The sequence below is a fragment of the Diabrotica virgifera genome, chromosome 4 (genome assembly GCF_917563875.1).
Source record: "Diabrotica virgifera virgifera chromosome 4, PGI_DIABVI_V3a".
NCBI lineage: Eukaryota > Metazoa > Arthropoda > Insecta > Coleoptera > Chrysomelidae > Diabrotica > Diabrotica virgifera.
In genome coordinates, this window is record NC_065446.1 from 31,982,016 (window position 1) to 32,041,178 (window position 59,163).

General features: G+C 33.0%; 2 protein-coding genes across 4 annotated transcripts; both read left to right on the forward strand.

The window, feature by feature from the left end:
* The first annotated feature begins 365 nt into the window (after positions 1-365).
* LOC114327879 (inhibitor of growth protein 5) lies at positions 366-26,016 on the forward strand. 2 transcript variants are annotated; one of them, XM_028276594.2, is made up of 6 exons: positions 366-570; positions 625-815; positions 6,176-6,332; positions 6,386-6,565; positions 11,300-11,451; positions 18,796-26,016. In XM_028276594.2, the coding sequence occupies exons 1-6, from the start codon at positions 534-536 to the stop codon at positions 18,895-18,897; spliced, it is 819 nt and encodes a 272-aa protein (XP_028132395.1). In that variant the 5' UTR covers positions 366-533; the 3' UTR covers positions 18,898-26,016. The 2 variants fall into 2 exon arrangements, with proteins under 2 accessions (XP_028132395.1, XP_028132396.1); XM_028276595.2 differs by having other exon boundaries at positions 6,386-6,559.
* Positions 26,017-32,593: 6,577 nt separating this feature from the next.
* Positions 32,594-54,249, forward strand: LOC114327880 (45 kDa calcium-binding protein). Of its 2 annotated transcripts, none has more exons than XM_028276596.2 (4): positions 32,594-33,071; positions 40,141-40,412; positions 46,460-46,666; positions 53,869-54,249. In XM_028276596.2, the coding sequence occupies exons 1-4, from the start codon at positions 32,776-32,778 to the stop codon at positions 54,156-54,158; spliced, it is 1,065 nt and encodes a 354-aa protein (XP_028132397.1). In that variant the 5' UTR covers positions 32,594-32,775; the 3' UTR covers positions 54,159-54,249. The 2 variants fall into 2 exon arrangements, with proteins under 2 accessions (XP_028132397.1, XP_028132398.1); XM_028276597.2 differs by having other exon boundaries at positions 32,595-33,071; positions 40,141-40,397.
* The last annotated feature ends 4,914 nt before the right edge of the window (positions 54,250-59,163 follow it).

Consider the following 59,163-nt stretch of genomic DNA (forward strand, 5'->3'; position numbering starts at 1 on the left):
ACTCAATTAGCAGAATTACTAAACGTATTAACGCGTTAATTTATTTTTAATATGGACAAAATTTATAAAATCTAATTAGTATTGTATTAAATTAAAACATTTTTAAATGCATTTACCGTCCGCCTAAATGTATGCAACCAAGAAAACGTTTGGACTTTTATTATTATTAAAGATTTTAAAATGTTTATATTAATAAGAGGATAAATTATTTAAAATTTTTCTGTTATTATGAATAATTACTATATATTACTATTTTCAAAATCCATTGTCGTATTCATAACATGTTGACGTTCAAAACAGAAGTGTAAAAATCATGTAAAATAGACCATTTTAAAAATAGTTCAAATGTTTTAAAAGAGGGAGCCACCACAGACACAGATACAGGACAGGTAACTTTTATGGAGGGAGCTGAAATATCTGTGTTTTGGTGTTTATTAGTTTGTGTTTTATTAAAAATTATTTATTGTTAAGTAATAAATAAGAATTAATGATTTTATGGTTTTAAAGTTCTTATTATATCATATTGAGTTAAAATGACGTCGGCAGTTTATTTAGAACACTATTTAGACAGTAAGTAATAAGTACTTACCTACTTAAGAAAATACTTTATCAAACCAATTTTAGGTCTCGAACATTTACCCACGGAATTACAACGCAATTTTACTTTGATGAGAGACTTAGACACTAGAGCCCAAGGTTTAATGAAAAACATTGACTCTATTGCTGATAACTTCCTTAGAAACAAAAAGACACTGACTCCAGAGCAAAGAAAAGAGAAATTAGATAAGATACAAGCACTATTCAATAAAGCTAAGGTAAGGAGAAGATAAGGATTATTCTTCCATAAATGTTTAGTTTAGTTTATTAGGCCACAATTCTCCTTAAGGTTCCATCTTCTATTGAAGGTTGGATATCAACATGGCGATTCTTATTTTACTTACAGCAGCTCTAAATAGTTGGTTAGAGCTCAGACTAAACCATTCCCTTAGATTTCGTAACCAGAAGGTTCGTCTTCATCCTAATCTCTTTTACCTGTTACCTTTTATTTTGCTCTCTATAATCATACCTTGTAGACTATAACGAGAACTTCTTACTATATGATGGAAATATTCAAGGTTCCGCCTCTTAATTGTCCGTATAATTTGTTCTTGTTTATCCCTATCAATGATTTCAATATTGCTAATTTTGTCTACCCAAAAGCTTCCAATTTCTTAATCTCTAATTGCTTTAATGTCCAGGCCTCAGATCTGTAGAGCAAAGTTGCAGCACAACAACCTTATCCTAAAGGTGGCGCCAGATATGCGGTATTTGGCAATTACTGAACAAGTGCTTGCTAAATATCAAATTTTTTTTTTTTTATTTATTTACGGGTTTCCCCAATTTCGTAAAAAATATATATATAGAAAAAATAAGTAGAAGTAAAAGTAGTAGTAGTAAAGTCCAGTAAAACTGTAAAAAGAAAACAAAAAAATAAAATTAAATGAAAGTGTGACAGCATAAAACTGTAGTAAGTACATTACAATAAAACTAAATTTAACATACACACAATCCACGTTATGCAGTGACAATACATAATAATATAATATAAACCAACATTAATCAACTAACTACAGACAATAAAAAGTCAATAAATTACATAATACAAAAGCATTGTCCATGGCAAAAATTAACAAATCTACTGAAAATATAATATGAAACATTAAACATAAGTGCTGACCGGAAAAATTGATTTTAGTCGGTTTTTAAATACTCTACTGCAGCGTTTCCCAAATGGTGGGTCGCGACTTGGTACCGGTCCACGAAAGAAAAATGCCGGTTCGCGTCGTCTCGCCGTCTCACATCTTGCATTTTAAGACAGCGCTCTGACTGACGCCACCGCTATCTTTGTGATATTTTTGACTTCTTGAACAATGTAAATAGGTATGACATTATAAAGTAGCAATGTAAATGTATTTAGAGTACAAGAGAAGGTGGAAGCTGCAACAACAAAGCTTAATTTGAGGACACGTCACGCGCAAGCAGGAAATTACAAAACTTTTAAAAAGCTAACAGAACTACAAAAAGAGTGAATTCATTGTAGGATGAGATTTCAGTAGCTTTCAAGGAACACCTGTTCTGGAGGCAAATCTGAAGGAATATTCCCCCATCCACAGCAACAAAGTATGGATAAGGAATCCATTTACAATGGACAGAGAATCCGAGACAATCCTTCCTGATTTATATGATTACCACTGATTGATTATTGACTGCCTTACCGCCAGGAGTACCCAGTTTTAGCAGGAAAAGCGGTAAAATTTCTAATTTCTTTTGTTACGACCTATAGGTGATATAGGAAAAATTCGATTTTTTTCTTCGTTTTTTGATTATAACTTTAAAAGTATTCATTTCCGAGAAAAGTTGTACTAACATAAAAGTTGCGTAATTAAATTTCCTACAATACAGAATTGGTTGCAAATTTAAAAAATAGTCACCCTTATTGCAAAATAGCAATAATTGCTAAAAAACCATACAAAAACAAGTACATATTCGCATTTTACGTTTTTCAACCATTTATGCTACACTCAGGACCTTCATATTTCACCCAGAAAAACTTTGATACAGTAAAACAATACTGTAAATTTAATTAAGCTCGGTTCAATAGATTTTGCAAAATAAATTTTGCAATCCAGCTTTCGCAAAAAAAATTCATTTTTTCAAAATGTTACAGGACTAAAAATAAAGCAGATAGCAAGTTAATAATTTTTTTGCGTATAGAAGTGTACTGTACCTTTCATTTTCAATTTGTAAAATTAAAATCGATGAACTACCACGGCGTCAGGATTTTTTTTTAAATAAACATTAATTATTGGTGCTACGCGCAGGACAGCGGATAGTTTGCTCTGATTGGGCATTCCAATGACCTTTGATAATGATTGATACATTTTAATTTTTATTACATTTCGATATAAATAAATAGATTTGTTTATTGCAAAATAAAAACACATACTCTATCCTTTGAAATAACACTTTTATTAGCAAAAACTTTCTTTGTTAATATATTTTAACTTAAATAATAAAAGTTTATTATTTTTAAACATATGCAATTGTTTAAACAATATTTCACAAACAATAATAAAATTAGTTTGATTTTTGTGGAATTAAAATATTAAAATACAACAAAGTATAGAGTAAGAAAATAATATATTAGATAAAGATTGGAAAAAATTTTGGTGGAAATCAACTTGTGTGAATCGAACACTGCTGTCCTGCGCGTAGCACCAAAAATTAATGTTTATTTAAAAAATTTTCTGACGCCGTGGTAATTAATCGATTTTAATTTTGCAAATTGCAAATGAAAGGTACAGTACACTTCTATAAGCAAAAAAAAAATCAACTTGCTATCTGCTTTATTTTCAGTCCTGCAACATTTTTAAAAAATGAATTTTTTTTGCGAAAGCTGGATTGCAAAATTTATTTTGCAAAATCTATTAAACCGATCTTAATGAAATTTACAGTGTTGTTTTACTGTATCATAAAGTTTTTCTGGGTAAAATATGAAGGACCTAAGTATGGCATAAAGTGTTGATAAACGTAAAATGCGAATACTTGTTTTTGTATGGGTTTTTTCGCAATTATTGCTATTTTGTAACAAGGGTGAGTATTTTTTAAATTTTTAACCAATTCTATATTGTAGAAAATTTAATTGCGCAACTTTTATGTCAGTACAACTTTTCTCAGAAATGAATAGTTTTAAAGTTATAATCAAAAAACCAATAAAAAAAATCGAATTTTTCCTTCATATTTTGACATTGTGATTATTTAAACAATGTTCCGGGCCATTTTGGTGGGAGGATAACTCAAATATTATTTTCTGAGTTATTTTCAAGCAATTTCTGCAAAAAAATTTGAGTCACTTCTCAACGTCCATCTCAAAACAGATGCGCCCTGGACTATATATACAATATATTTAATTATTATTATCTACATATATAAATTTCATTGGGGAGCATTAAAAAAATCTGTAATTCTTTTCTGGAGGCCAGTCTCGACGTGCCTGATCAAACGCTCTGTCTCTTATAGAAGGGACATGGGAGAGGCCGGGGAAGGAGTTGCGCAAGCCCGTTCGGACTACCTTGGGTTCAGATTAACGTGACTGTACTGTATTGCACTGTCTGTATGGTGAGATTTCTGTGTTTCCACCGCAAATTACACAGTGCTTACTTTACTATCTACTTTGTCTATATATTTAATATAATGAAAGTGGACAACATAATTGTACACATAATTAAAGACATCTGTGTGATGTAGAAATCTTTTAACCCTCTCCTGACGGTACCTATTTTCCCTTAAAGTGCCACACAGACTGTAATTTTTAGCCTACCTTGTCGACAGATAGAAGATATTTCAGTCGGAATAAAAAAAATTAGGACCTGTTTAGGTCTATGAAGTGTATAGCAAATTAGCAAGTCGCAATATATCTGCCAGTTGTCTACCTGCCAGTTTCATTTTAAAACTTTTGCTGATTAATCATACACTGGTCTGTAGAGACTGGTGAGCCTGGTGGTAGATATAGTGGTCTGTGGTCCCTGTGGCAATTTTTCTTCTGTCAGATATATTATTCAGCCATCCTAAAAAGGTCAAATCTATAAGTCTAATTATATAGCAATGTGTGTTCAGATCTTTTTTGAATGTTTTTGCCTTTTTTGTGTAGTTTTCTATTCCTTTCTCTTCTGGATTTTTAGTATAATAACATAGAAAACATAGAACGGTACAGAACAATTTATGAGGGTCGACTCAGTAATTCGTTGGGGTTGAAATATTATTTAAAAAAACCCTGGGAAGAAAAGAAAAATATTTCTGTATATTCTTTTTCTCATGATCATCTTTCAGTGCGTCACAGTTTTTCGATTTCTCTCTAACGCATTAAATTGTATGTGACAGAAAAAAAGGCACGTCTGTGAATACTTTGGTAATTATTCTAGTTTGGTGATTATTCTAGTTGTCGATAGATGGCGCCATAATCAAAAAAAAATTATTTATTAAATAAAATAATACTATTATCAATATAATCTGTACAATTTATAAGACTATACAAATGAAAGAAAATACCATTTTATAAATGCAATAGACACAATTGATTTGGTTTTATTCCAAATTGAAAATAAAATTTGACAACTGTCAGATTTAACTAAAATGTCACGTTAGAATAAATGTCATAAATGTGTATTATCACGGACTTACCTTTTTTTCTATAATTTGTGACGCACTGAAAAATGTTCATGAAAAGGAGAATATCACATCTTTTTGTATTAACTCAAAAAATTAAATTTTTATGTTTATGTCACCAACAATTATGCATGAAATGATATGTCACAATTAAAATCAAAGCTTTACATTAGTAAAAACAATATCATTCAAACTTGTGACAAAAAGGTATGCCAGTTTCCGGTAAAAAATTTATTAACACCTTGGCTGCATTATGGGACAAATAGAGCTCATACTACATAAAGGGTTGGCTGTATCGACTGTGTAGTAAGGCATGGTGACAAATGGGGTGTATACAGGACGTACACTGCGTGTCAGAGAAAACGAGCGGCTAACAAAATTGGTCATTTTTGATGACTCGAATTTCCTAAACCTGTTGTCTGATTTAAGTGATTTTTTTAATATGTTATAGCCTTATTCTTTAATATAGCTGTAATAATATTGTTGCTAAACAGGTAAATTTTCATTATATCCCGGATGTACCAATCAAACTGTGTTTTTTTTTCAAAGTTCGCAACACCCTGTGGAATATTCTAGCATTTATAAAATAATGAAATTAAAACCCAACTATAGCCTCAGGTTTTCTTAACATTCTGTTTTTTTATTCATTCACTTGTGTTGGATAATAAAAACGATTAGTTACTTTAATAACTAGCCATTTTCTTCATCAGTACAGGGTGTTTCTAAATAACTGCGACATTAAGGGATAATTCTGCATGAAAAAATAATGACTTTGCTTTAAAAACATATATCCGCACATTCTTTTGAGATAGGTACATGATTTTGAATTTTTCCTTACAAACTGACGATTTATTTGTTGCTCTAACACCGGTTGAGATACGCAAATGAAATTTGGTAGGTTTGAGAGGTAGTTATTGCGCATTTTTTGTACAATATTTACAAAATTGTTGAGGTTATCGTAAATTTTTAGGAATATGGTGACGACAAGGTGCAACTAGCAATTCAAACTTACGAACTAGTTGATAAACACATTCGTAGATTAGACAATGACCTAGCAAGATTTGAATCTGAAATTCAAGATAAGGCTCTTAATGCAAGAAACCAGGAGGAACCTGCTGTTGGCAAAAGTATGTATATTTATATTAACTAATTGCATATAGTTATTGTATTTGTTTTTAAGGGGGTAGAAAGAAATTTAAAGATGGTAAAGTGGAGAAGAAAAAACGACCTGGCAATTCTAGCGAGGAAGATTCTACTGGTACAGTGAAGGGAAGTAAAAAGAAAAAGCAAAAAGGTGCTGGAGCAGCTGGTGCGTCTGGAGCTAAGACAGTCAGTGGTGCCAAAGCTGCTGCAGGTGAGGGTTCGTATCATTCATCTGCTTTTCATCTTATACCATTTTGTTTTATAATAAAATTTTCCCTAAAAAATTCTCTAAGAGAGATTGAAATAGTGTTGAAAATATGTATGAATAAAAATTTTATTATGTGCAATCAATACAATTTTCACAATGTTGGATAACATCATCCAACATTTTGTTTTCCTGGTGTATTTGTAATGGCTGTATGACACTATGCATTTTCTTGTATCATTTCTAATATCGTTTCTGATATCGTTTCTTGTATACATTTTCTTGTATCATTTCTTGTACGTACATTTGTGCCCTGTATGACACTATGCAAGTTCTTGTATCGAAAACCGTATGAAATTCGGCACGTGATTGGTCGAAATTTTGTTTGTCACCCTGTCACGTTACATTGGTATGGTAGTACTGCGTCTACAGCTGATTTTAAGGATTTTATAAAATTTATAAACTTTTAAAAACAAATATTTGAATGTTATAATAACTAGAATTTTTACGTTGACTGTTGATTATTTGTGTTTTTTATTTTGTTTTGATATTTGTGCTAAAATATTTGCATTATAATTATCTTCAGTTTGATCCAAATTGGAACTATTGTATTTTCCTCTATTAAAAAATTATGCAATATGAAACCCAAAGTTATTCTAAATAAATGGTTATTAGTAGAACAGTAGTCCATACCAAACGGTATATTAAGTATCAATAAAATATTTATAAATAATACCTACAAAACACAAATAAATTCATCAAGACATAAATCATATGATCTCATTTTCAGCCGCCATTATGACATTTAGAAGTTTTACCAGCAGGTTTTACGTTTTTGCTCTCTGCGCAGAAATTGGCGCAGTTATTGTACAAGAATCTGTGCCTGACACAAATTCTTGTATCGTTTCTGATATCGTTTCTTGTATCTGTGTATGACACTATACATTTTTTTGATATATCAGAAACGATATTAGAAATGATACAAGAAAATGCATAGTGTCATACAGCCTTAAAGCTTATAAAAGCGAAATATTGTATAGTTCTTCCATTGTATCTTTGCACATGCATGCAATTATTTTTTACTCACAGAAACCAGTAATGCAAAATTAAGCCGCTTGTCCATAGAAATCACAATAAGTTTAACAAGATAAACGATACGGCATGCATGCATGTCTTTGATACCTTGTTTACTATACATTTTGACGTTTATCATTTTCAGTGACAGTGACATTAGCGCGTTTGTTGTATTTATTGGTTTATTTGCATTGTATTTTCTAACCTACAAATTGTCATTATATTGACAGTACATATCAATGAAATTACATATCGACATATGTTTTACTTAATGTTTTGATTCAACTTGTTTGCAAATGAATCAGGACATTTGTGCAAAGATATAATGGAATAACTGTATACAAGGTGATTCAGTGAAACGGTACGATTTGACAACGCTGCTGACGATAAAATAGAGGAGCCGCGGGCTGCCGACGTAAACGTTGTGAATCTAGAGAGTGGGAAGTTTAGTTATCATGGAGGCGTGTGTTAAAAAATTAAGTTAGATCTAACTAAATGACCAACAATAATTTATAACTCACTCAATTACAGGACAATAGAAAACATTTTACTTTAACATAACTGACATTGTATTTTCTTGACATTACATTTTTTAAACTGTCTGTACTGTCAAATACATAAATTTACAACCATAGAGCAATATCCACTTTTAATGTTGTATATTCTAACACTCTCCCTCAACATGAAAAGTAGATAAGCTAAACAATTTTGGTTTCTTTCTAACACTGGTAACGCTAAGATTCTTGTTAACGTGAACATAACATTCAGTGCCAAATATTCTTAAATGTTTCAAACTTCCAACTGGCTTTCCATACCACAGTTCATAGGGACTTTTATTCTCAATTGATGCCTTTCCTTGCGATTCAGAAAATACTGCATTGTATCTTCTAAATCGCACAGGAAAGACATCAATTGAGAATAAAAGTCCCTATGAACTGTGGTATGGAAAGCCAGTTGGAAGTTTGAAACATTTAAGAATATTTGGCACTGAATGTTATGTTCACGTTAACAAAAATCGCGCACGTAATTTGTCCCATATTTCACTAGCGTGAGTACATGTCAACACGAACTCGGCAACAATTTTTCCTAGCGTACCTGCTAACAAACTTGCCGCTTTTGCATCGTCTTTTAACCATTGTTGATGCTTCTCTACTTCCAATGAAGTTGAATTTTCAATAACCTCGGGACACTTACGCATACCGTTCACAATGTCTTCAAGTGCATACGCTAGTAATAACATCGAAACGTGCCATTTCCATTTTGCCCAGTCTTCAGGAATCTCAAGTTTGTCGACTTGAATTTTATAATCGTTATTGCTGGTCGTCATATTTATTCACCTGTTCACAGTTCACACGTGAGTTGGGCTCGTAACCTGTTAAAAAATTAAGTTAGATGAACTAACTAAATGACCAACAACAATTTATAATTCACTCAATTACTGGACAATAGAATACATTTTACTTGAACATAACTGACCTATTTTCTTGATATTACATTTTTTAAAACTGTCTGTACTGTCAAATACATAATTTCACAACCATAGAGTAATATCCACTTTTTCATGTTGTATATTCTAACAGCGTGGTCTTGTGAACAACGCGCATTTGCTGTGAAAGCTTATTATAAAAATGGTGAAAGTTTTGTGCGTGTGCAACAAGCATTTCGTTTACACTACCATTTGCCGCCCCGCGCTGCAGTTCCGTCTAATATGGCTATTAAGACTTGGGTTAGGAATTTTGAAAGTGGTTCAATATCACAGAAAAGAGGTGGCAATGTCAGAACTGCTCGCATACCACAGAATATTGAAGCGGTGCCAAATTCTTTACATGCGAGTCGCCGCAGGGTAATGAATTTGGCACCGCTTCAATATTCTGCGGTGTGCGAGCAGTTCTGACACTGCCACCTGTTTTTTGTGATGTTGAACCACTACTTTCAAAGTTCCTAACCCAAGTCTTGTAACTTGATCTTGTGAACGGGACGGCAAATGGTAGTGTAAACGAAATGATCGTTGTACACGCACAAAACTTTCACCATTTTTGTAATAAGCTTTCACAGCAAATGCGCGTTGTTCACAAAACAACGCCTCCATGATAACTAAACTTCCCACTCTCTAGATTCATAACGTTTACGTCGCAAGCCCGCGGCTCCTCTATTTTATCGTCAGCAGCGTTGTCAAATCGTACCGTTTCACTGAATCACCCTTTATTATTTTTTACACCACTCTTACATGTTTCAATCGGAATCACTTATCATATTCTTGCATCATGTGTTTTACACCACTTATGGATTTTATATTATTCAAAGTTATGGGTTGCTTTTTTCGTTCATTTTACAAATACTATGAATTCTATCAGAAAATGGAAAACCAGAAAAATGAATAGATATTGAAAGATTGTCCTAAAGGGCTCAATAATATCAAATTATTAGGGTTTTTTGGAAACCCTCTGTTATAAATCAGTCATACTGTGGCAACTTGGCTGATACTACATCTTCTATTCCATCATGATACCCATTCCACGATTCTGAAACCATGTATCAGCTTCCCTCTTTTGAACAATAGGTAGTTACTAAGTTTAAGGCTCTTTGCATGAGGTCAACAATAATACTGCCATGTTTACAGCTAACCACTACAACTAGATCTATGCATAGTCTTCTAAACCTAAAGCATGAAATCTGTCTCTTTTGCTACTTTTTAAAAGATTATCAACCACTATTGTCTACAGTAGAGTTGATAATACTCCTTCAGGTTAACCTTTTACTGCTATAATAATCATGGACTGATCTCCCATGTAGATAATTATATTCCCAGTACATATTAAGTATAGATTTAATCCATTTGATGATGAAGGTGGTGTAACTCTTCTCTGTTATGGCAGCGTTAATAGAATCCATAGTATTTTGTAAGTGTCCACCTATTGCACTGTCAAAAGTTCAAAAGTTAATATTTAAGTGATAAAATTAACATATTTGTAATTTTTTTTTGTTACACATTATCATTCGCTCATTTCATCGCTCACCATTATTTCATTACACAAATATTATTTAGTATATACAACCGCTACACAATATGTAATTTCCACCTACCTCTACCGAAAGTATACTTTTCCGGACCTGATTTTAGGGAGCAAAGTTGTACTTTTCCTCCATAGGGAGGAAAATATTTTTCCTCCCTAGGGAGGAAAAGTAAAAGTGACGTCATGGTATTTCATTCATGAAATATAACTTATTGACGCCCTGTACAATATCTATTTTCTATTACGCAAGTATCTATACATTTTAACGTTTATTTAAAAATACTCTGTATTCTGCAGAATGGTAAAAAACAGTAAATTGTTATTCTGATTTAACAATGTTTACATTAATAATTTGACTTATATTTGACAGTTGACAGTTGATATTGTACCTACTTGTTAGTTTTAGTTCTAATAAATTTTGTTCGTTAGTTACATAAATAAATTAAGTAAAAATGAAAAATGACTTGTTATTAATTTGAGGAAGGTGGAAAAACCATATGTATAACATGGGAGTAAAGTGCCTTTTCCTCCCTTGAATGATTACTGCCTCCGCTACGCGTCGTGCAGTAAACTTCATTCTCGGGAGGAAAAGTAGCACTTTTCTTCCTTTGTTATACAAATAGCTATTTTGTTAATTCATTTTTATCCTATATTTCAGTGGCGGAAGCTGTGGCAGCAGTTTTACCTGGTTTAGCGGGAATAACACATCCCAGTGATGTTTTAGATATGCCGGTTGATCCGAATGAACCTACTTATTGCCTATGCCATCAAGTTTCATACGGCGAAATGATTGGTTGTGATAATCCAGATGTAAGTATTATATTAATCATGATTTTTCAGATAACTTTACATCTTTACAATACATACATAGTATAGTTAATAGTAGGGGAGGCAAGTATGCTAAATTTGCAGTTACTCGAGCGTTATGGGGAGTTATTGGGTTGTGAAGATTAGATCCTAAAACCAAAAAAAGTTAAGTTAAGTTTTCCATTTTAGTTTGGACTTTCCATTTTTTAATTTAATTTTCCATTTCCAACAATCGTTTTTTCCGATTATAGCGCCTTCTACCCAAATTTGAAAAATGTCTCGAATAAATGTGCCTTATTTTTACGTCTTCTTCTTTTAGTGCCTATTCGTTTCGAATATTGGCGATCATTCTGGCTATAATTATTTTTATTTTTTAATTTTTTTTATTTATTTATTTTTTATTTTATTTTTTTTTATTTATTTTTTTTATTTTTAATTTTTTTATTTTTATTTTCTTTTTTTTTATTTTTTTTTGTTATTTTTACTTATTTTCTTTAAAATGTAATGTATATTGTGGGGCAAAGTGTTGCCTTTCATGATGCTGGACGGTGTTTGTTCATCAGACTATTAGAACCAGAGGAGAGAGGGTGAAGAGATGTTCTTTCCAGAGTGTGTGTGTACTGTTCATGCTTTGCCGTCGACCACAGTCCCTAGAAACCATTGTACACTGTAACAGGCATGCAAGCATACATGCAGTCCTCGTCGGCGGTCAGGACGGCTTTCGACATTGCATGGACAGTTACTGTGCGCGTGGAAGAAAATAATTGCGGCTATTTCCTCGGGACGAACAGGTATAAATGTGCAATGAAGTTGGGAAACCGCAAAAAACAACTTCTCCCTGTTCGGGGAAAGGAATCGGATCAGAGTAGGTGGGTACGGTAGGCTAACGGGGTAGCCTCAAGGATTTCTTCGTACTCTTCCGGGAGTTCGTCAATGCATGTTTGCATTAGAGCAGACGGTAGGTATACCCTATTCCACGAACATACGCCTGTTTTGGATTACTTCGACAACGAATATTTTACTGTGCAATATAAGAAGAACGAAAGTAAATTGCAAATTACATTGTTGTTTATTGGAATAATTATTAGCGCCATTTACTTTCGTACTTCTTATGTTACACAGTAAAATATTCGTTGTCGAAGTAATCCAGGCGTATGTTCGTGGAATGGCCCATAAAGTTTTTTCCCTTTGGGCTTTCGGCGGCAGAGTACGTAGCCGAGAAAAGAACAGGAACATTTTAGAAATTAAATGAGTGAAAAATAATTTCGACCACGTATCAGGTAATCTGTTGAGCGAGTGTCCGAGGTACACAGTCCCAAGCGGCGCCGCTAGGAGAACACTCCAATAATGCGTCGCAGATTACTTATATGAAACGTGGTCATTTTGTACTCTAAAACTGAGTAAGGTATGACAAAAAGAAAATAATCCTTTCGTTTTGATTCAATTCGAGTCTCTTGCCATTCTCTGACATCTGACGTTTCGGAATCTATTCCTTGCCAAAGAAGCTTTACAAGAAGACTGAATTGTACCATAACGAAACGAACAGGAAGTGCAAATATTAAAATATTTGCACCGGAGTGTGGTTAGACTGTCCTCTAACGGAGAATGATGAAATGAGTGAAAAATAATTAACCTCGGTTAACAGATTACTTGATACGTGGTCGAAATTATTTTTCACTCATTTCATCATTCCCCGTTAGAGGACAGTCTAACCATACTCCGGTGCAAATATTTTAATATTTGCACTTCCTCTTCGTTTCGTTATGGTACAATTCAGTCTTCTTGTAAAGCCTCTTTGACAAGGAATATATTCCGAAACATCAGATGTCAGAGGATGGCAAGAGACTCGAATTGAATCAAAACGAAACGATTATTTTCTTTTTGTCATACCTTACTTGGTTTTAGAGTACAAAATGACCACGTTTCATATAAGTAATCTGCGACGCATTATAGGAGTGTTCTCCTAGCGACGTCGCTTAGTACTAGTGTACCTCGGTTAACAGATTACTTGATACGTGGTCGAAATTATTTTTCACTCATTTCATCACTCCCCGTTAGAGGACAAATATTTTAGTATTTGCACTTCCTCTTCGTTTCGTTATGGTACAATTCAGTCTTCTTGTAAAGTCTCTTTGACAAGGAATAGATTCCGAAACATCAGATGTCAGAGGATGGCAAGAGACTCGAATTGAATCAAAACGAAACGATTATTTTCTTTTTGTCATATCTTACTCGGTTTTAGAGTACAAAATGACCACGTTTCATATAAGTAATCTGCGACGCATTATAGGAGTGTTCTCCTAGCGACGTCGCTTAGTACTAGTGTACCTCGGTTAATAGATTACTTGATACGTGGTCGAAATTATTTTTCACTCATTTCATCACTCCCCGTTAGAGGACAAATATTTTAGTATTTGCACTTCCTCTTCGTTTCGTTATGGTACAATTCAGTCTTCTTGTAAAGTCTCTTTGACAAGGAATAGATTCCGAAACATCAGATGTCAGAGGATGGCAAGAGCCGTATCGTCAGCGTAGAGAAACAACCGGGTGCCTGGGATGTTAAGGTTCGAGAGATCACTGTTGTAGATTATGTACAACAGTGGTGTTAGTACTGATCCTTGGGGAACTCCAACTTGTGGAGTAAATGGGTAAAATATTTTCACTCTAATAGTACGGTCATGTAGATAGGAGTGTATAATTTTTGTGAATTGTAAAGGTAGCCTGATGTCAATTAGCTTCGGAACAAGTCTGTCATGCCTGACTTGATCGAAAGCCTTTTGAACGTCAAGGAAAGTGGCTATTTCGAATGATCCGTCGTTGATGGTTTGAGATACTTTAGTGGTGAAGTCTATCAATGCATGTTTAGTTGATTTACCATTTTGGAATCCGTATTGAAATTTTGGGATGATATTGTGGGTTTCGAGAAAAAAATGGGGGCCCCTATTTAAGATTTTAAAGTAACCCCCACCTCACCTCTGTGGGTGGTAGTGTTTGATGTCATTCGATAGATTTTTAAAAAAATGTTGAACACGTATTTTTCAGTTTTTTGATCTGATGTCCATTTCGCGAAATATCGCGGGGTTTCCATTTAAAATTTTAAAGTTACCCCCATCCCTCTCCGTGGGGGTTCGTGTTTGGTATCATTCGATAGATTTTTGAGAAATATTGAACACATCTTTTTCAGTTTTTGATCTGACTTTGATTTCGCAAATTATTTGCTTTTTTTGTGAAACTTTGTGACTCGCCAATTTCCTTACGCCCCGCTCAAATCGTCAGATTTTTGAAGTATACACTGTTATGCATGTATGTATTTAACTTACCTTATAGCCCGGGAGATAGTGTCAAATTTAACCGGAGCATTTTAGCATGGCTGTTTTCCTTTTATTTAGTTAGGTGGTCCAAAGCTTATTAACAAACAATGTGTCAGCTGGCCCAAAACCGGGGATTTTAGGCAAGAAAAGGTAAAATATGAAACTTGATGGAAAAACGCTACAACTTACATGTCAAATATTTATCTCCGTGCCATATCTCTAAAATGGCGTAGAGTACTTGGCTCCTAGCTTTCACTCAGGCGGCCCGGGTTCAATTCCTGCAGTTGAAATTTTTTTTTGTTTTTAAAATTAACATTTTATTTTGAAAAATAATTATTTTTATAATATCGTCGCCTTAATACTATAACTTGATAACTCGAAATTAGTAGTTTTGAGATAAACGAGTTTAAAGATTTTAAGGATATTTGTGCTGCTACCATGATGTTGGTAAATACGGAATTCACTCTGCGGCTCTAAAATAGTGTTCCTTAACTTTTTGGCAACTGATCTATTTAGAAATATGGTGTAAATTTGTTTTCCAATATGGAAAAAAACATGAAAAATTAAAGTTATCAACTTTTAGCACTACCATAATGTTAACATTTGGTAATGTCGCATGTTGTGCTAAGTCGCATATAAGTGAACTTTTTAACACAACTAATATTTTAAACATTATTTTGTTGAAAATTAGCCCTCTGCCATGGAGGTTGCCAGATCTGCTAACAATTCTCGAATTTTTGCATTAAAATGAACCGAATAAACACATAGCAATTATGTGGTAAGTTCAATGGTTTCAGAGAAACCCGTGCTAAAACTAGATAACTCGAGTTATCTAGTTATAGCATTCAGTGTATGTCGTATTCACGATTATTTTGATTAAATAATAGCTTGATAACTTATCTTGTCAAGTTTTAGCACTGAATATTAGTGGCATTTGAGTTTTATCAACTTTCGTCAATCATAAATAAATACCTAACCCGTTTGAAGTGAGCTATCAAGTTTTTACACAATATTGAGGCAAATAAAATACATCGTGTGAACTAGTTATTTTAAAAACGTCAATTTTGGAGTTATCAAGTTATAGTACTAAGGCGACGATATGTACCACGTTTTTATTATTTATAATAGACAATATAAAAAAGTCTGTATGTCTTTTATAGAATTGAAAACTATGCATTTGATCATAATATATTATGATTGACCTTAATATCAAGCAAATTTGTTGCACATGAACCCGTGAAGGTTCCTGAGATGGTACGACCAATCTGAAGCCACGGCTTGTTAGAACAGTGAGCGACGCACGGCATACGCGTACAGCAGAATTTGTTGTACTCGTCGCATATTTTATTCTGTCGCTCTCAAAATAGTTTGAGTTTGACGTTTGTTCTCACGGAGGGTGTACGTAGAAAAATGAATTCTGGCAAAATCTAGGCAATAATTTTATTACTCCTAGAAGAGGATGAGGAAGAAAAGTTGATAATATTAATTTTAAATAAAAGAAATAAAAATGTAAACGAAATTTTTTCGTGTCGTAATAAAGAAGGTGCATTTAAATTAACAGTCGAAAGAAGATTGTTTCAGAACGCGGAAAAATTTCGAGAATATTTTAGACTTTCCAGGGATTTATTTGAAACTGTATTAGGGAGTATAACTGTATTACGTTACGTAATACTTGAACGGCCCCTTACAATTTATAAGATGATATTACTAAAAAACCCTACAACAGAAGACAACATCCGATTTCTGCAGAAGAAAAGTTAAGCATAACTTTGAAGTAAGCTTTTTTTATTTAGAGAAAAAATAAAAACACAGTTAAGTACAAAAAAAAATTTCCTAAAAATGTAAACTACCCATATCATAAATATATCTTACATTTGTACATTGCTATTAATTGATTCTGGCGAAAATACAAACAAATGCACGCTCTGAGATCCTATATTGGTTTCCAAAGAATATTCGTCACAAGAATTTTTTTTTGAAGTTATACTTCTTTACGCGCGCTATGAGGGTGAATTTTTATATGTTAAAACCTACGATCCCGGCGCATGCGCATTCTAACTTTGTTCTGATTGGATGTTCAAATGAAATGTCAAAAATTATCCAATATGGCAGCTGTAGCGCAGCTGTGGTTTGGACGGTTGACGGTTTGGTTATGTATGGTTGTTGCGTTTTAAAATTTGTGGGAAGAGAAACAACAAAGGTTAGTTAATAGTTATACTGCCTTTTTAAATAGTTTTCATATTATATTTTTGACAGTATGTATGTTCAAAATGTTTTAATTTATGTATGTATCAGTCCAGAAAAGGTGTGGAAAGAATATATTATTAGTGCTTTTAAATATATTTTTCTACAAACGTGTTAAAAATGCAATTTTTAGGACTCCATAGGAGCGTTAAAAATGCTACTTTAAGGCACTAGTGCTTTAAAATTTTTAAGGCACTGCAGTTAAAAGTGAATTGTCAAATTGTGAAATGTCAAAATATTTATATTTCATTTATTAACATTAATATTAATATTACAACTTGCGCAATTTGAAAAAGGTGGTTTAAAAGGTTTTTTGTTATAATTTTGTGTCTTTGGATTTGTCTTCCTTGGGCGTAAAATAATAAAACATCTATTTTTATATTTCACTTGTCACCGTGATGTATAATTATGTATATCTGAAAGGTAAGTTGCATGCGGCTTGATGGCCTTGTTGGTAGAGCATTGGACCAGAGATCAAAAAATCGCGAGATTGCGGGTTCAAGTCCCGGACGATTCATATTTTTTTCTTTTTTTTTTTTTTTTTAATATTTGGCATTGTTAAGTTTTGGTTCATTTTTGGTAATTACTGTTAAGAGACGCTAATTGTATCCGTACGTCTGCGGTCCCTCCGGTGAGTACCGATCCCACAAGGACAGAAACTATTTTCATTTATTAATTTATAATAACCGAAAAATTTCTGACCCTGGTGAGATTCGAACTCACTACCATTCGGACCTTTCGATCCAAAGGTAGGCGCTCTTACCACTGAGCCACACAGGGGGTTGTCACAAGAATTATTTGTTGTAATAGGAACCAATTCATTCATGTACCTTGTTCATTTGCATCATAATATCATTAAATGCATAGTTTACGATTCTATAAGGGCAGACAAACATTCATTTTTATATATTATAGAGAACAGGGAAATATATTGGAGTTGGTGATAGAAAAGTGAATAATTAGGGTTGTGTGTATCTTTTGGTTCTACACCATATAAAATTAAGAAAAAACAGTTTGTCCCAAAAAATAAAAAATAATGTCGGAGGGGGAGGGGCACCCTCCTTTTCACTAAGATTGGTCGTACCATCATCTCAGGAACCTTCAGGGGTTCATGTACAACAAATTTTGCTTATTAAGGTCAATCATAATATTATCAAAATGCATAGTTTACGATTATACATATAAAAGACATACAGACTTTTTTATATTGTCTAGTATAAATAATAAAAACGTGGTATTATAAAAATAATTATTTTTCAAAATAAAATGTTAATTTTAAATTTAAAAACAAAAAAAATTTCAACGGCAGGAATTGAACCTGAGTGAAAGCTAGGAGCCAAGTACTCTACGCCATTTTAGAGATATGGCACGGAGATAAATATTTGACATGTAAGTTGTAGCGTTTTTCCAAAATCCCCGGTTTTGGGCCAGCTGACACATCATTTGTTAATAAACTTTGGAACACCTAACTAAATAAAAAGAAAACAGCCATGCTATAATGCTCCGGTCAAATTTGACACTACCTCCAGGGCTATTATCTTAATCTGACGATTTCGAGTTTTTCTAAGAATATTTTTTTTTCGGACCCCCTTAACGAACTCCCCTGTATTAAGAGTCCATATATGGTAGGCGTACATTTACAGGGTACAAAGTTTCTCTCCATGTGATTTTCTGACGCGCTCGAGTAACTGCAAATATCCCCGCTTGGGCTCCCCTACCATAATGAAATCGATATAAACTATGTGATAATTTGTGTAATAACTAAAATACAAAAAAAAATAATTTGTTTCAGTGCCCTATAGAGTGGTTCCATTTCGCTTGCGTTGGCTTGACGACTAAGCCGAAAGGAAAATGGTACTGTCCAAAATGTACTCAAGATAGAAAGAAAAAGTAGTTATTAGTAGAATAGGTAGATGTCATTCCATTATAATTAATTACATCTGCAACACAGGTCTCAGATACTCTTTCTGGGAGGCTTCTTTCAGTGTGTGACAGTTTTTCGATTTCTTCCTAACGCATTAAGTTGGAAGCGACAGAAAAAAGGTATGTCCGTGAATATACTCATTTATAACATTTATTCTAGTTGTTGATAGATGGCGCTATAATAAAACAATATTTACGTATTATCTATACGACTGTAATCTGTACAATAATTTATACGATTATACAAATCAAAGAACATACATTTTTATAATTGCAATAAACACGATTGATTTGCTTTTATACCAAATTGTAAATAAAAGGGCAATAACCTTTTCATATTTGGCTGATTACGATTTTGACAACTGTCAACTTTAACTAAAATGTCATGCTAGGAATCCCTATATTCTTAAAATTATATATGACGTCAACATTAATAATACAGTGAAATACTGAGAACTTTATATTTTATTCGTATAGATATGTAATAGGCAAAACGTTTTTTCCGATTATAGCGCCATCTATCAACAACTAGAACAAATGTTATAAATGTCTATAATCACGGACGCACCTTTTTTCTGTTACTTGTGACGCAATGAAAAATGCCTCTGAGAAGCACCATAAATATTTTTAAACGAGATGGAATATAGTGGTTGTGAAGATGCGAATGCTTCCAGACCTAAAGTTCAAAAACTTGTTTGTGAATATTCTGTTGTGGTTTTTCGTTTATTATATGCCGAAAGATTATCGTTGTAAACCATTGACCCAAATTTAATAGTATTTTTACGTTAAGAGTAAAATTATGCCAAATTGTGGAACAGTATGGTAATTATAGAGCACAATAATTGCATATCTGATCAAATAATCGTGAATTTTATCTTTAAGTGGGGTCTGGTTTGAAAGTTTAAATTTTTTATTATTGTAAATGTGCATAATTTCAAGAATACTTTCTAAAAATTTCAGATTGATCCAGGGTAGGCAAAAACCAAGGTTTTTAAAAAAAAAAATAACCAGGTTTTTTTTGTTTAAACCAGGTTTATTTGGTTTAAACCATATTTATTTGATACAAAGTATCATAAGTCTAAATACTTTAAAAATGAATAAATTATTTTATAAAATAATAGTAATAAACAATGAAAAAAATAATTAAGACAGCTTTTATTTTTATTTACAGACACAAAAAATTAAAATAACAAAACAACATCTTCAGACGTATTAAAACATATTCAAAAGAGCTAAGTTCGAAAGTAAAAAATAAAATTTATTTATTTTAATTTTCTTCATTTGCGGCAGCTGTATAAGAAACTTTAAATAAAAACACCAGTTTGGAGGTTCAATAAAAAAATCAGGTTTTTTCTTAAAAAACCAGTAGATTTAAACCATGGTTTAAACCACGGTTTTAAGCATGTTGGTTTAAACCTGCCAACCCTGGATTGACCGTAGTAAAATTACCAGAGATACAGTTGAGTCCGCGAGTCTTTACCCGTGCGTCATCATTTAAAGTTAAAGCATACGAAATAAGTCGGAAATCTATTTCACGCAACAACAACTGACAGAAAGTGACTACTGTTCCGATTACGGGTTTTATTATAAAATTTGACGTTTCCAAATATATAGAATGTCAAATGTAAGTTTTGCTTCAAAATTTTTGTACAGAATTACAGCTACATTTGAAGTAGCTTAATAAATTCTTTTATTATTATTGATTTATAAATAAATAAACAATTTATTAAAAAATTCAGTAACATATTTTATTTTTGTTATTTTATTCACTTTGACGGAAATCTAAACACAATCATTTCTTTACTGTGTGAATGACGTTAGCTTTGTATGTTTTAAATATTAATTGCCAAAATATAATTATTTACCTTAAAATTTCAAAGCCCAATATAAAATTAGTTGTGAAAACAACTGTTTGTGTAATATAAAGAAACTTCAAAACGCAAAAATTCGACAAAACCCGCAAAAAATTCAACTGACTGACAGCCACAAAAGTAAACAAAGCAGAAACGTCAAACAAATTGTGCTTAAAATATAAAAACATACCGAATCGTCTTTTTTGTACCTATCTCTTTTCAATGCACTGAGTCTAGATGGTTCATAAAAATAACATGTGTTGTTACTTAATAACAAACGGCAGCTGGTTTGTCATGAGTTTCATGCGTGGAAGAGAATGATGCTAGATAAAAAGTATGTGTTTTATCTCTTCAGGTATTAATGAAGCACGGGTAAATACTCGCGGACTCAACTGTACAGCCTGTTGAATATTCTACATTCGACTCGCTTTGCCGCGGTTTCGCACCAGCACGCTTGAGCGTAGTGAGAAACGTTCAACAATTGTTGCCCTTCTCTTTTGTAGATTGCTCCGCGATTCAAAAAACATTCCGGTGTGCACCACTTTACGATTTGACAGACAAAAAGAAATTGAAAATAAAAGCTGTCAAAATTTTAAACGCGTTTTTCTCAATGCTTCTCTTTCACAGGCGGTGGACATTGTAACTCAAAAACTACTCTGCCGATCCACCTGAAATTTTGTATACGATTTTCTTTGGACATTTCGTGAGGTAACGGTGTCGAGATATATTTGGTTTTATGCTTATTTTTTGTTTCACAATAATAAATATGTTGATTTTTACCCTTTTTTAACAAATAATATCACTTTTTTTACTTCCGAGTGATACCAAGAACTAAAAAAACGTTAAAAATAAAAAACTCGACAGCGTTACCTCGAGAAACTCGTAAGCTGGTAAAATCTTTTTGATTTTTTTGTTTCACATGATCCAGTGATGAGTTCTGATGTCCACCGCAAAATCCATTTTTTTGAGGTGTCTGTAAAAATTTGCCACCGTTGGCATATTTTTCAATATTTTTCCTTTAAATTTTTCTTGAATATTCTTTGAATTGTACTTAATATGCGTATTTAATATAAAAATGTAATAGTTGTACCATAGTTTAAAAAAAATCACAAAAATGTGCTTGAAATGGTGATTTCAAACCATACCCTTCTTAAGTAGCTTCTGGATTTTTCACTAAAATGCCATCTGATGGCATCTGACATTTTGGCGATTTCGAAGTTCGAGAGATTTCGAAGTTTTTATCATTATCGTTATTATTTACGTCATTATCATTATCGTTCTCTATAAACAGATTGTGTTCAAATTTTATTAAAAAATGGTAACCAATAAGTTAGGTTATATTAAGTGTAAGTATTAGTTTTTTCGGAGCGCTATACAGTTTATACCAAACCCTTCTATCAGTGCGTCATAGTTCATCAAATTCTCTCTAACGCATTAAATTGCAAGTGACAGAAAAAACGTACATCCGTAATTATTGTACGTAGAACTCACAAAATTCTGAATTCGTTGACGGTAGTCGCATACTTTCACAATATCAATGGGTAAAATTACAATTGTCATTATAGGTTAGTAGATTTATTTATATATTTCGACATTTTATTAGTCTAAAAAACTCCTACTTTTTTATACCTGGGTCACAGCATAATAAACTAGACCAGCAAGGACACTCCCCGATGCCGCCTTTGAAGTTGAAAAGTACAGAGTCGCAATTTTTCGCGTAGTACATCTCAGTGGTGATGTGATGTGATCATTCATCAGTGTTGCCGATGTCACTATATGAAATTATATTAAGCCACTGCTAAAATGATCAGATTTTGCCAAAAATTATGTTAACATTTTTGATCTTGGTAGTTTCTAAGGGTAATAAAAATACATTAAGAAAAAAGTTATTTTATTCAACTTGTTAATTCAAAAATACTTGTAACAAAATTATATATAATATATTATACTATAATAAAACTACATCTGGAACGCTTTCAAATAAAATTTCCTCATCATCATCTTGTGAAAATGATGACTTTATGTGATTAAAATAATTTAACATCTTTTGTCTGTTTGAAAGGAGTAACATTATTTTACTCCTTCACTTTTGCTAACACTAATTTAATATTTGCTCACAGATAGCATTTAAACGTCGACAGACAACGATATCTAAGAAAACGTGATTTTTTTTTATTTCCGCATTGCTCAGTATCAGTTGTTGCACAAACTTTATTACCCGTAAGAGATTCTTTTTGAATATTTTCTGGAATTTCTGCAAAAGATTAATAATACAATCGCCATTCATCGTCAATATTTTGTGTTATGTCCCAATTATTGACATAATTGCCACAGGCATACGTATAAAATTATGTTGAAAAATATTTATTATCAGAATGTCATAAAAGTTAAGTAAATCTGCTAATTATGTACAGTTACGGTCATTGAATAGTTTACAAGCTTACGAATCTAGGAGCCGATTTGTAAATTTTTTACCTCGTTTAAACGCACCTTTTACGTCAAATTGACTTTACCAGTGAAGAACCTAGGATAGTTGCTTAAAATTAAAAAATCAAAATAATATAAATATATTTTACAAAATTTAACAAAATGGAAAATATAGAAAAAAGTTTTTTTGAATAAAATTGATTATGGTGTTAATAACGAAAAAAGGAAGTTTGGTTTTAAAATATCCATTTTATTTTATATCTGTTTTATATTAAATATTGATAAACAATGATAAATAATAAACAATAATTACTATTTCGTGGAAGTTGCATTATTGTCAATACAACTTTGCAGTCTTCTGTTCATAGTTAGCACCAATCTCCTCATGTTATAATATAGCCAACAAGCTCTTCCAGTTCCTGCTCAATTATTACTTCCCATAATTCAGTTCTATTCTGTGGTCTAAGGTTACTTTTATTTAGTTTATTTTTTAACTCTGCCCACACATTTTCGACGGGGTTAAAGTCTGCACTTCAGGAAGGCCACGGAAGAATATTAACATGAGTTTCTTCCAGCCATTCTCGAACAATTCTACTCGTATGCACCGGGAAATTGTCATATTGGAAGATTAAGGTGTTGTTGGGGAATCTCTGGATCACCAATGGCAACATTGTGTTCTTAGGAATATGTTTGTAATGTAATCCTGTTATTTTTTCTTCTATATGATAACAGGCGCCCGGACCTTCAGCACTTTGCCATCCCCATAAGTTGACCGAGAATCCTCCACTATTTTTTAAATGATGCGTATATTGTTCATCATACTTATGATTTCTCGGCATATAAACTTTTACTCGACCATTGCTATATGACTGAAATACTTTTTCATCGGAAAATGCAACCCTAGACCAAAAGTCTTCACGGTTTATAAATTCATTACAAAATTCAACTCATCTCCTCTTGTGATCCTCAGTCAAAAAAGGTCTTCTGCCCTCTTGAACCGTCCAACTGTGCTATGGAGTGAAAATTATCCCAACTTTCTGCAGCAAACTGGCCTTAGTTACTCACCTTTTTCGATTTTGGCAATTGCTCTTGCTTTTTGCGCATCATTCAAATGCGTTATAACCATTGTGGGGGAGTTTGATATCGTTTGATTTTATTTTTCAACGCTCGCGAGATTTTTGACAAGCATTGACTTTTGAAATTTTTTAACTTTGGCATTTATCAAATCCGTACGACACTGCAATTTTACAGTATTGCAATATAAAAATTAAGGTGTAAACTATTCAGTGATAGTAACTGTATAAATCGTCAACACTATCGATTTTCTACACTGTCTGGTACTATGCGAAAAATGGCCGACGATCTGCGCAGTAATAGTGCGCGAACTTTTCCCGCCTTCTAGTGTGTCACTGCTGTTGCGTTTTCTATGCTGTGCCTGGGTGCTCTGACTATCCTCTGTAGGTACAGGTAGCATTTCTGGATGTGTTTAGCTTGGCAGCTACCTCCAAACGAGAAAAGTTTTAACCCCTATGTTGTATTGTCTTACCTGTAGGGACTGTCTGGTCCTATTCGCTCCGTGCATGACTGACGCGACACCTAGCGTAGTCGCCTGAAATTTTTGGCGAACACAATTTGACGTTAAACATATGTTACACATATTATGACATATTTGACGTTAATGGAATATTTGTATTTACCATTTTTGATAAAATTTATTATACAAACAATAAGTTCGAGTGTCACATAAACGTCAAATTAAAAACGGATATTTGGAAAAGTTCTCTGAAGAAAATATCAATTTTAAGGGTTTTTCGTTATAGTTTAGTTGTCGGTGTTAACATTAAGTGTACATCGGAAGCAGTTAGGCAGTGTGAAATATTATTACCAGATTTTAACATTAGCTGGGTCTATTGAACTATTACTTTTGTGGTATGTGTGTAACACAAAATGGAAATAGATGACGATAGGAATATACGGAAAGAAAGGCAGTATGAAAATATAAAAATAAATAATAAAAATCAAACCAGCAATAATAAGATAAGCGAAATATCTATTGAAAAAAATTATTATTCAATCATTATTCGCCAAAGTTGTCATATTTCGCCGCTACGGTCGCTGGCATAGTTTCGTGTATCCCCACCATGGTCACGCACGGAGCCCATAAAGATGTTTCTGCTAATAAATATTTAAATAAATTGAGGTTTTAAGTTTTAGCATATATTTTTGGAGATATTCGACTTCCCAGAGCAAGACAAGAATATTTCGCTAAGGAAATATCGGGCCGAACTAGCCCGAGGGATATAAACCAATAAAGGAAGAAGAAAATTTTATTTTATATATACCTATTGATTTTTTCATTAAAATATTTTAAATCAATATTCAGGCAAATATGTATATAAATATTTATATAATTTATATAAGTATAAATATCTTCTTGTTTCTTTTTATTGGCTTACATACTTAAATATAAATATTCTGGCAATTGTCAGATTTGAATAAAATGTCATGCAATGATATGCGACATTCTTAAATTCGTCAAAATTAATGACACACTGAAAGAAGGGTTTGGTATAAACTGTACCTTTTGTACTTGTTTTTAGTTACTTCGATGTCATAAAATCGAGTTTATAGATATCGGCCTGTGAAAATCAAGTTTTATTTATTTTTGTATGCTATATCTGATCAGATGATCTCAAGACTTCTTGTTTATAGATATTATTAATTATCGACATTTTTCTTACCTATATTAAGTTTAAAATTTAGTGGTCAATGTTTTTGTTTTTTAAAATTTTATTAAACAGAAATTTGTACGTTTTGCTTAATTATTTCTATCCATCCAAGCACCTTTTAGGTTACGGTTATTTTATTGAAAATATTTTGGACCACGAGAAATAAAATTACCAAAAAAGATTAGAGAACTATAACATCGAGGAAAGCTGGGAAAACTCAAAAATAACATAATTAAAGCAGCAACAGAATCACTTGTTACAACAGATAGAAAGTAACGAACACTAACATAAAAAAGAAAACCCATAGTTTAGAGAGGAAGTGAAGACAAAATGTGAAGGAAAGAAGAAAGTCTTTTTAAAATACAGAACGCAAGAAGTGGAACCGCAAGTCGATATTTGAACTTTTCGTGTAACTTTTTTGAGTACTTTTGCCAAACTTCCGGTAATAACTTTTTAACGGAAATGATATCAAAACCGGAACTAAATATTTTAGCTCGACTTTTCAATATGCAATGATTCATATATCCCATGTACTATTTCTGCGACTAAAATGTGGCACTTCCTGTTACACATTTTTAAACGGAAGTTTATTTTGGCGACTTTAATAGAATACTTCAGGCTGCAACTCTAAAATTGAAAGTCCGAGTTAAAATTTCTCATCTTCAATTCCATACTTGTATTATACACATTCATAAAGTGTGGAAACGGTCTATTATCTCATGACTTAATTATTTTCAGAGTTAAATCTCTGACAGGTCGATTTTTATTTTTAAATTATGATTTTTTGACGTATATCTTATAATAGTGACGTCATCGATTTGGCCGTGATGACTTCATCGATGATTTTTTTTAAATGGGAATCAGGGCCGCCGAGAGGGATGAGCGGGCCCCGGTAAAATGTGGAGGGCGGGCCCCCGGCAAAAAGTGAAGAGCGAAAAAATGTTTAATTTTTATAGAAATAAAATTTAAGTTAATAATAAATAATAGGAAACATTTCAAATATAAATTTTATTAAATTTTGGTTATATTTATAAAAGAGAAATAATTATTTATAATACAGGTGCTTTTCGAGTTTTCTGATTGAAAAAATGTCTCTAATTTTCGAAAAATCGCATGATTTTGCCAAATCATTCTCAATTCACAAAGTTAATAGGCATCTAACCAATCCTGTTTCATCATTACCTCATAGTATTTTTTATGCGAAAAGGAAAACTAAAGGATCTTCCTGCTTCTGCGACTGTCAATGTGCAAAATATCTATTAACGCAATAACGATTCAAATTTGAGATGTTTAATTTTATTAAGCAAATCTATTGGAGAAAGTTGAGATTCACCAATATTATCCTTGTATATAATGCTCTCAAATGAAAAATTTCATCTATTAATTCTTCATTGATGTCTTCTTTATAAAACTCGCGCAACGCATATTATATAAATTTTTTTCTTAATATTGTCATCTTCATCTCGGAATATCCATAAAATGTTAAATAGCGAATGAATTTTATTATTATATGACAATATTAAATATTTCCCAGCGAAATATTGAGTCGGGCTCAAAACTATCAGTCGCATTACTACTAGGCCCAGGCAAATCAAAAAATCTCGCAAACTTTTTGCGCCGTTTTTCTTTATTTGATGTAAATTCTGGATTTGTTCCATAATTGCCGGTAACTAATTTAGATTCTTCAACATAGATTCTTCTAACTTTTTGTAAAGCTTCTAGAAGCCCTGATGTATTTTTAATCTCCATATCCATACCATAGTTTTATCTTACTGCACTGTAGTATTTGACTCCTGTGATTTATTGCTGTTAAAATTTTAAACCAAATCGATTAAAGGTCATAATATTAAATATAGTCGAGTATTAATTAAACGCATTATGGACATAAAGTGAAGAGCAAAAAAAAACGGGAAAAATTACGTCTTTGGTCTGGTCGACGCCGGGCCCCTTACAGCGCCGGGCCCCGGTAAAATGTACTGGCTGTACCGCCCTCTCAGCGGCCCTGATGGGAATAGGGGTCCGGTGGTAGCTCATTTGAAAGGTGATTCAATTCTCTATTCAGTAATAGAAACATTAACATCATTATTTATACACGGTGGCCAAAAAATAATTTTTGAATTAAAATAATTGACGCAAAAAGAAGAATGTATGTAATTTATCTAACTCAAAATACATTTTACTGATGCCACATAATATAAAAGAATGTTTATTTCATAAACAAACATTGCTCTTCGCTTAAATTAAATGTCAAACAGCCACACACCTGCCTCTTGGCAGTTTGAACATTTAATTTAAGCGAAAAGCAATGTTTATTTGTCAAATAAACATATTTTTTTTCTCTTTTCTGACAGCAGTAAAATGTATTTTGAGTTAAATAAATTACATATATTATATTCTTCTTTTTGGGGCATTAATTTAATTCAAAAGTTATTTTTTTGGCCACCTGGTAAAAATAATAATATAATGTTTATATTACTAAATAGAGAATTGAATCACCTTACAAATGAGCTACCACCGGACCCCTATTCCCATTTAAAAAAATCATCGATGACGTCATCACGGCCAAATCGATGACGTCACTATTATGGGATATACGTCAAAAAATCATAATTTAAAAATAAAAATCGACCTGTCGGAGCTTTAACTCTGAAAATAATCAAGTCATGAAATAGATAGACGTTTCCACACTTTATGAATGCACTGTGTAAGCTTTCATTCGACACCTTATTTTTGTCATTCTATCTGGTCTAATCACGGAGTTATATTCGTTGACAGACGGATGGACAGACAGGCATGAAACCAGAAGTATATAATTGTTGTCGTACACACAGCTGACTAAATAACTATTAAAACAAATCCAACAAATAATAGAACAAAAGAAAATGCTACAAGAATGGAGATCAATAACTCTCTTCAAAAAGGGAGAAAAATTATTGAACCCTGAGAACTAGCGAGGAAATAATTTATTAAACATAACACTAAAATTAACAACCAAAGCGATAGCGAATAAAAAAGTCATAAAAATATGATTCAATATAGGTATGAAACTTAAGAGAGTGGTAGGTATAGTTGCAATTCTTAATGCAAAATAAACATTTATTATGCACTGACAATTGGGACACCCCGTATATTATACAATACATACATCTGGAATGACTGTGCCTAAATAATAATAGAGGAGATCGTGAATGGAAATAATTGTCATTTTGTAAATATTTGATCTTGCGCTCAATGAACAAAACAAGTCTATCGATTTATGAGGAGAGGTGAATTACTGTTAGCAGGGTCGTCCCAGATGTTTCTTCAAAAGGTGAAAACCTCATGAATGAAAGTACTTATTTGCCGGTATATTATGATTCTGAAATTTATTAGAAAATTAAATAATTAAAAAGTCTATTTTAATTAATTTCAATGGAATTAAAAAACAAACAAAAATATAGAATTTTATAATTAAGATAATTTTGATTACAGACGCCAAATTAATTAGATTTTTATTATATCTCAGGGTTCTTATTTGAGTTCAGAAATATCTTTGTCTTTTTATCTAGTGTTCCATAACAAACAGGAGTGGAAGGAAATAAATAAAATCCTAATTTGTTCTATACAATTCAATACCTATCAAACTCAACTGTTTTTTTAAGTACAAACGCAGGTCACGCGAGATACCTCATTTGAAAGGTTTTCTAATAGCCTTTGCAACAATGTATTTTTTGAATAATATTTCTATAGGGTTAACCAAAATTATCTTACTTAATTAAATAAAATTGAATTACAATAAATTCACTGAACTTAATTATAACGTTAAGAAAGCATTTACTGCCAATCTTTCTCACTGCTGAATGCCAATTTCAATATTTCTTATAATTTTATTGTATTTTGCTAAACATTTATTATAAATTAATTACAATATCACAACAATTTTGGTTAACCTTGTAGAAATGGTCAAATAATTGCATCGTTGCAAAGCAGATTAGGAGACCTTTCAAGGGAAGTATCCCGTGACCTCAGTTTGTATTTAAAAAAAAAATCGTCGATTACGTCATTACACCATCACTGATGACGTAAAGTCCAACACATATAGAGCCAGCGTAAGTTTTAGCTTAATAAAATTAATAATAATATTAAAATAAAACTTTTATTGGAATCAATTTTTTGGTAACGCCTTCGCGGTTTCTATAATTTGCAAACCATGCAAATACTGAGGCAAATAATGCTAGAAGAGATCTAAGAATTGCATCTCACTTCCTGCCTGCTCAGCGTGGCAAAAATTCCAACGAAAACTTGGTCCCACGTACTCGCAGGAGTATACTAATAGAAATAAATAATAGTTTTGCTGCAAAACGAAAACTAGAGACGTCTTATATTTCAATTCATTCAGAGAGCGTCTGTAAATTATAAAAACCGCCAAGGCGTTATAGTCGGTTCGCTAAACTCAGACACTAGTGGCTAGTGATTTTAGTCGGTAATTTTTTTGTTTTTGGCCAATTTTGGCCAAATTACTAACTACATATTTAGTAATTATTAACTATTTAGTAATTATTTTTTGCCAATTTTACCAAATTGGCAAAATTACTTACTAAAATCACTATATAGTCAGTTGTGTCTTTAGCGAACCGACTATACCAGAAAATTGGTCCCGATAAAAGTTTTATTTTAATATTATTTTTAATTTTATTAAGGTAAAACTTACCCTTGTTGTAAGCAGATGCCGCCACGGCATCCGTATCGCTTTGTTTTGCTGTAATTCGTTACTAGCAGTCGGATTTGTTTTGGTTAATTCAGAGAAAGTCAACTATTGTCCTTTTCATGAGCATTTTTCAGTGCGTAACAAATGATAGGAAAAAAGTCCGTGATAATACACATTTATGACATTTATTCTAACATGACATTTTAGTTAAATCTGACAGTTGTCACATTTTATTTTCAATTTGGAATAAAAACAAATCAAATGTGTTTCTTGCGTTTACAAAATGGTATTTTCTTTGATTTGTATAGTCTTATAAATTATACAGATTATATTTGTAATATTATTATTTAATTAAAAAAAATTATTTTTTTATTATGGCGCCATCTATCGACAACTAGAATAACTAGAATAAATGTTGTAAATGTCTGTAATCACGGACGTGCCTTTTTTTCTGTCACATACAATTTAATGCGTTAGAAAGAAATCGAAAAACTGTGACGCACTGAAAGATGATCATGAGAAAAAGAACCCAGGCAACCAAGTGACGTCATATAACGTCGTGGAAACGTCAGTTTTGGTCGAATATATACACGTGCTTGAAAATTACGTCATATAGACGTCTTTTGTGGGTGATTTTAAATACATAAGATTAATGACGTTAAAATACGTTTAAAAACGTTTTCATTTCAGATAGTTTAAGTCTGACGTCATAAAATTGGGAGGAGCTTGTTTGTATTACTCCAAACAATTTCGTTAAATAATGTTCATAAGAAATTTCTCATTTAGTGTTTACGTGGTTTGTGTCTTGTGTGATAAAATAAGACTTTTCATTTAGATATTTAGTTGAAGAAACGTGTTAATTAAGAGATTTGTATACGTTTTTGCTCAGTGAGTTAGTTTAATGCAGTATTCTTCTTGACAACTGTTTGAGGTTATGTTTATTTTCTGTTAATGAACTAAATATGTGTTATCTAGTTTAATTAAATTAATGTTTAGCCTTCTAAGATTGCTTCAGCAGTCTGTAAGATCTAGCTATGAGATGGCAAAGAAAAATGACGCTCATGTACTACTGTATACTGTATACAGGTATTCCAAAATGAGTTGTTGTTCATGATTCTTTTTGATTTAATGGACAGCGTTAAATTAAGACATTAAGTATGCTAGATAATTTGTTAATAAATTATTTATTAGTTTATATTATGTTGTTTCAGTTTTGACACAGTAAGTAGGTATACTTATATAAACAAACAAACAAACTAGTACAATCATGCAGAATCAATGTTAGATTGCTTCTAATGCACAAGCGATCTTAAACAAATGGTAGTATATCTTCGACACATGGGACGTAGACCTATAGGTTTTATGTTATCAATTTTTTATACTACCTATTTTGAAACATCTGAAAGAGGTCACTTTTTGAAAGTATTAAAGACGAGATTTTACCGACGTATAAAAGTGTGCTTTTTGACGTTTTAAAATCGTCACAATTATGACGTCAAATCGATGAGACAAATACACGTGATTTTCAACGTCGGTACTAGGTACGTCATAGAAACACGTAAATTGATCATTTTTATGACGTGTTTTCTACGTTATAAAAACGTCGTTTGGTTGCCTGGGAATATACACTCTCTGATGAAAGCTATCGAGCTTGAAACCGGTAAGGGTGTTGTTGACGCTCTATGAATGAATTGAAATCTAGTCGTCTCATCTAGTTTTCCTTTTGCAACAAAACTATTATTTATTACATATACAGCAATAATTGATGGCCATTCAAAAATTAAAATTGACGTTTTTTAATATTCTTTAAAAGTGGTCTGTTTCTGAAATAATAAAATTCCATACTTTTGCATCATACGGTATAATGTTACATTATAATATTTATACTCATCTAGAGAGTCTACACTCTAGACTCTAGACCCTTATGTATAGAGACGCCATTGGATTTGAGATTTGCGCAATATCGATACCCTTTGTCTCAATTCTAAAATACCTGCGTTTACTGCACAGACGAAAGTATGTATTTTTTCAACAAATATCGGCATTCATTTAAAAAAATATGTCCTTGTAAGTAGCAAATTTAAAAAGCTTTCTCTAGATTTGCAAAATATGAATAGGCAAGACATGGTAATTTTTTTAAAAGCTCATTAAATATGAACGTTGCTCAGAAAATTAAATACTTGGAATGCTTGCGATGGTCTTACACGGTCCCAATTTTATGTTATTTGGCATTTTTTGTCATGATTTGGATGCTGGCAGTACCTTTAAAACACAATATAAAAATTGTCAAGGATTTGAAAGTGAATGTAGAGGATTCTTTTGAAATCCGAATAAAGAACAGTAACTTCAATACTGATAAACGAGGCGAAGAGGAATTGATTGATAAAAACGAATATTTGGTTGATTTTAATAAGGATGGTACTCGAACTCTACTGGAAGTTTTTGAAAAGTAAGTTTTTTTAAATTCGTACGAAATAAAAGCGTTGTATATATACCAATTTGTGGATGAAATTAAAAAAAATCTACGAAGGGAACCATTCTCGTTGGAACTTTACCGCACTGAGCAGATGGGACGTGAATTATAAATTGTAAAATTCCCTCATCTTCCTTAGTCTCAGCGTTCGTTATGGCTTGCAAATTGTAAAAGCCTCGGAGGTGTTGCCAGAGAAGGTTCCCATTGTTTTCAATCTGGGAGGATGTAGAGTAACATTTTTGGATGTTGTTTTATGTGCTATTAGATTGAAAACTCAGTTTTTTTTTTAAATTCTCTTTTCTTTTAATATTAACCTTGTATGCTGGTTTCATTAAAAATAATAACAATTGGGAAAATACTAGATATTAATATACAATGAGCATGTAAAGGTTGCAATAAATTCATTTTTTCGTGAATGGGCGATTTTGGAGAAAATCTCGAAACAGGTCGATTTTTATTTTTAAATTAAGATTTTTAGTGACGTCATCCATTTGAGCGTGATAACGTAATCGATCATTTTTTTAAATGAGAATAGGGGTCGTGTGATAGCTCATTAGAAAGGTTATTCAATTCTTTATTCAGTAATATAAACATTAACATAATTATGTGTAAAGGGGGCTCAAATTTTTGAAGTTATACTTCTTTAGGCGCGATTGAGAGTAAAATTTTTCATAAATCTGCGCGCATGCGCACACAGACAGTATGACGTTTAGTTGCTAATCTTTCAAATTACGTATCAGCGCAAATAAGCCATTAAAATAATATATTAGTGTTTTTTAGTAAATGTATTATTTATTATAATTTTGTGTCTTTGGATTTGTCTTCCTTGGGCGTAAAATAATAAAACATCTATTTTTATATTTCACTTGTCACCGTGCTGTGTAATTATGTATATCTGAAACGTCAGTAACATGCGCCTTGATGGCCTGGTTGGCAGAGCATTCGACCAGAGATCGAGAAATCGCGTGATTGCGGGTTCAAATCCCGGATACTTTTTTCTTTTTTTTTTTTAATATTTGGCATTGTTAAGTTTTGGTTAATTTTTGGTAATTATTGTTAATTTTTTGTATTGTAACTGTTAAGTATATTTATTTCGTTGAAATTATATAATAGAAGTATAACTTCTTACGTGCGTACAAAGTACACACACATTCTTTTTTTTTTAATTAAATTAATTGAGGAAAAAAGGAAGTACGTAATTTATTTAATTCAAAATACATTTTACTGCTGTCAGAAAACAGGAAAAAATGTTTATTTGTCAAATAGATATAGTTTTCCGCTTAAATTCAATGTTAAAGCTACCACCCACCAGTGGCGGCTGGTCTGTAAGTGAAGGGGGAGGTCATATCCGGTGGTTCAAGATTTTTTTGGAAAAACAAGACCTACAAATCCCATTTTAAATAATTTCTTATTCCATCATCTGTATTGGTTTCTTATAAATTATTTTGCAATATGTTGTTTAAATTTAAGCGGATCTTTATTTGACAAGTAAATATGAAATAAGTAAAAGGAACAAGTCTTCATTACTAATTGTCAACAGCCAGAATATCAACAAACTACTTAAACTCAAAACCTAAAATAAATAAAAACTTACATTTTTATGCGGATTTAAAAAGTAAATCGATTCTTCTTCAATTTAATTTCATTTGGCGTTGGAGTTCATTTATACTACCGACATTTTATAAAAATCTATAATAAAATAATATTAATCTCACGAACGCACTTAACTTAACTTTGTAAATTCCGAACTAATCTTACTCCCTGCGTAGATAGTCACGTCTCACTCAACCGTAGATCTACGGTCTACGTTCAATGACCACGATGGTACCAACTTGCATATAAGAGCGTATTTTCGTGAACGTTCGGAATCCCAGTGCTGTATTCTCACAGTGAGGTCAAATAAATTTCTTGACCATCGTGAATGTTCGTATTTAGCTGTTTAAGAGTAATATTGCGGTAGTTTCAGTGAAAGATAAATTTGGCTTTTCGGTACTGTCAAACAGCTCGTATTTCATGTTTATTTATCGGTAATCTTTTGGCGGCATCTTTGTCGCTATATTTTACAACAACAAAATGACTGAAAAGTCAATACAATAAAAGCAAAATTTAACTTTGAACGATACTATTGTATTCCGAACATTTTTAATACAGAAAATTTTCTTTTTTTAAGGAAATAATTACATTATAATCGTTTGATTGTACAATTATTACAGGGAGGTCATTGACCAATTGACCTAAAGGGATAACCGCCACTGCCACCCACCTGCCTCTTGGCAGTTTAATTTTCAAATAAACATTTTTTTCTGTTTTCTGACAGCAGTAAAATGTATTTTATTACATACGTTTTTCTTTTTGTGTTAATTAATTTAATTTAAAAAATTTGGACACCCTGTATAAATAATTATGTTAATGTTTACATTACTGAATGGAGAATTGAATAACCTTTCAAATGAGCTGTCACACGATCCCTATTCTCATTAAAAAATCATCGATTAGTTCATTACGCCCAGATGGATGACGTCACTAGTATGATATATGTGCCAAAAAATCGTAATTTAAAAATAAAAATCGACCTGCTTCGGGATTTAATTTCAAAATCGCCCATTCATGAAAAATTTAATTTATTCGAAACTTTAGGTGCTCACTGTGTAATTTAACCTTCTTATTATTTATATCATGCAACGAAATCACCATAATAGTCCAGGATTATTCTCGTGATACTGACCCGGGCAGTCAAACGACACTTGTTTTCAGTTCTATGGACTTCTATAACCTATAACAAGAACACACATGAGGCCCCTAGAACACAAGGGATCAGGGGCGTGCGGTGAAATTTGAACCCAGGGACGCAATTTATAAAAGATTGTAAAAACTCACTTATAATGTAATTTAACTCTCCTACCATTTTTCGCAAACTGATCTATAACTTCAGTGTACAAACGTGGATATTGTGACATTTTTTTAACCAAATTATTGTCAATTGCTAAAAGGGAAACATTAGAGAGTCGATCTGGTTCTGTCCAGTTTCGCAAGTAAGTCTTTAGTTGTTTTAGAGTTGAAAAACCACGTTCTACAGAGGCGCTAGTAGTTGGAATGGTCAGTACTAACTCGCATAATTTCACTACCTTCGAATATGATTTGTCCAAAGAATAAGTTGGTTTTAAAAACATTAGTAACTCACTGGCATTATTTTTCCATTCAATTTGTTGGAATATTTGATCTAAAATCTGATAGTATAGTCGGAGGTAGCACGATTAAACATCTCCAACATTAGCAGTACGTATGTGTTTCCATTTAGAGTCAAAACTTGCCATCATATTCCAGTATTTTTCAAATTCATCTCTCTTTTTGTTAATAAGATCTTTAAATTTGCTAATTTTTTTACACAGAAACTGATCTCGTTTATCTTGCTTTGCAATACATTAAATAAATTATCCGATAATGGACATATTTCAGAAAAAAGCTGGATTACAAAATCAAATTTAAAATCATTTTTTAAACTATCCAAAAATCCTCTCAAGCTATTTATTATGCTCTCTGTATCCCAGTTTCACCATTCTCCAAAACACTAATATTTATATACTTATATAAATATTTAGTCGATCAGATTAGCCAAGCGGACTGAGGCGCACGATTGACAATCTATAGTGGATATGCGGTCGAGACGATCGAGGTTCGTGCCCCAGCCCGGTGAATAGAAAAATAAAAAGGCTGACGTCGTAGTCTAAAATTCTAAAAAGAATCTACGACTTGGTCTGGAATAAGCTGGTGTCTGATCGGCCTATGGAGGAGCAGTACGGCAAGGGATAAGGGCTTGCGGCTCGGTGACACTCCTCCATAGATCCCTACCGGAAGGGCGTTGACGCCTACAAAACGGTGTATATATATATAAATATTTAATATTTATATAAATAATTCAATAAAATCAATCTTCATAATTCCACAAAATCAGTCGACGAACCCACCATCGTCAAGTGCTAGAAATCCCATTTAAATTCACAAAATATCTTCATGTATGCAATAGACAGAATTGCTTATATAGGATAGATATGCCCGAAATTTAACCTCGCTACTCAGCGTGTAACCCCGGTGCTTTTTACATAGGCTGGGGAGAAGCAAATTTGAAATCAGATTATTATGCCGACGTAACTCCGAGTACCACCGCCGGTCCACGTATTACAAGGAAAGCTAGAAGCAGCATGCAGCGCTGCTTACGAGTATTTCATCCCTTTGATATTTACTGCATTACTGTATGACAATAATAGAGTAAAATACAATTGTCTTTTCTGGTTGCTTGTTGCTCCTACTATATAATTATTTTGTCGTATGCAACCTTAAATCCTGCTTATGTATTTGTACATTTGTTTAATAATCTCAGTTACAAAGTTGGTACGGTATTACCTACTATGGAAACATAAGGAAGCAATGCTTCCCTTGCTTCCATGGACCGCACGCCCCTGCAAGTGGTGTAAGTGACAATTTTTAGGAAATTGGGTTAAATACAAAAATGGACTTCCAAACACATAGAAAACATGGTGGCTTCAAACTTTCTACATAACCTAGCAATAACATGATCAAAAATGACGTGTCACTGAAAACATGCTAAGTAGACCTACCTAGATTTTTAAAGTCTAGAACTTTGAACAAAGTATTCTCAAAACTTGACACTTACATCCCTTGTGTTCTAAGGGTCTCACATATGTTTCCTGCATTAAACTTTTGGAATTAATTAGTTATTAACAAATTAAAGTCAAAAATTTTCCGGTAAATTTTCTCTTTTTCTGTCTATCAGCAAAAAGTGAAGCATTTGAGTCATAACTCTTTGAGCTAACTATTCATAGACGGTGCTGTTTGCATCGTTTGTAATTATTTTAATAATTACACGGAAAAGTTGAAAATATTTGATTCCAGTTCAGTGACTCTACACGGTGCTCTGAGGAGGGTAAGCTTAAACCCGAAATACATATAAGCACATAGTAGATGCCGTGGTAGATGACCTGTGACCTGTTCTGTAATCAAATCTGAATCATCTTTATTTTCATTTTATTTGTATTCACTTTTGTGAGTATAAAAGGAACTAGTCCGCTATTAGACCAGGGCGCATCTGTAAAAATATTAGTAAATTTGGACGTTGAGAGGTGACTCAAATTTTTTGCAGAAGTTGCTTGGAAATAAATCAACAAATAATATTTGAGTTATCCTCCCTCTCAAAAAGGTCCGGAACATTGTTTAAATAATCAAAATGTCAAAAAATTAAGGAAAAATTCGATTTTTTTCTTCGTATTTTGATTATAACTTTAAAAGTATTAATTTCCGAGAAAAGTTGTACTTACATAAAAGTTGCGTAATTAAATTTCCTACAATATAGAATTAGTTAATAATTTAAAAATTAGTCAACCTTGTTGCAAAATAGCAATAATTGCGAAAAAACCATACAAAAACAAGTATTCGCATTTTACGTTTTTCAACCATTTATGCTACACTTAGGACCTTTATGTTTCACACAGAAAAACAATACTGTAAATTTCATTAAGATCGGTTCAATAGATTTTGCAAAATACATTTTGCAATCCAGCTTTCGCAAAAAAAATTCATTTTTTCAAAATGTTACAGGATTGAAAATAAAGCAGATAGCAAGTTGAAATTTTTTTTGCTTATATAAGTGTACTGTACCTTTCATTTGCAATTTTGCAAAATTAAAATCGAGTAACTACCACGGCGTCAGGAATTTTTTTAAATAAACATTAATTATTGGTGCTACGCGCAGAACAGCGGATAGTTTGCTCTGATTGGGCATTCCAATGACCTTTGATAATGATTGATACATTTTAATTTTTATTACATTTCGATATAAATAAATAAGTTTGTTTATTGCAAAATAAAAACACATGCTCTATCCTTTGAAATAACACTTTTATTAGCAAAAACTTTCTTTGTTCATATATTTTAACTTAGAGAATAAAAGTTTATTATTTTTAAACATATACAATTGTTTAAACAATATTTCACAAACAATAATAAAATTAGTTTGATTTTTGTGGAATTAAAATATTAAAATACAACAAAATATAGAGTAAGAAAATAATATATTAGATAAAGATTGGAAGAAATTTCGGTGGGAATCAACTTGTGTGAATCGAATACCGCTGTACTGCGCGTAGCACCAAAAATTAATGTTTATTTAAAAAATTTCCTGACGCCGTGTTAATTAATCGATTTTAATTTTGCAATTGCTAATGAAAGGTACAGTACACTTCTATAAGCAAAAGAAAATTCAACTTGCTCTCTACTTCATTTTCAGTCCTGCAACATTAAAAAAAATGGATTTTTTTTGCGAAAGCTGGATTGCAAAATTTATTTTGCAAAATCTATTAAACCGATCTTAATGAAATTTACAGTGTTATTTTACTATATCATAAAGTTTTTCTGGGTAAAATATGAAGGTCCTAAGTGAAGCACATATGGTTGAAAAACGTAAAATGCGAGTACTTGTTTTTGTATGTTTTTTTCGCAATTATTGCTATTTTGCAACAAGGGTGACTATTTTTTAAATTTTTTATCAATTCTATATTGTAGGAAATTTAATTACGCAACTTTTATGTCAGTACAACTTTTCTCAAAAATGAACAGTTTTAAAGTTATAATCAAAAAAACCAATAAAAAAATCGAATTTTCCTTCATATTTTGACATTTAGATTATTTAAACAATGTTCCGGACCATTTTAAGTGGGAGGATAGCTCAAATATTATTATTTGAGTTATTTTCAAGCAATTTCTGCAAAAAAATTTGAGTCACCTCTCAACGTCCATCTCAAAACAGATGCGCCCTGGACTATATGGATTATTATCGAGATGAACCATAGGTCGTGGATGAAGTTTTAGATCCCTTTGCCGACTAATAATTCATCACTCTGTATTGCATTATTTTTACATCGTTCCTGACTTTTTGGGCTAACGAAAAACAATTTTATTTCATAAGTGGTTTCCACACTGTATATACTTTGATATCCGATTACAAATAAATTAGACTGGAATTTTTTTTCAGGGCTGATAAAGACAAAAACAACAAGCTAGATTCAAGAGAGTTGGCGATGTGGATTAGACAAAAAATTGTGGAACATATTTCTACTGCTATCAGTTCAAATTTGGAACTTTTTAGTCTTATTGATATTAGTCCTCAAAATGGTGTGATCACTTGGAGAGAATATCATACATACTTTTTAAAAAAGAGGGGTTTTAGTGACAAATTTATTGGAGATCATGATGAAAAAAGGCATAGGGGACTTGAGAGATCGCTTAAAGGTACGTATTTATCAGGTAAGTAGTTTTCTGGTGGAATCATGACGCATATTCATTAATTTCATACGTCATATTATGAACATGTAGTGTACCTAACGCTGCTTAATAACAGATACGCATACGCACTTTGTACTAATAGCATTCCGAGAGGACCCTTAAATTGCAAAAATGCCATCTGATCCAGTCTTCTCGGGACTTAAACTTAGAATAGAGAATATTGCAATATATACAGGTAAAGAAAACCAAATAGCCAAAATAAAAAAGACGCATACAATTGTCTTGGGTAGCTTTCGGCAAGTTAAGCTTTATCTTGAAGAATAAAGATACACCAATGTGTCTAAAACGTAGAATTTATGACAAATGTATCTTGCCTGTAACTACATATGGACTGGAGACCATGGCCTTTACAAGTAAAACCTTAGAGCAGCTCAGTACAACCCAAAGAGCGATGGAGAGGGCCATGCTAGGGATTAGTTTGAGAGACAGAATTCGAAATATCGACATTCGTGAAAGAACAAAGATTACTGATGTCGCAGAACGTATAGCAAGGCTCAAGTGGCAATGGGTCGGACATGTTGACCGAGATAATCCCGAAAAATGGACACAGAGACTAACAAACTGGAGACCAAGAGAGAACAGGCGAGGAGTAGGCAGACCGCAGAAGAGGTGGCAGATGATATCAAACAAGTCGCGGGCAAGCAGTGGATGAGAATTGCCAAGAGTAGAAATCGATGGAAGCAAATGGAAGAGGTCTATGTCCAGCAGTAGACGAACACAGGCTGAAGAAGAAGAAGAAGACAGGCCTGGATAATCCTCGTCTTCATCGTCGAAATCGATGTCGACGCTCTGAAAGTTAAAGTCTTCGATGGTGATGTTCTGTCCGACTCTATTCTATCTCTGTTTTGGTTATTGCGTCTCTTATAGATATATTAAGTTTTACTTTCATTGATTAGGAGCATGGGCGCCCATACTCATGGGCAGGGGAGCGTGCCCCCCCCCCCTAGCTTTTCGGGTGCTGTAAACTATATATGGTTATCTAAAGTATACAAAATATAATGGGCAACATCTTCACGTCTGGTCCCCCCCTGAAAATTTTTATATGGGCGCCCGTGATTAGGAGCCCTATCTTCTCTTCTTCCTTCTCTAACCTGACGAAAGTCTTCATCATCCTTAATCTGGTGTTTTCTATTAGATCTAAGTATTCTGCAAATGCCAAAAGTAAGTTTGGCCCTTCTCGATGAAATATAGTAGTCGGTTTGCGATTCTTGCACTTCTGATTATGTGTTCCCCAGCTAGTTGAAGAGTTGTGGTTAGTGATGTAAGAAGAGAATATTCTCAGCCAGAATATTCTCGTTCTCGAGAATATTCTCTTGAGAGTTGCTGCGTCCTGAATCGTGCTAAGACGATACATAAAAAAGAAAAATGAAAAACGGAAAATGTGGTTACGGTTTTTCTAAGTAAATGCGAAACAATGAGTAATTTAACTATGGAAATAATGCTAGACAATTATTTGTTTACGAATTTTACAAGAATGTCAAAAAGTGATTTCGAACTATTAATAAATAATGATAGGGCCAAGAATAGAGAAGAAATATCAAACATGAGAAATGCAATACCAATCTCAATAAGATTAGCGATTGTTATTTATATATACTAACAGTTTTAGTTAAATGTATTTATTCAGGGTGCACTACTCTTCCATTTGTCTCATAGTTCCAGAAGTATGCCAAGTTCCACAACTTTGGACGCAAATGTACTGCATTAATAAACCTTATTGTGATTTCATTTGACCACGTATTCATCTTTTCTTTGTATGTTTTGACAAAACCAAATTAAGTTTCAACAGAGTACAGGAAATAAAGAGAAAATACAGAGCAACATGCAAAATTTTCCACAGCAGTTCGACTTTATCAGCATCGCATCAGGCACTGCAATAGTGTTCAAATACCAGTAAAATTTCGGCCACATGGCTCAACCAAACGGCGATATTTTCATTAGATGGCTGTAGTGTTGCCAGAAATATACCAAATATATATTTTCGGCAACATATTGCTTCAAAAACTAGCCCGTCTCAATGCCCCTTTAGACGTAGACCAATCCACGACTGAGCTGACTACTCGTGAAAAATAAAATCCCACAACTTCTCATCAGTACATTGAAATGCAGAATATAGATGACCAGGATGAGCTAATGATAGAAATATATTCTGAACCTGAGACCCATGATTGTCTGATTAAATGGCCACATCCATTACTTGCATTATTTGTTGTTAAGAAGAAACTTTCATTTTTTTATCAAATAAATTTTGTGTTCTCTGTTGTTTTTGTATTTTGTTTATATATAAAGAACACTGTTGTTTACTCTCATAATTTTGTATATAATTTCATGATTTTTGCGTCTTAGGGTTCATTCTCAGAAAATTCTCCATCTCGAGAATATTCTCTGATTTTTCATTCTCGAGAATTTTTCAACACTAGTTGTGGTAAAAGTTTATCTCCCTGTTTTAGTCCATTGTTTATTTCAAATGTATCCGAGTATTGTTGTCTAACTCTCACCTTACATATCGTAACCGTTCCATACACAGTATACATCCGTATCAAATTGACTAGTTTTTTAGGAAAGCCAAGTTCCTTCTCGCCCTCTACAGTCTAGTAACCCTGCAGACTCAAATGCCTATATCTGATGAAGCTCACGATCATACTCCCAGCATTTTTCCATTTTCTGTTTTATTGTGAATATCTGATCAATAGTAGAGTGGCCCGGTCTAAATCCGCATTAATGTTTTCTTCTGTGTACCTATGTTTTGTTCTATCTGGAAGGATATTTGCAAGGACTTTGTAGGCGGTATTTGGGAGCGTTATTGCCATAGATATAATAACAAGTAGATTAGGCCAGGTCCGAAAAATAGCGTAACGCGGAGCAGTTCGGGTCGGTGGTCTATCTGTCTCTCTCTGCCGGCGCTTAGCTTTCTCTCTCTGGCATATGATGGCCGCCGCCTCTGTGTTTGTGTCGTTCCGTTACTCCCACCTCTTGGTAGTGTTACAAAACTGACGTTTCTATGATCTGTTAGGCACTACTGTTTAATTTTAGTTGATTTTATTTATTTTTAATATCTTACAACTAAACAAATGAAAAACACTGAATTTATTTCCTTTATTTTACAAACTGCGATATCTAATTTATTTATTACACTAAATCTAATAATTTATCTAATTACAAATTCAAAAATATACAGCGCCCGTTACATATCAAAGTACACCGATGTTTTCAAATTCACAACTGAACTGATAATTACAAAAACCTACTATTTATACAACATTGAACGTTCTAGAAATAAATAACATCTCGAATAGTATTTACAAGAAACAAGAAAGAATTTACTCCAAAAGTCGAGAAGGAATAGAGCATCATAAATCATAATAAAGGTTACTTGGTAAACAACTTAGGCCGGGAGCTGAAACCAGTCTGTGACATAATTATGTCACAGTAGATACGCTCCCACTCACACGACAGACAAAGATAGCTACACCACCGTACTTGATATTTGCGTTACACCCCGATGCATTGAGTGGCATATAACTATACTAAATTTATAATCGAGATGCAGTAGAAATAAACAAACCAAGACACGTTAAATGCTACTAGGAGCACTCCCGAATCATAATTTACAATGTATAAGCTTTCTAAATCATGATTTGGGATTTACAATGTATATACATTGTAAATTATGATTCGGGAGTGCTTCTAGTAGCATTTAACCTGTCTTGGTTTGTTTATTTCTACTGCACCTTGATTGTAAATTTAGTATATAGCCTGGTCTATTGTTAACATGTCTCTGGTTATTGCTGATGATACGTTAATTGTTTATTTCTTTACGAGTACATATAGTATGAAAATGTAGAATTTTAAAATGGCTCAACAACTTTTTAACAGAAGAAATTTTAATTAAAAAAATTCAAGAGTTGATAAAGACTTACTATGCTTCAGTCGGGCCTTTCATTTTCTGTTCAGACATTGCTAGAAATTTTAGTAAAATTGGCCTATCCTATTCAAATACCTACTCAAAACTTTTTATCTGTATTTTATCGGCTGCTTTCCTAAGTACCGCAGTGTGACACTAATGTCTTCTTTTTATTCTTCGTCTTTATAAGTAATTTTGCTTGTTCATTGGTGGATTGATACCTTTATGGAAGGTTGTCTCTCCATCGTTTGCGCGGTCGGCCGATACTTCTTCTACCGATTGCTGATTTATCTCGTGCTATTTTGACTACACGTGTCTCCCCCATTCTGGTTATGTGGTTGTTCCATTCTTTTTTTTTTCTATTTATGTAGTGTCCATTCGTTTGTACACTGTACGTTACATTGTCTTCTATAATGTCTTCTCAGCGTATTTCTTGCATTTATTTTAAGTACTCTCATCTCTGCCGTTTGTCGTAGTTGACACTATTGTCGATATTAGGGAGTTTTTGTTGCTACGTAACGTACGCATCTCCGTATACGTAAAGCAACTAACGTGTCGTAGAGGATGAATGTTAAAATAGGTAGTTTTTGTAACTGCCTTAACGTAACGTAAAGCAAATCGTAAAGTCACGTTTAAATTCCGTTGACATTCAAAAAAATAAAACAATGTTCACACAATATACAATTAATATACAAATGTAAAAAAAGATAAATGAATAATGAAATTGTTTAATATATTGAAAAATATTATTTTTCCTTAGGTTAAAATTTTTTTATTTTTGTTTATACCTACTTTTTAGTTGTAAATTATTGTATACCTACATCAGAATTCGAGCAGAACTCCCTATTATCAATTCTGTGTCTATCCCTTTTGAAGGATAGCCTCCAAACTTCTAATATTGTGTATCAATTGAATCGGCCATTTTGAAAAGGGGTCATCTCCACTTTTATGACATTTCCACTTTTCGTTGAATTTATATTTAATACACATAGAGACGTCTATTCCACATGAAAACGGGTCAACTTTCAATGTTATTACAATAAGCACAGCATTCCCCGCAAACCAGTTCCGTTTAAAAAGGGGTCATCTCCTAGAGATACCCATTTGAGATGACCCGTTTTCAAAATGAACATCATCTGTTCATTTTTAAAACGGGTCATATCTATTTAAAAAAATTGAGGTTACTAGGCCTTTTAAAATTTAAAAACATTTTTAAAATATTCATCAGCTTTTATTTAGCCGTTTAATGTGTGTAATAAACAATATTCACATTATAATGACTATTTTTTTCTTTTCATACCTGTTCATTTTGAAAACGGGTCATCTCTTTTTAAAAAAATTGCGGTTTCTAGGTCTTTTCAAACCTAAAAAAATATTTTTAAATTACTCATCAGCTTGCATAGTGAATATTAAACCCAAAAAAATACTTAAAAAAAAGAATGTGTGTGTGTACTTTGTACGCACGTAAGAAGTTATTCTTCTATTATATAATTTCAACGAAGTAAATATACTTAACAGGTTATTTGTATTTTATTTAAATATTAAACTAACTTTCTTATCTACCACTTTCAAAAAATTTTTATTAAAACAACCAAAAATTATAAAAAATATGACCTTCCAATCACTGACCCAACGTTCTACCAACTACGCCACCGAGCTTTTTTAAACGACACGTAAGTTTCGGATATATTTACACAACACGGTGACAAACAGACATATAAAAATGTTATACCTACATAATATTTTATTATCTTAGTACAGAGAAAGACAAATCCAAAAATTATAATAAATAATACATTTACTAAAAACACTATCTAATATATTCTTTTAATGACTTATTTGCGCTGATACAGATACATACATACCTATCTTGAAAGATTAGCAAATAACTATTACTGTCTGTGTGCGCATGCGCGGCGATGTATGAAATTTTACTCTCAATCGCATCGCGCCTAAAGAAGAATAACTTCAACAATTATTTTCCTAATAGTCTTAAAGATAAAAAGTTTTTGACCTCTCCTGTAAAATTTAAAAAAGTGGAGATGACCCCTTTTCAAAATGACTGATTCAATTTTAAATGTTGTTCATAATGTTTGAATTCCAGAAAGAATAATGAGAGATAAAGCCGCATGGACTGAAGCAGCCAAATCGAACCCAAATACATTAACTATAGATGAATTTTTGTCCTTTACTCATCCCGAATCGAGTGTTACAAACCAATTGATGCTAGTGGACGAACTGTTTGATAAATTTGATAGAGATGGTGATGAGCTTTTGACAGAAGATGAGTTTGCCGTTCTACAAACTGAAGGTAAAACTAATCATTTTTGTATACAGGGTGTCCCAGACTAACTTACCCACGTTATATATCTCTTAAAGAAATAGAGATTTTCGAATGGGACAAAAGGTGATATATTCTACTTGTAATACACTTTAATGTAACGTACAAAAAAATCATCCCCTAAATAATCATCCCTTAGTTACAACCCCTAACTTTAATTTTTTTAATAGCACCCTATATATTTTTTTATAGTTTTGGACGTTGTCTTCTATCGTCTATTCAACACATTTTTTGAAAATAAAATCGGTTCGTAAATAACCAAGAAAATATCAGTTTAGTTTTGTTAATTATGTGTCCCAGACTAATTTATCAAGGCTATATTTCATAAACGAATAGAGATTTTCGAATGGGACAAAAATGATCTATTACATTTGTAATACACTTTAATATGACCTAGAAAAAAATATCCCCTAAATATTCATCCCTTAGTTACAACCCTTTACTTTATTTTTTTTAATAGCACCCTGTAAGTTAGGGATGAATATTTAGGGGATGGATTTTTTCTACGCCATATGAAAGTGTATTACAAATGGAATAGATCAGTTTTTGTGCCATTCGAAAATCTCTATTCGTTTAAGAAATATAGCCTGGATAAATTAGTCTGGGACACACAATTTAACAAAAATAAACTGATAGTTTCTAGGTTATATACAAACCGATTTTATTTTCAAAAAATGTGTTGAATAGACGATAAAAGACCACATCCAAAACTATACAAAAATATACAGGGTGCTATTAAAAAAATTAAAGTTAGGGGTTGTAACTAAGGGATGATTATTTAGGGGATGATTTTTTTGTACGCCATATTAAAGTGTATTGCAAGTAGAATATATCATCTTTTGTCCCATTCGAAAATCTCTATTCGTTTAAGAGATATAGCGTGGGTAACTTAGTCTGGGACACCCTGTATACCTATACTATTCTCGTTAATTCTTGTATACAGGGTGTTTGGTAAAGAATGGGCCATAGCTTAACCTTATATTTCTGAGCTTAAAATAGGTCGATTTAAGCTAACTTACCTAAGTACAAAAGTTGATAATAACCTAAGTACAGGGTGTCAAAGCTAAACTTTTATTTTATTTATTTTTGAATATTTCCTGACAGGCATGAGACAACAACACGAAATTGGGCAAGTGGTGCTGGTATTGTACAATCTACTAAATTATATTAAAAAAACGTTTCTGGCTACTACCAGAGGCGTACTATGGGGGAACGTGAATGGTTGACCCTTCCCAAATTCTACGCCACTCGCGGAATTGCTATTTTAGTGCAATTTTTTGATTCTCCAATACTTTCTATGTACAAATATACTCTTCATTGGTAACGATAAAGCCATTAGTTTTCGAGATATTTGAAGCTAAAAACGAAGGAGCATAATACATTAATCAAAATAAGTGTGCTTTTTCATTTTTAACTTCAAATATCTCGAGAACTAATGGCTTTATCGTTACGAATGTAGAGTATATTATTTGCATAGAAAGTATTGGAGAATCTAAAAATTATGCTAAAATAGCAGTTTCATCAGTGGCGTAGAATTTGGGAAGGGTCAACCTTTCACATTCCTCTGTCGTACGCCTCTGGTAGTAGCCAGAAACGATTATTTAACATAATTTAGTAGGGTGTACAGTGCCTACACTTTCTGCTAAGTATCACACGGATATGTCAAATTATTTTAAAGTATTCTTTTTTTTTAATAATTTATTCCTTATTTAAAACTTTAAGAACTATGTGTGCCCGGTACTATAAAACTATTTTACATATCCTTATGGTACTTGGCAGAAAGTGTGGGTACTGTACACCCTACTAAATTATGTTAAATAATCGTTTGTGGTTCATACCAGAGGTGTGCGACAGGGGAAAGTGAATGGTTGACCCTTCCCAAATTCTATGCCACTGATGAAACTGCTATTTTAGCACAAATTTTAGATTCTCCAATACTTTCTATGCAAATAATATACTCTTCATTCGTAACGATGAAGTCATTAGTTTTCGAGATGTTTAAAGTTAAAAATGAAAAGGCACACTTATTTTGATTAATGTATTATGCTCCTTCGTTTTTAGCTTCAAATATCTCGAAAACTAATGGCTTTATCGTTACGAATAAAGAGTATGTTTTTTACATAGAAAATATTGAAGAATAAAAAATTGCACTAAAATAGCAATTCCGCCAGTGGCGTAGAATTTGAGAAGGGTCAATCACTCGCATTCCCCCGTCGTCGCACGCCTCTGGTAGTATCCAGAAACGTTTGTTTAACATAATTTACTAGATTGTGCAATACCACCACCACTTACCAAATTTCGTGTTGTTGTCCCATACCTGTCAGGAAATATTCAAAAATAAATAACATAAAAGTTTAACTTTGACACCCTGTATTTCGGTTATTATCACCTTTTGTACTAAGGTAAGTTAGCTTAAATCGACCTATTTTAAGCTCAGAAATCAAAGGTTAAGCTATGGCCCATTCTTTACCAAACACCCTGTATACCTATACCTACTATTCTTGTTAGCGGTTAACAAACATATAATAGAACGTCATGAGTTTCAACCACCTTGGAATATATGTATCGTATGGTAGATATACTGCAGAGGAAGTAAAAAAGTCAACAAGGCAGCCAGAATATCGGTATTCTTGAGAGATTTCATTTGGAGGAACCAATATATGAGCGTGGAGAGCAATATCCGGATATATAAAGCATGTGTAAGACCACTACTAACATACTGAAACGTCGCTTACAAAAATATTGGTGAGAACTACACAGAAATGAAAGTATTAAGAACCAAAAGGGAATTTATCTCGCTAGATACAATAAGAAATGAGGATTAAGAGAAACTGGAGTCCAGGATGTGGTGAGATAGAAACAAGCGCGACGTCGCAAATGGAGTGATTAGGTCAACAGAATGGACCCAGGGAGAAAGACGAAATAGGCAAAAACACATAAACTCAATACACAAAGACCACTAGGAAGACCCCGAAGAGATGGTATGGCAGCTGGACACCAACATCACAAGAGCTGGGATGATAGAATAAACAAGGCCATGCAGATGCCCTCTTGATGACAGGACGATTAGAGTTCCAGTGTTAGGATACCGAATCTTCTTCATAACGGGGTATTTTTTGATGGATTTTTTGGGGATTTAATAGCGGATTTGAGTTCAGGTCTGGTAGACAGTATTATTAATAATGGCAGACGTTACAAACGAGGCCAAACGTATTAGGAGCTACATCGCTACAGTATCGTTCCTTTTATCAGGGAGGACGTTGTACTTCTTCCTTTTTATCAGGGAGGACTTCTTCCTTTTTGTATGTAGGCTTTAAAGCCTGTTTCTTAGTCTCTTCTCCAATATTAGCCTCCTAAATGATTTAAATTATCGCATCATCTTTTTCTTGGTCTGCCAATACTTCTTCGTCCATTTGGTGACTTATCTAGTGCTATTAGTACTATCCTATCCTCTGTCATTCTACTAATGTGTTCGGTCCACTCCTGTTTCCTTTTTGTCACCCATACATTTATGTCTTCTATATTGCATGATCTTCTTATGTTTTCGCTTCTCTCCCTATCCAACAGACTTTTCCCCGATATTCGTCGAAGTATTTTCATCTTTGTTGTTTCTAGTACATAGTAGGTTTTAGATGTGTCAGGTCTTGACTCCGCCATGTATGTCAATATAGGTCTAATTGCTGTTTTATAGATTTTTGTTTTTGTGCCTTGTCTTAGATGTTTTTTCTAAAATAACGGGGGTGTAAAGCTAGTTCGCGTCCGTAGTAGAATACTACACGTGCACCCTGGGTAATGCTAAATGAACTAGCACAATAGGCAGCCAGAAAATCTAGAATCTCTAGATCTCCTGGCAAGGAACACATTAAAATAATTAAAATAATAAGATATGCCTCCAACCAACAACTTAAAGGGACCTTCTCAGGACCAAGCAACAAAACGACTCGGACCAAGCGTCCGAATATGCCATTTAAATATAGAAGGTATCAGTAGAAGTAAATGTGAGTACCTTCAAAAGGTACTCATTGAAAATAATATCGACGTAGTCGCATCTCAGGAAACCTATGTAGAAAACGAGGAACAAATTCTCGCTAGAGGAAGAATTCATGGTTACGATTTACTGGGTGCAACTTACCATCCAGCTTATGGAGTAGCAACCTATGTCCGAAACAAAATAGAAAATGCACACATATGTTCTACATCAGACATAAATAACATTCATACGGTTACCATACAAATTGTCGAAATTACTGTCAGCAATATTTATAAACCCCCGGCAGTCCTGTGGCCTCCACATGTTATTCACGCCCACCCACACCCCTCAGTGTATGTTGGAGATTTCAACAGCCATCACGAATTTTGGAAGTATAGACAAAGTGATCAAAACGGCGAGGCTTTGATAAAGATAGGGGAACTTTTCGATCTGCAGCCTGGAGGCGAGAATACAACCCAGACCTATGCTTTGTCTCCACAAACGAAAACAATCAACCCCTGGCAGCTTCACGTACAGTGAAGATTTTCCAGATTTTCCACATAGATTGCACATAGCCAACATAGACCAGTTGTAATAGAAGTTTGCATCAAAATACCAATAATAACATCTTTTCCTCGACCTAGGTGGAACTTTAAAAAAGCAGACTGGGCGACTTTTACTGCGATATTGGACAAATGTCTCGGATGGATAACCCCAACACGTACAAACTGTATGAGATTTGTTGGCGCGGTTATATCTACAGCGAAGAAAACTATACCCAGAGGATATCGTAGAGATTATGTCCCAGGATGGGATGAAAAATGCGAAAAATTGTATCAAGAATACAACGAAAGCCAAGAAAAACTAGACTTTAGTAAATCAAGCAGAAAAGCGTGGTCCTTACTTAGGAAACTTGGTAGTAGCAGACACTCAACTAGAGACAAAGTACCAATAATTCCCAACAGAGTGGCCTCCCACATTGTAGCAAACTCAAGGGCACCTAGAGATCGTGACCACACCACCAAAGTAAAACAAGAACTAAAAATACTAAAATCTGCATGCCCGCCTACATCTGAATACTCTGACGAGTTTACTCCAGAAGAAATTACCTCAGCAATATCAGAAATTAAGTCTGGAAAGGCACCCGGCTCCGATAAAATACATCCAGAATTTTTACTCCATTGTGGCAAATATGCTAGGAAATGGCTGGCTGATTTCTACACAGATATATTAAAATCAGGAGAAATCCCTCATTCCCTTAAAATGGCCTCCATTATAGCCATATTGAAACCAGAAAAAGCAAATGATCAACCTCAAAACTACCGACCGATTGCACTGCTGAGCTGTGTCTATAAACTGCTGGAACGCTTAATCCACAACAGAATTAGTAACACCATATTGGGGGGTGATACCTATCGAGCAAGCAGGGTTCAGACCTAACCGCAGCTGCACAGATCAGATCCTATACCAGAACAACACATATTGAAGCAGGTTTTCAAAGAAAGCAAAAAACATCCGTTGCTTTCATTGACCTATCAGCTGCATACGACACCGTCTGGAGACAAGGACTAATCTGCAAACTGATCCGTGCCATCCCATGCCAAAAGGTAACCAAACTCATTGATAGCATGCTCACCGACATACCTTTTCACGTCACAATGGGCAACTTAAGAAGTGTCCAAATGAAGCTCAGTTATACATCGCGGACCTACCTAGGACAACTTCGCAGAAATTTGGCTACGCTGACGATTGGGCCATTGCAGCAAGGCATAATAACATGAATGTTACAGAAACAATACTGACGGATGGCCTTGCTGTTATGGGTGAATATTTTCGCAAATGGAGGCTACGGCCCAATGCAACGAAAACTGAAGTGTGCTGTTTCCATCTGAATAATGCCCAAGCCAACAAAAAACTCTCCGTTCACTTTGAAAACAGACTACTCACTCATAACACCAAAATATCTTGGAGTGACTCTTGACAGAACCTTAAGTTTTAAGGAACACCTGCAAAGAACGGCAGAAAAACTGAAGACGCGAAATAATATAATCCAAAAGCTATATGGCACCACATGGGGGTCCTCAGCCTCCGTACTCAGATCATCCGCTCTCGGACTCGTATACTCGGCGGCTGAATATGCTTCGCCGGTATGGCTCAATAGCAAACACACGAAGATCATTGACACCCAATTAAACCAGACAATGCAAATGATCTCAGGTACAATTTGACCAACACCGAACTATTGGCTTCCCATTCTGAGTCACATTCCACCGCCGAAACTAAGAAGAAGTCATTCTCTTCTCAGAGAATATCGAAAAATCGAGGCTAACCATCAACTACCCATCCACCATGATAAGCTTGATATCGAAATGAACAGACTGCGCTCCAGATATCCCCCATTGTTAAGGGCCACTTCCCTACATCAGGAACATTTCGACCTCACCAACGCTTGGAGAAGACAATGGGAGAGCGACTCACCACAGGAATCACACCAAATGGCCTGTATCGATCAGAAACCGCCAGGCTTTGAACTGCCCCGCAATACATGGACGGCGCTGAACAGAATAAGAACAGGTACCGGTAGATGTGCTGACAGCTTGCGTAGATGGGGAAAGGCCCTTACTCCTGAGTGTGACTGTGGTGCGCAACGGCAGACCGTCCGCCACATTATTGAGGAATGTCCCCGAAGGCGGTACCTTGGAGTTTTCGATGAGTTCCTGAATGCGACCGAAAATGCTTTACATTATATTAATACATTAGATGTTCGTTTGTGATACTTCATGTAATGTTTTATATACTTTTTTTAAATTATGTGTTCTTATTGTATCTATGCCATACGATAAATAAAATAAATCTAAAATAACTCCAATAAAATAAACTGATTTGATGAATAACATACGCGTTGCTTTTTTGAGTGTATTCATGTATAAATGTTGAGCAATCTAAAAAGATATTTAGAAGATCACCTGCAGTTCTATCTTAATGTTTTAGGTGGACATTTTACACATTTTATAGCAATAATCAATTTAATAAGTCTGTCTGAATAACTAATTTTTTACAATTTTTGAAAGTTTTTATTTAACATCTAGAATCTAGAGGTATCTAGGGTTCCTGTACATATATGTAGCTATAGCTAAAGATGTAGCTATAGCTACATCTTTTAATCAGATTGACAACAAAGTATAAAATTTAAATATTTTAGGTAATGGTGATGAGCCATTGATAGTAAGACAAGACGAAAACGAACGAAGAGAAGAATTTCGAAAACGAATAGATCTTAATGGAGATGGAAGGGCGGATAGGAGGGAACTATTACACTATGTTGCTCCTCAAAGTCCCAGGCACAGTGAACATGAAGCAGAAGCTCTTCTGGCTCTTGCTGATAACGACCATGATCAAATGTTGTCTTTAGACGAAATGCTTGCGCACCCGGATTTGTTTTTAAAATCGAAGATGGTCGACACTGCCAGAAGTTTTCATGATGAATTTTAAATACAGGAATTGCATCTTTCAAGTTTTTATTTTTTTAAAATAGTCTACTGAATACATGTTACGTCAATTATTTAATAAATTGTTTATTTTTTTCTGTTTTTTTGATAATCTATTTAAACTGTATCTCAACAACTTTTAAAATCTTTGACCGCCGTTTGAGATATAGGATCTCAATAATTATGATGAAAAAAGGTGATAAACCGCCGTCTTTAAAATATTCCGTAAAATCATACCAAATACCTTGGTAAAACTCTTCTATTTACCACGGTTCCATGACATCTCGCAACGCGACAGTTCGTAACCAGACAAATGGTAACGGACAATTCGTAACAGCGACAGTTCGTAACGGCGACACTTCGTAACGGCGACAGTTCGTAACTATACAAATTCCGTAACGGACAATTCGTAACGTCCAAATTGAATTATTCTGTTTATTTTTGTTAACGTGAAAACTAACTGTTATTACTGTTATAAATGAAATTATGTTTATCAATTTATTGAATCAGGATAAACATTTTTAAGGCATTTCATAATTCGTGTTTCAGAATATAATAAAAGTATTTAAACACGCAAACAAATATTTTTTAAATAAAATACTTACATGCAAACTTTTAAAACTAATTTTAAATATTTTGAAAGCGCATTTATTGTACATTTTCTACTTAGGTATCACTTCTTTTTAAATATATTCCATACACATTTTTGTATATATTTTTGTTAAGAGCACACAGTAGCTATCAACAGGTAGCAAAAAACGCGGTCCAAGATTGCGAAAGTTCTGCGAACTTTCAAAAGTGAGGCAACAGTGCGTCGGTAATTCGACACTGACAGTGACGTGTATACTAACAAAAACAATAATTTTTATACACATAGTGACGTTCGATTTCTTGTTATAAAAAAATCGATTTTTAGTAGTTCCAATGTGACACAAAATCCAGGCACGGGATAAAAAGTTTATTTGAAGAAAGTGCATTTTTTGTCTTTCTTAATGGCGGTAAAGGCTTATAGAGTAATTTCCACATACTAACATATTTCTGAAATTGGGCTCTGTACCGCCATTCTTTATTATATTCCGAATATGTGTGCCAAATATCTCGACAAAATATTCAAAATTAGAGCCACAATCTTGGAACGCGTTTGTTGCTACCTGTTGATCGCTACTGTTTGCTCTTAATAGGTATAACCATATAAAATAAACCAATCAAAAGGTTTATTATAATAACAGGTAATTATAATCTTCCCTTTACAAAATGATTACATAGATACTTAGAAAGTTGGGAATGTGTAAAGACGGTTGTCGGCTTAAAGATTTCATAAATTACCTTATTATTCCTATATGGTATATGGAAATTTAAGAAACAATAAGAGGGATAAACTTTTAAAAATATTGTTATAAATTTGTATATATTTAAATCATTGTTTGTGTTTAAAGACTTTTAATTATGTATTCTGAAACACGAAATATAAAATGTGTTAAACATGTTTAACCCAGTACTGACTCGTTAAACTGATAAACATAATTTCAATTATAACTATAATAACAGTTAGTTTCCACATTAACAAAAATAAACAGAATAATTCAATTTTGACGTTACGAATTGTCCGTTACGAATTTGTATAGTTATGAAGTGTCGTGGTTACGAAGTGTCGCTGTTACGAACTGTCGCCGTTACAAGTTGTCCGTTATCACTTGTTCGGATACGAATTGTCGCGTTACGAGATGTCTGGTCCCAATCTACCACATTGGGGTAATGGGAGCCACAGTGGCTCTCATTACCCCAAGGTGCATTTTTTATTTAAAATGTTTAAAATAAAAAAACAGCATAATTTAACAGAAAATTGGATGTGATGCAATGAAGCTACATACTTTTACGAATCTACAGTGATAAACTAATTTGGATCTGACAAAAACCAGTAATACTAATAGTACGGGATCCGAATATAGGTCGATCTATACCCATCTGCTTGCCGGATGAAACATTTTTTTATGAAATTTCATACATAGACAAATGACAAATATTTCTAGCATGGGTTGCCTATCAAAATCGTGTCATAGCTATCCTTAACGGTGGGCCGTAGGGGTTGAAATCAATATTTCAAGCACATTTTTTTGAAAGTATGGTAGAATTATTTTATTTTTAAATTAAATAGGCATATTCAGTACAATTAATAGATTATTCAAGGAAAAATATTGAAAAATAAGCCAACGGTGGCAAATTTTTAAAGACACCTCAAGAAACAATTAATTTTGCGGTGTACATCAGAACTCATCGTTGGATCATGGTAAACAAAAAATTCAAAAAGATTTTATTAGCTTATGATTTCTCGAGCTACCGCTGTCGAGTTTTTTGGTTTTATCGAATTTTAACTGTTTGCTATCACTCAGAAGGCAAAACAACGATTTTTTTTTGTAAAAAAGGGTGACAATCAACATATTTATTATTGTTAAACAAAAAATAAGCATAAAACAAAAAATATCTCGAAAGTGTTACCTCAAGGAATGTCTAAAGAAAATATATACAAAATTCCAGGTGAGTTGGTCAAGTAGTTTTTGAGTTAGAATATCTACAGCCTTTGAAAAAAGCAGTTTTGGGAAAAACGCGTTTTTAAAGTATTGTCAACTTTTATTTTCAATTTCTTTTTTGTCTGTCAAATCGTAAAGTGACGAACAACGGTCAACAGCTGTTCTCATATTCTTTTGTAAATTACACCGCGATTTAAAAAATATATTCCGGTGTGCTTTATTTTACGATTTGACAGACAAAAAAGAAATTGAAAATAAAAGTTGAGAATACTTTAAACGCTTTTTCCTCAAAACTGCTTTTTTCAAAGGCTGTAAACATTGTAACTCAAAAACTACTTGACCGACCCACCTGGAATTTTGTATATATTTTCTTTAGACTATGCTTGAGGTAACGCTGTCGAGATATTTTTTGTTTTATTCTTATTTTTTGTTTAACAATAATAAATATGTTGATTTTCACCCATTTTTGCAAAAAAATTCGTTGTTTTGACTTATGTCTGATATAAAAAAATCCAAAGTCGATAAAACTAAAAAACTTGACAGCGGTACCTGGAAAAACTCATAAGCTAATAAAATATGTTTGAATTTTTTGTTTACTATGATCCAATGATGAGTTCTGATGTCCACCGCAAAAATCATTATATTTTGAGGTGTCTTCAAAAATTTGTCACCGTTGGCTTACTTTTCAATATTTTTCCTTGAATTTTTTCTTGAACAATCTATGAATTATACTGAACATGCCTATTTAATTTAAAAATAAAATAATTCTACCATACTTTCAAAAAAAAATGTGCTTGAAATATTGATTTCAACCCCTACGCTACGGCCCCCCTCCCTTAAGGATAGCTATGATACGATTTTGATAGGCAACCCATGCTAGAAATATTTATCTCTGTACCGTTGATGTAAACAGTCGTAACTCCAATTTTCGCCGAAATGGAGTTAATTAGTTCTAGAATGGAAATAAAGCATATTTTTCAAAATTTAAATTTTTAAAAATTTTACTTTGAAACCAAATTTTTTCAAAAATAAGCACTTTGAACCGATGAAACTTACAGATCACATAAACACAACATAAGTAAAATAATTTGTGGAGCAGTAACGTATAATTTCATTTAAGTTGCTAATTAGAGGGTGGTCTTCCCAATTTTTTTTTGCAAAAACAAAAGGGACCAACTTTATTTTGAGCGTAACTTGCTTAAATTTAATGCTAGAAACTTTTTGTAAAAACAGAAATAAAGCTTTTTTAAACACTTTAAAAAAAGTTAAAATGGGTTTTCCCCAAAAAGTGCTTAATTTTTTGTATATTTCACGTCGAAATATTCTATTTGAAATTTGGTGAATATGAATCTATTTTTCATTGGCTATAACTCTGGTTCCAGAGACCTAACGCGTACACCAGTTTTTTTACTTTTTTATAGGCTATATTTTTGATAAGAACGTTTTTTTCGACAAAATACTTACCTTTTGAATTATTTGCGAAAAACCGTCTAAAAATGTGGTTATTTTGTTGAAAAATGTACATATTCACTCGCAAATAACTCGAAAAGTGTTGACTTGGCGAAAAAGCTCTATAGCACAAAAGTTACTTAAAATTAGTCAGTTTACCCATTTCCGGACTTATTTTGGACATATATTTTTTCACCCCCAAGAGGGGGTAAAAGTCAACCCCAGGGCAAAAGCACACATCGGCACAATATCACTTTTTCTCTTTGACATGTAAGCTATAGGTATGCCAAATTTCATGTCAATCCAAGCGGTTCTTTAAAATTTAGAGCAAAAACCGTGAAAGAATGGACTAATAAGGTGTCTGCAAAAACTAGCAGAAGGCGCCTTTCGGTTTTTTATAAATAGTATATAATAATATAAATAGTATATTGTAAAACACCAACATAAAAAAGCTCATTCTGGCGCTACCCAAACAGGGGCGCCCTCCTGCAGTGCATCCCTTGCAGGCCTGTTATCGCCGGCCCTGATACTATACAGTATGTCCCTGTAAGTTGTATCCATATGGAAAACTTTTTTATTATTAATTTTACGAAAAAAAGTTATTCATCATAAAAAGCTCTGCATGATCCAAAACGTAACATTCAACCATCAGATATCAAATTTTTTGAATATTATACGAGGTATGTCAAAAAGTTTGTATGTCAAAAAGTTTGAATTTCACTCAAGAGTTCTTTTTTTGTTCAAAATATTGTGATTTGGATTTTGCATTTTTAAATATGGAATATAATATTTTTGTAATCACTTACGATTTTTATTTTGCATATTACCTGTTTAAAGACATAGAGGCAAAAAGTCGTAACTCCCAATATTATACATCAGGTAAATAATTTCTTAACAATATTAATACCCAGTAATAGATTTTGCATTTACATTATAATATACCAATAATGTTGAATTCTACGTAATGGAAGTCAAACTTTTTTTATAGTTTATTGACTAGTCTGTATGTTTTGCGTTTTCTTGCAAATGTAT

Bases quoted from the DNA above. Each gene is read 5' to 3' on its own strand.
- LOC114327879 (XM_028276594.2), top strand. From the start codon at position 534: ATGACGTCGGCAGTTTATTTAGAACACTATTTAGACA. The intron at 816-6,175 runs GTAAGGAGAAGA...GTAAATTTTTAG, and splicing joins CACTATTCAATAAAGCTAAG to GAATATGGTGACGACAAGGT. The intron at 6,566-11,299 runs GTTCGTATCATT...CCTATATTTCAG, and splicing joins CAAAGCTGCTGCAGGTGAGG to TGGCGGAAGCTGTGGCAGCA.
- LOC114327880 (XM_028276596.2), top strand. From the start codon at position 32,776: ATGAACGTTGCTCAGAAAATTAAATACTTGGAATGCTTGCGATGGTCT. The intron at 33,072-40,140 runs GTAAGTTTTTTT...ATTTTTTTTCAG, and splicing joins CTACTGGAAGTTTTTGAAAA to GGCTGATAAAGACAAAAACA. The intron at 46,667-53,868 runs GTAAAACTAATC...TAAATATTTTAG, and splicing joins TGCCGTTCTACAAACTGAAG to GTAATGGTGATGAGCCATTG.